The sequence below is a fragment of the Protopterus annectens genome, chromosome 9.part0, assembly GCF_019279795.1.
Source record: "Protopterus annectens isolate FY-2018-M chromosome 9.part0, PAN1.0, whole genome shotgun sequence".
Classification (NCBI taxonomy): domain Eukaryota; kingdom Metazoa; phylum Chordata; order Ceratodontiformes; family Protopteridae; genus Protopterus; species Protopterus annectens.
In genome coordinates, this window is record NC_056743.1 from 1,331,275,428 (window position 1) to 1,331,347,516 (window position 72,089).

General features: G+C 39.4%; 1 protein-coding gene across 1 annotated transcript; it reads right to left on the reverse strand.

The window, feature by feature from the left end:
* Positions 1 to 5,050: 5,050 nt before the first annotated feature.
* On the reverse strand, positions 5,051 to 47,363 carry LOC122810670 (nodal homolog). The gene is made up of 3 exons (XM_044082239.1): positions 47,081 to 47,363; positions 5,473 to 6,290; positions 5,051 to 5,203 (listed from the first exon to the last, which is right to left on the reverse strand). The coding sequence occupies exons 1-3, from the start codon at positions 47,361 to 47,363 to the stop codon at positions 5,051 to 5,053; spliced, it is 1,254 nt and encodes a 417-aa protein (XP_043938174.1).
* Between the last annotated feature and the right edge of the window lie 24,726 nt (positions 47,364 to 72,089).

Genomic DNA, 72,089 nt, shown 5'->3' on the forward strand with positions numbered 1-72,089 from the left:
CTTCAAGATATATTAGTAAGTGCATGTTCAGGATGTACTGGTGAAATATAGCTTGGCTATAACTGTGCTTGGTGCATTTTCTGTTACTACATTCTCTTTCACTTGTGTTTTTTTTTTCCTTCTGTTCCTGCTAATTTTGACATATTTTGCTTGTTTGTTTATGTATTTATTTATTTGTTTGTTTGTTTTTGCATGTTCTCCTAGACCCCTACTACATCTTTATCCAAGCTTGCAGTGATGGTATTAATTTACTTTAGAGTTTTATTGATACTGGTGTTATAGCAATGTAGAAGTATAGATGTTGTTGAGACTTAAGGACTGCACGGTGTAAAAATCTGCATTTTCCCCCAACTGTTGGTCAAAATGCAAATCATAGTTAACCCACAGCACAGTTTCCTGATCCCTACAATAAACGCTGATTGTCTTTTCAAGAGATTTGTCAGTGTTTTAATCCAAATATTTAAGATGGCCATTCTTAGCATTCACCACTCTTTCTATTAAAATATTTCCTCACACTATCCTGTGCTATCATCCACTCTTCAAATCATATTCTAAACTTGTTACACATCTCTTCCTTTGGGTTATACTACTCTGCCTTCTTGAGCTTTATTGCTTCCCCCAGAATATTTCAAAGTCTCTGTCATCTGCTTCCTGTTTACAGTTGGCTATAAATTAAGTTTTAATAATCCTCTTTTTGTGGCTTCTGATGAATACCCTACAAATTACATTGATCTCTGAACCTTGTCCATCTTATTTTTCTTTTCAGAGATGAGTTCTCTAGATGTTTACTTAGTACTTCATATAGAATATCATCAGATGTTTTAATGACACACAATACTCCCTCTCTTTCTATTGACTGCACCTTTTTCTCTATGCTGTGTCCATCAGGCCTCCTTACTACTTCCTTACATCATATGCTTTCTTTCAGATGATCTGATATGATTACCTCACCTTTTGTCCCTTTCTACATATGTTGTTGTTGCTACCTGTCCATCAGTAGAACTCTTTTTCCATTTTTGTCCCCCAAGTATAGTACTTTGAATGATTGTTTTGTGAAAAAAAAGCTGCCATGTTCCTGTCCATTTGTTTTCCAGGTTTTTGAGTGTAGTCTCTTCTCTTTCCTTCTGCCTTATTTTTCTTCCACACCAATGTGATGTAACTTTACATTATAAATGACGTGAACCAGTGCTAAATCCTGTGGTACCTGACTAGTTATGCTTGCGCCTAAACCTTTCATGTACTTACTATAGTTTTCTGTGTAAAGCCGTCTATATAACTCAACACACAATTTTCAGACCCAGTCCAGTGCTGTCTGACATTGTGATCACTAGACTTTATTGCATTACTTTGTTAAATGTCTTAATGAAATCTATAAATCTATAGCCACTCAGTTGACTATTACTTTGGCCAGCCAATCAAATACCTCTGTTAGCTTCTTCCAACATGATCTTCCATTAATGAATCCATGTTATCTTGATTTATGTGCCTTTTCAAATATGCCACATTTTTTGCTCAGAATGGATTCCATAACTTTCTGTGTGTGAGATAAAATGGGCCGTTACATAGATTCTTGCTTTTAACCTGCTACTACTCTTGTGAGTCACATGTCCTACTCCAGATTATATCTACTTACCTCACTGCCATGGTTTATTAATAACGTTAATTAAAAGTGTTGATAGCCCCCCCCCCAGTTTTCCTAGAATTATGTTATGCTTCACATCTTGCTTTATTCTGCTATCCACTTAAGTTTCAAGTGTTTTCTAAAATGAGAAGCATCGACCCTTGATGTAGTGCACTCATTTTGGCTAAATTTGGTATATCACCATCCCTCACTTTAGTAACACAAACCAAAAGTATGTGTTCTGTAGATCTGCTTTTTCACTCTGCCTTCTACACAATTAATCCTGACAATTCCTAGTTGTGTTTTCCTGCCTAATAAACCAGTAAGATGCATTCTGACTTTCTGATCCTCCATTTGGGTCATTAGGATTATGACTGCCTTCCATGGCTTTATCTATTTTATTTTGGTTACCACTTCTGCCTGTTCTCTGACTCCTTTATACTTTCTAAATACTATACATTTATCTTGTGCTGCCAGTTGTTTTAATTAATATAGTGAGACTTTATTTTGTTTTTATGTGTTTTGTTTACTTTATGCAAAAGGTTGTTATCCCTGTGGCAGAAGTTTGATAGTTGTTCACTGCTGTTCTTCCACAATTTGGATATTTGCTATAGTTTTTCTAAAGTACTTGCCTGTGTTGTGTTCAGACCATCTCCTCCATTTTGCTTTGATTCTCTGTCTGACTTTACTGTGAGCTGCAAAGCATTGTAACCACCAGGTTTACTTTTGTACTGTTACAGGCCCCTGTGCACAACAATTCACATGGGCCTCACCAGCCAGACTACAAAACCGCATGTGCTGCTTTCTTCCTTAATGTTAACTAATGCTAACTGTACATATTCTCTGATAGTCATGTGCCGATCAATAGCAATGAATGTGAAGCACTACTACATAATGATTATACTTCTGACAGCCACCTGCAGATTAAAATGGTTAATAATTGTGAAGATGCTATCACCATGCCAGCATGCATGACATTCTCCATATTGCCATTTAATGCAGGTATCATCTTACAGCCACATTCACATTAATATGGTTATTAATTGTGAAGATTGTATTACCATCAAGTCATGTGCCACTTTCTTCTCCATGCCAAATGCACATACCACATAACAGGCATCTGCAGACTAATATGATTAATAACCACAAAGACACTAAAGCCATATCAATGATGTGTGCCACCTTCCATATTCATGCTAAATACCCATTTCCTCTGGCAGTCAATTCAAATTAATATGGTTACTTACTGTAAGGCTTACCATCATGCTAGCTAGCCACATGTGGTTTCTTCCCTACTTGTACTCAATGTATGTCATTTTATTGTATATGCGTTGTTGTCAGAGTCGACTATATGTTGTTTTGTACTTAACTTTATTTATTCTGTCTGTGTACAAAACTAAATTGCTGATTTCTGAAGTGACTTTTACATGTTTCGTATGTGATAGATGCATTAATACATATTCCAAAGACATGCGTCTGGAGCGTTTCTCCCCAGGCCTCTTCTGAAAATGTGTTCTGCCCCAGTCTGACTTTCCCGGTAAACAAATGTTATGTAAATAAATAAATGAATACAAATAAATAAATATATGTTGAGTTGCCATCATATAAAAGCTATGCTGAGTAACATTACATCTGCAATTATAAATTTATTTATAGAAATAGAGACATAGCTGCCAAAAAAGATCAACAATCCATTTTGTCTGCCTTTATTTTTTGTAATACCTGGATCCACTTATTCTTCTGGTGTACTAATCTCATTCATCATGGCCTCAGTCCCTGTCCTCCTTTTTGCTCAAGGATACTCAGACTCACTTTTTTTACTTTCACTGTCAGAGTGGTCAGCTTTGTCCACTCAAGTATTAGCCAATGAACTACTACTAGAGCATGCTCTGTGGTTTGCCACTTGAAAAAAATGTAACTTCAAGAGTTTTAATAATAGTGTCTTGCATCTATCATTTTAAATGTATCTGAGAAGTATTTTGCATTCAAAACAGATGAAAATCCAACATTATCAGAATCAATAAAGTAAAGAAATAATAATAATTGCAAAGTGATAACAGTGCTTATATTTTACAGTGGATCCTTCTCTACTCCTGCAAATACTGAAAGCCTCACATAAAGGTCAAAGACAACATTCTTATGGCTTACTTACTTTTGGACTGTTCACCTATAAACCAGTATAATCATTGACAATACTAACTTCTAATGGAGTTGTGATATGACATAAAGTGACATCTTCCTCATCGCATGGTGACAGATACACTGAAACATCAACAGACTAACAAAATACACATAGAAAGACAGAGACTGATATGGACACAACTGTGTACATGTAGATTAACTCTCATTATTACATTTAATGTGCATATGAACTGAACTTATGCAGAGACTGATTTATATCTTCAGCAAAAAGAAATGCATGCATATATAGAGCTGTTCTGTATGAATAATGGTCACTGTTTGATAGCTAGCATTCTCAGCATTCTCATTCACTTAGTATTGTATTCTAAAATAATACTACATTTATAGAATACTGTAATTTAGATATATTGCATTTTATCTTGGTAGTTGGGTTAAAGTAAACTGTATTCATAACACTAAGGCATAGCTTGTGCTGCTACAGAAATGTACCTGAGCCTCATGAGATTTTCATGTTTTCATTTATTGAACAAGCTTATATCAAGCTAGCTTTTATTTTAGCTGTGCCTGAAACTGTGAAAATACATTACAAATAAACACAAAACTATAGCATGCATACTCAGTGCAATAAATTAAATATATTTTTTCAGAGTTTATGTACAAAAATAAAGATATTTATATTTTCTTAGCACAGTTATATACATAATTTACAAAGTTATGCAGACTACATTAATCTGCACATAAAATAAGCATCAGTTTATTCTATAGGTATTATTTCTGAAACCCACTCTCTTATCCAGCTTTCTGATAGTGCAAACTGTGCAGGGCCACATAAGGGCCACAAGAGCCTTTTACTAACAATTCTCTTTCATTTATATTAGTATGACTTCTGTAGCCTATGTAATAATTTAGATAACTTATTGATGATATATCAAGCCAACCAGTAATTATTTATGATGTATCAAGCCAACAAGTAATGAACAGAAAGGAGGGAAGAGGTTACTGCAGATACATGTCCATTTCATATCCTTCTCTTCAGCTGTCATTCTACTTATGGACCCTGTGCTAGTCTGGGGCCCTGTGAAAGGCATACACTGTGCCCTTGGCCAGTTTAGAGCCACCGGGGAGGGCATACCTTATACTATACCCTTATGCTGATAAACCAGCTTTTAACTGTCTTAGCTTTCTCTCAATTCAGCTTCTGAGCTTATCTGCTTTTGGCTTCTGTTTAGTCCTTCATAAGGGCTATAGTGGTTGTTTTCTGGGCGAGAAAAGTTCTGTCGTGCATTTTTAGTGGCATCCACACTCTTCCACAATCATATCTTCATGATGCCGAAGGATTACTTCTCCATTTTCGTAATATAACATGGAAAGAGGACTGAGTTTAATTGGTGCACAAGATGGACAGGGTACCCGGCTGGGATGGTATAGTTGCAACAAGCTCTGTATGGAAAAACATAAAGAGAGAGAGACAAGACTGTGAGATGGTATTACTTTGACCTACAACCTTCTGTTTTACTGAACTTCAGCACTACCCCCCCCCCCCAATCTTATTTTTTTCTGCCACAACAAAAATTGCTGGAAGAGTTGAAGAGTTTATTTACCTTAACCATTTTCTGTGTAAACATAGAAATTAATTAAAAAAAGAAGGCTTTACATTTGTTAAGTTAATTAAAGTAAAGGTCCATACATATGAAGAGAAGCTATTTTACCTGCATATATGCATGGTTGGTTGGCTTAAAGGTTTCATCCACTGGAGATGGGCAATCACCTTCACATCTGTAAGCATTGTACCTTTTAGGGTACACAATCCACCCTCCCCAACCAATCTGGTCAAAGTCCACATACATGTCCACTTTCCTGCAAAGAGGCTTGGTACCTTGTGCTGGCCTGTCAGTTTTGCTGGCCATCCTCACTCGCTCTCGTCCTTTCTTGTTTCTGCGTTGCCTGCGGCCTCCAATGCCTATGGAGTAATCCTCTCTGCTAATATGTATGGACTCTTCCACAGTTTTCATAAGTGTAGGAAAGCCAGCCGGAGAGCTCAAGGTCTTTCTTTTAGAAAAGACCACCATCAAAACTCTGTCAATTGTGTGATAAACTGGGCCTTTCTTATTGTTCTCTTCAGCTGTTGGGCCCAGTTCTAGTACATCTGTCAATCCAAAAGGATGCCCATAATAAGGGCCTACCATAATATCATCCCTCTTGGTATTAGACAGATGATGACTTCCACCTTGGAACCTTGAGCTTGGGTCCAGCCAATACTTCATCATTGATGTGACATTGAACACTTTCCACGAGGATGCAGTGGATGATGGTGTGGCAGTAAACATGCCCAGCAAGAGTCTCTCTTGGCAGATGTTTTGCTGTTGACATTTGAATTCGCGACGGTGGTAGATCCTGATTGTCACATTTTTGGAGTCAGCAAATTGAGATAACTGAATGCGCAACTCTGCCAGTTTAATTTCTTCATCAGTTGAAATGGAAGACATATCAAATGTGACACTCCAGAAATCACCATCTTGTTTGCAACCTAGAATTAATGAAATAGATATAAATTTAGGCAAATTCTGGAAACCTTGCAAACTAATACAGGTTGTTATAACTGTGGTTTGATGGGTTCATACCAGCTTATCACATCTCACATTCCTGACTTGATAATTGTGGAACAAAATTTGATGACATGTCAGCTTCCTAATGTCTTAACACATTTATAATGCATTTGACCATGGTATTGCATTAACCACGCTACTTGAAAATATGTGGGTATTACAATTTTTATTTTATTAATTATTAGTGATTTTGTAAGGAAGAAAGTCCACATTCACCCTCATTAGTGTGGGACTTCTGCTCCCTCCCCACCATCACCTAAATCATTACTCCCACTTTGCTGTCATGTAGCCTCTGTTGTTGGGAAACTATATAATCAGAGCAGTACAAGTTTATATTAAGTTTACAGCATCTATAAAATATGATGATAGCAAATGTCCAGTTGTTGCATTTGTTTGACAGAAACGTATAACAGAAACAAAATGCACATTATCAAATACTTATAGTACTCTCTGAGGTGGGATAATATAGAAATTAAAATAGGTAGCCAAGTCTAAGTAGTAATTCATACATCAGAATTATGTTGACTATAAATGGCAGATTAAAATATTCTGGCTGAGATGTGCCAGAAGTGTAATAATATAAATGATGTGTAAGAACAGACCTTTGATTATGGATAGTGTATACAGGTCACCTATAACTATTGCGGTGTTAATTAACGAATTATGGATGAATTATTAATATTTAGTTTTAATAGTCCTGCACTGATAGCTGATTAAAGTACACCAAAGAGAGACCAGAACAACAATGAACATGAACTCTGAGCTCAGGTTGTGGCTAAAAGGTCAGTTAATTAGCCCACCTACCCAATTAACAAATAGTAATAAATAAAGGTAAGTCAAGGAAAGACAGACAGGATGAAAGAACAGGTGAACAGACAGGATGAAAGAACAGGTGAACAGACAGGATGAAAGAACAGGTGAACAGTACGAACATAGCTGAACTCATCGGAAAATGTACAAAAGGTGAGGTGGTCTTCAGTAGAATATCATTGGATGCTCATGCTTGAAGATATGCTATTGAAATATCCTTCCTCTTGTGGGTACAGACCACAGTGTCATTAGCAGAGCAGGTATTACTAAAACAATGAAACCTATATACAAGTAAAAAACATACTTGAAAAAAATTAAACAAGATCTGAGGAGATGGGAATGGAAGCATGGAGTGGAGACATTTAATCTTGACATGGCTTATTCAGTGTTTCAAAAGAGATTAGACTGATGGATGAGCACTGTGAAAATGAAAAGAGTTAGTACAACCCCAGTTCCTACAGTCCCCACAGTGGGATGAAATACTTACTATGACCCAGAAGAGCCAGGTTCCATTAGTGGCTCAAGCACTAGAAGAGCCAGGCAAGGAGGGTGGATCCTGGGGTAAGAGAAGTGGCTCTGTCTAGCTGCTTGGGTGTAACCTCTGTGGAGCAGTTGGCATGACTTCCATGGAGGATGGGTTTGTTAAGCATATGCTGCCACTGTAAAAGTCCACTGGCTGGGGAAGTCAGCATGTAGAGACATGTTTCTCACAGCACCCAGCATTGAGTGGAGATACAAACAGCCACCACAGGGAGGCAGGGAGGAGTTGGACCAAAGGTGGGAGGGTAGGCCACTCTGCCAAACCTGAAAGCTGTCCCACTCCTTGCCACCCAGTTTTTGTGATGGGGGAGCAAATGGGCCAATTAAGCAACATGGGCGGAAATGAATGCGTTACAGGATTCTCACCTAGACCTGGAATACTTTGCCTGTTCCCTGGGTAAAACTAATGGGTCAGTTAGTTAAAGATAGTGAAGCCATCAGATGGGTATAATAGAAGACCAAAAAAGTTAGTACATGTATAATAAAAAAAAAAATAACTAAAGGTGTAACAAGGGAAAAAAAAATAGAGGATGCTTAAGAGAAGCAAATGTATAGGGGATACAATAAAATTCAATACTGTATCAAAAATGTGAAAAGAATGTAAATAAATGAGTAACAGGTAAAAGAAAACAAAGTAAACCCACAATACTAAAAACAATATGAAGTGTGGCAGAGATGCATTACGGAGACAAGGACAAACAATACTAAAGACAATATGAAGTGTGGTAGAGATGCATTATGGAGACAAGGACAAACAATACTAAAGACAATATGAAGTGTGGCAGAGATGCATTACGGAGACAAGGACAAACAATACTAAAGACAATATGAAGTGTGGTAGAGCTGCATTATGGAGACAAGGACAAACAATACTAAAGACAATATGAAGTGTGGTAGAGATGCATTATGGAGACAAGGACAAACAATACTAAAGACAATATGAAGTGTGGTAGAGATGCATTATGGAGACAAGGACAAACAATACTAAAGACAATATGAAGTGTGGTAGAGATGCATTATGGAGACAAGGACAAACAATACTAAAGACAATATGAAGTGTGGTAGAGATGCATTATGGAGACAAGGACAAAATACTAAAGACAATATGAAGTGTGGTAGAGATGCATTATGGAGACAAGGGCAAACAATACTAAAGACAATATGAAGTGTGGTAGAGCTGCATTATGGAGACAAGGACAAACAATACTAAAGACAATATGAAGTGTGGTAGAGATGCATTATGGAGACAAGGACAAACAATGCTAAAGACAATATGAAGTGTGGTAGAGATGCATTATGGAGACAAGGACGCACGCTGGTGCTAGAAATAGAAGTGGAATGAGTGAGCAGCTGTTCACAAATGAATATTCTTGGCTGTACGTTGAAGTGATCCTAGATGAAGGGGGCATTCTGGTTGGAGAAAATAATCTTGTTCCTATTGTATAGAATGGAAATGTAATAGTTAACATTTGGGGAATCTTAGTGACTGTAAGGCACTGGCCATGCTATAATACCAAATATTCTGATTTCACAGTTAAAAGATGTATTAGCCTTGACGCTGTCCTGCATGTTAGATAGGAGTATTAAAGAATGTTACATTACAGAAGAAAGATAAAGAACTATAATTCTTTCAGGTTATAAAAATAATGGTTATAAAGAGAAAGCTGATAACTCCAGGCCTATTAATTGGACTAGCACAGTCTGTTATATAATGGAGAAAATAATGGCTTCTACATGGTTATGGAAGAAGACCAATCACAGACTAGAGACAGAATGCATGTAACAAAGGCGTATCCAGAGAAACTAACGGTTTGTGTTTTGGGAATGCACTAGGAAGGGGTATAGATGTGAAGAAGCAAGGAGGCATAACATTGTTAAAGAATCCAGTAGAGTGTTTGTTATTGTAGACCATAAAATCTTGCTGCGTAAACTAAGGAAAGTTGGAAAGGATCGTTCCTTAGCACCTTTACACTTGATGATGTTTAAGTGACATATATTCTAATTAGATTTGAAGGGCGAAGATGGTGTCTGAGTTCCAGAAAAAAAAGGAGTGCCACCAGCATCATTTGCTCTTATCCATTTACATTATTGGAAACCAGTTCTTGTTTCATTTGGAGTACAACCCGTGTATGTGGTGTAATGGCAGCAACAACTATAGTATTAAAATCTGATTATATAAACGTGCAAGGCAGTAAACTGATGTAATACATTCATAGGACTAAGAAGGGGTCCTGAAGGAGGATGTGGTATATAAAGATTTAGAATATGGATGGATAACGAACTGACATTAGAGTGTCATATTAAATGTATTTAATCGGAATCAGAATCACATTTATTGGCCAAGTATGCACGCATACAAGGAATTTGACTCCGGTTTCAGTGATTCTCAAAGTATGAATTGCATAAATGACATGCATGCAACTATTAAGAACAAGACAAATGACATACATGCAACTATTAAGAACAAGACAAAAAAGTAAATAAACATATACATATACATACAAGGTGCAAAGTGCAACTCAATGCAAGAAATACTGAAACAAACTTTGAAAGAAACAAGATAAAGTATTTTAGCAAATTTGGTTAAGTTTATATCCAGCACAACACCTAGTATAATGCTATATCTATAAAACAGTTTAGTTAGGCAAGTATTTATTTTTTTAAACAAAAATCATCTTTATTGAATTAGCAATTATGACATAGAAAATCCTACATTTATATAAATAAAAACAAGCACTTTTGATATATTTTCAGTTGCAAACATTATACACCACATATGATCTTCTATACAGTCATTGTCAATCAAACATTGAATAATTCATTCAATTCCTGCCTTCCCTTAAACCTCATTCCTCCTCCAAAACATTAGTCTGCATGTATTGTTCCCACAATTCCCATTTTTTCTATGTAATTTACTCCTGCCCTTTTCTAAATATCCCACTTCCAGTTCTTTTATCTCTGTTACTATATTCACTACTTCTAATATGGTTGTGGCAGCCACCAGAATTAAACTCAGCAAGGCCCTACTATGTCTAGGCAATTTGCTCACCCAGTATTTGACAGAGTAGTCTAAATGGGATTTTGAAAAAGTCTGAAAACTCATTACACTCCCAAAATATATGTTCCCAATTACGTCTTTCTGCAAAGATCCTAAATCTTCTAGACTTTGTTGCATATTAGGGAGTAATACATATATCCTCCCATTGCTTCTTTGTGAATTGCTTATCCAGTCTCTCTACCTCATCCTTCCTAACTAACTCTAATTGGTTCTTATAGTTATCATGCAATATTCTATATGTGCTACTAGTTAGACAAGTATTTCAATATAAAAACCTCGTGTACATAGTAGAAGCTTCATGAATATTTTATTGTTTAATTAATTGGTTTGAACAACACCCTGTTGTTAATTGTTGAAGCTATTTAATGACTGTGTGATGTGTATGCTGCTACAGTCTGAGGAAGCCATTCTGGTGAAAGCGCTTACTACTGCATGCAATAAAGAAGGTTTTTTATCGTTTTGGACGTTGTGGACTGCTTTCTGGTTTTGCTTTTTACTTGCCATTGCTGCTTAGTACTACATGCTGGTGTCTGCAGAGGAATGCAGTATTTTTGTGACTTTGCGAACAAGCAGTGTTGAGTTTTACAGGCCCTCACGTTCCTGTACACGAGGTTTTTATTTTTATGCTACATGTTTTAACAGGAACGTGGTCTCTCTGTGCTAGCCTTTTATTCTTGATTTGGTTTATTAAGTATTTCAATATGGTAATAGGTGTGACACCCCAGAACAATGTATTCAGAAGAAGATAAAGTGACTTCAAAGGCAACTAATTAGATACATGTGGGAATGAGCAAAATATTGAAATATAGATGGTTATTAGGACTTCTTTACTTCCTAAAATATAGGAGGCCTAAACATCCCCATAAAAACTTAAAATGTAAAAAGCCATGGGCATTTAGAAGCCACTTTGTTGAAATACTGTTAAGTCTTTAAGGGGTCATATATATCTGTATCTATATCTATATCTATATCTATATCTATATCTATATCTATATCTGGGTGCACTTCACATTCTTGAAATACTGAAATCTTGAATATCAGTATCTCGAGATGTAAATAACAAAAGCTCAGTTGCGCGAAATTCCACATAACTGAATCCGGAAATGTTGAATCAGTAGTTGTGATGGTTCACTGTGTTAATGGATAGCTGGAGATTCAGGTAAGTGTTTATATGTTAAGGGTTTTGGGTAGGGATTTTAGTGTATGTTAGTGTGTTGGAAAGTTGTAGGTGTAGCTTACGGTATGTAGGTAAGAGTGCGAGTGTAAGTGTTGAGAATGGTGGTGTTTGTACGTATGTGATGTGTGTTTGTGCAAGGGGAATGAAGAATGTGTAGTGATGGGTTTAGTGTACTGGTCTGTTTAGTGCGACCTCGGAGTTAGAATATATAAGTAGTGGGGGTGTGGGGCGCAGCCCCCCCCACATGTGGGGTGCAGGGGGGCTTGCCCCCCTGCTTATGTGTAGGGTAGGTTTGTGTATTTGTTTTGTTGTGTTTGTGTGTGTTTTGTTTGTTTGTTGTAGTGTGGGAGGAAGGTGTATGTGTGTTTGTGTGGTGGGGGGTTTATTTAAAAGTCGCAATTTTGAATTTCGCACTTTTGGGGTTTCAGTATTTTGAATTTTCGGCTTTATAGTCTCGAGATACTGAAATTCGAGATTTCAGTATTTTGAGATTATGAAGTGAATCTCAATATCTATATCTATATATATATCTATCCCTTGGGCCTCCACTATAGGAGGTTCAAGGCATTACACAGTAAGGATTCTAGCTTGCAAGTGATTTCAAAGACAACTAACTAGCTACATGTGTTTTTATAATGAGTCAAAGTCCTGGGACTCCTGTGCTATCAGTTTTGCACTTAGTTCTTCATGCTTTAATGACTATAACTTTAATTAAATGCCAGTGACGCCTCCAGGCATTCTTCTAGAATAATCCTAGGGATGTCTCTAGGCATCTAATATTGCCTGTTCATATTTACTTCAATCATTCTAAATGTATACTCCCTGCAACCATCATCTCAACAATATGTCACTTTAAAGCTTACATGGGGTAACACTGTATTGATTCTTGACCTCTGTCTTGTGCAGCTAAAGAAATATTAACTTTTGTTCATATACTATTCACTCATGTTCTCATAACTTTCATATGTTCCTAAATATCTCAACAACCAAACAACAAAGATAGAGCTGGTTAGCCTCAAATGAAAGCTCTTAGTGGGAAGAGTAAAATGTATCTGACAATATGCATGCAGTTTACATGATTAGTTAGGCATTGTCGTTTGTTTACCAAACATTAAAAAATGCTATTTACTTTGTTTATTGTGACTTAAAATTTCAGTTAAGACCCAGAATCTAATGAATGATAGCCCTGTAAGGATTAGTTTGTGCTGAAAAGTTTGACATTCATGCTTCTTTACTAACACGCTTCTAGAGATATGGATAGTTGTTTCAACTGTAAGGTGAGGATATCACTTGATTTTGCCAAAGCTCTGGATGAAATATTTAGAAACTGGACTACAAACTTCCAGAGCTCCAGTGGAAGGAATGAACTCATATTATTTGTGCAGCTAGTATCTTACTGTATACTTGTCTCACAGATTAATGCAAGTGCAGTAGTGTTGTGTTGAATGGCTATCTTTGTTTCTTTAGATTGTCTGTTATCGCAAGATCCCTACTGTATTAACAAATGTGTTCATTTATTACTCAGTTGACCTTATGCTTCTTTTTACTTTGTTTATACGGTGCCAGCCAAGAAATCTGTTCTGTCAGGTTTTATTTGGCATATAGCTTAAAAATATAAATATGCCACATACCTCTCAACTGTACAGATTTTTGCAGAATGTCCAGATTTTTGCCTCATATTTGTGGTCTACGTTTCATACAGTTGTAGTTTTCTGGCAAATCATTAAAGATTAAAGTCAGAAAATAATGACAAACATTTGAGTTTCAGACTTCATACCCTTCAGACAATTCCTACTAATGCAAAACCTGTCATTCTATCAGCTTTCTAAGTTTGTAAGAGCAATATTTAAAAATTGCCCCTATTTTGGGGCCTTTGTTCAGCCCCCCCCTTTTTTTTTATGGCTTTGTCCAGATTTCTTGTTCTAACAGGCTGAGAGGTATGAAATATGCTTGTTTACAGAAACAATATAAAAAATAAAGATGATTAGCCTTTTTAAAGTAACCTGAAATCTGTTTACAATGTGTGGTTTGTACTCAGTCTACTAGTCCAGATGCAGAGTCTGTTACTGCTGCCAGGAACATGGGTTAGAGGAAAAAAGTATAATTACCAGATAGTCAGCGAAGGCCGACAGACCTGGGCCAAGCACCCTAGAGGGTTAGCCAAGAAAGACAGAAAGAGACAAAACAAGGAAGTCAGCCAAGGATAGCAGGACTGAGTATCCCAAAAGGTCAGTCTAGGTGATAGTAATGAACATACCAAAAATCAACCATTGTGGATGGTTCACGCATCCTAAACAATCAGCCAAAGTTAGGAGAATCGATCATTTCAAACACTCAGACATGGATGAAAGGATCAGATATTCCCAAAAGTCAGCAAAGATGAACAGGATCAATTATCCTCGAATGTCAGCCAGGGTTGGTTGGATAAAGCACCTCACAAGTTCAGCCATAAATTGCAGGGCTGCACATTCCTCTGAGCTAGTTTGATTAAACAAGTCTAAGTATCTCATTGAGTCAGAGCTGATAAGATGGAGTTTTCCACACAGTCACCCACTGCTGGTAGGATTTAGTGCAAATATCTCAGCAAGTCAACCAGGACTGTCAGTGCTGACCATCCTAGGAAATCAGAAGGAGTTGGCAGGATTGGTCATCCTAGCAATTCAGCTCAAACTAGCATAGTCATGCAAACAAAAGAGTCAGCTAAGGCTAGAAGGAGAAGGATTAAGCATCCTAGAGAGTCATTTGGGCTGTCAGGACAGGTCCATCCATGGCTGAGTGTGTGTAACATAATAGAGAATCTGCCAAGGCTAGCAGAGTGAGAATTTTGGAGACTTATCTAAGACTAGCAAAAATGGATGCTTCAGAGAGTCAGTCAATGATGACATGACTGAGTGTCCCAGAGCTTCAGTCTAGAATGGTAGGACTTGGTATTTCAGATTATTAGCCAGGGTTCAAGAATCACAGAGACTCAGCCATGGCTAGTAGGCTCAAGGAATCATGTGAGTCAACAACGTTTGGCAGGAATGACCATTAAAGAGAATCAGTCAGGAATTGAAAATTGGGACGGCAGGATCAAACACCCCAAACAGCCAGCCAAGGCTGTCAGAATCAAACATTCCAGACAGTTAACCAAGGCTAGGAAACTCTAGCATCCCACAGAGTTAGTGAGTGCTGGCAGCAGTAAGTGTCCCAGAAGGTCAGCCCTATATGGCACGATTAAGCATTTTAGAGAGTTAGCCATAGTTTATAGGATCAGACATCCCAGCAAGTTAGCAAGGCATGGAATGGTTGGACATCCTAAAGAGTATACCAGAGTGGTATGATTTAGGACCCCATAATTCAGCTAGAGCTTGTGCGACTGACCTTCTCTGAGAGACACTCAAAGCTGACAAAACTCAGTGACCCAACAATTCAGCCACATCTGGTAGGATAAAGCATCCTAAAGAATTGGGCAAGATGGCCAGGCCCAAAGACCAAACAGATTTTGGAAAAAAAGACAAGAATGAATGCCCAGAAATTCTGCCAGTGCTGGCAAGATTGAGCATCTCAAAAAGTGAGGTATGGCAGGCAAGATAAAGGATCCCAGAGAGTCACTCAAGGCTTAGCAGGATTAGGCATACTAAACAGTAAGTCAAGGCTAACAATACTGAGCATTTCAGAAGCACCAAGTACCCCAAAAAAGTCAGCAAGGGTGGGATCATCAAACATCCTAAAACAGTCAACCAGGGTGGCAGCAGCAAGCACCCTAAAACAGTCAGCCTGGGGGGGGGGGGCAGCACTAACTATTCCAAAATGGTCAGCCAGGGCTGACCAACTAAAGCATCCAGGAGAGTCAGCATGGCTCACCCCAGAAATTCAGCAAGGTTTGGCAGGATCAAGCATCACAATGCATTTTAGATTTAAGGAATAGGAGGGGAGATATAGGGTTAGGGATCAATTCAGAATTTAGGTTTTAGAATGCAGATTAGAGTTTTGGGTTTGGGGACTTTAGGATTAGGGTTATGGAGGAAGACTGGAGGTTTAGGGTAAGGGAGTGAGGACTATGGTTGGGCCTGGGTGGAGTTTTAGAATTAGGGTTTAGGTTCCAGAATGGCTATACATCTTTATATAGTCAGGTGTTAGGAGGGCTATGTAGAAATGGGAAATCAGGCTAGTGAGAGTTTGAGCACTTGCTTTTTAAAGAAAGTAGCAGCGAGCAGATGTGTGGCAAGCTACTAGCACCTGAACGCCTGTAGCAGAAACGCGAAACCACTACATTAACAATAATATGAGGCGGTGCAGGAAGCATCAGGAAAATATGAGATTACTGGAATAATTAGTGACGTATGTGCTGCTAGGGAAGATACTAACAGGAGATCAAAAGTACATCAGTAGAGCAACATTTACATTATCAACATGGATGAGACAAAAGGTAACAAGATACATGAAAAATAGTAACCGTTAACAGTGTACACAGTCTAGGGAGAACGATACCTGATCTTAAAGCTTTGTTGGAAGTATAAACCATAATACTGTGGCACAAACAGAAATGTGATCTGAACCAAAGTAGAGACGAACCACCAGCACAATGAGAACAATGCCTATGAAAGAGAAATGCCAGAACAGACAATATTTACAATTGGCAAGGAGTATAAGCCAATAAAAGTGGAGTTGTGTAGCCTTATGTAGAAGGGAAGATGTTAAAACAATATAATGAGCAAGCAAACATGAAAGAATGCAGGCATTAGATGCAACACTGGAGACTGGTAATGGCATCAGTCCACACTTACATTATATACAGAAAACTTCCACATGATGAGGCAAAAACATAAGAAAATGGTAGTCTATGTCCTTGGGATGACAGAGAAAGACAGTGAGTGTTACTGATGGGAAACTACTTCAATATGCCAGACATTAATTGAACAACCTTGGCTCTAGATGATTGTCACTGTTGAAGTGACACCCTGACTCCATGTGCAAAAATGGGAAAAGGGGTTGAGGATGGATGGACTATTAACACTCTTAATAGCCTGCAAAAGGCAGGCCTCAGATATCAGCCCATACACAAAAAAAAGCCATTTGGATTTGTTTTTTTTCTGAAATGCAGAAGGAAATAGGATCTTAGATCTGAAAATGATCATCTACTTAGGGGTTATTAGACAAGACAGTACATAAAAAGCTGAGCTACAGTCATTGCCAAACAAAAATAAGAGCTCTAGATTTCGAAAGAGCAAGCTGTGATAAAATACGACTCACTGCCTCATGAAAGCTCTTAAGCTAACTTAAGGAAGCCTAGGTGAACAATAAAACTAAATAAAACTTTCTTTGCAGAAGGAGCAGACCTTTGAAACAAATATGCAGGTACAAAAGAAACAAAAGGCCTTTGGGATTCTTGGATAAGGTGGAATCCAATATTAAGGAAGTCATATAGTGAATTTGAAATGTTTAGGAACTCGGAAAAGATGCACCAATACCAATTAAAATAAAATAAAGCAGCAACTACAGTCAGAAAAGCAAAGGCCTAAATGGAAAAGGATAGGCAATTTCAGTCAAGAAAGGAATAATGTATTTTATAAATGTATAACTGAGCAAAGAAAGAAAAAGAAAACCAAGGGGTAACTTAGAAAAGATCCCAGGGCACCTGCAGAAAAAGATGCTGCAAAAGCAAGGCTGTTATATAAACACTTCTTAACGTTCAGAGGAACAAATAGGAAGCTTCTTATATCCCACCAGTTGAAGTTGCCAGGAAAAATGGAGTTCATTCTAGTATCTTGACAGAGGGAATACTGGTGAAGGAACTTCTATAGAGATATGCACACATGACCATAGTGTCTTATGTGATTTTTATTTATTTTATTTTATGTTAACTAGGTTGCTAGTAGGTGAATCCACGGTGGTGCAGCGATAGCGTTGTCGCGTCACAGCAAGAGATTTTCCCGTTCATTTCTCGGCTGGAGCGCCTTCTGTGTCGAGTCTGCATGTCCTCCCCGTGGTCAAGTGGCGTTCGAAAGACATGTGTGAATGGGCGTGCCTTCATTGAAGGTTGGGCATCGAGCTGGCATCTCGGCACCATAAAAATCTACTGCCAATCATTAGCGGGCTGGAAGTTCCGCTGTGGCGACCCCTAACTGGGAAAAACCAAAAGAAGAACAACAGGTTGCTAGTAGGAGGATTAGATATAGATGTGGATGGTGAAAAAATAAATGCAAATACAGAGGTTACTGGATGGCACATGTTGAATGGAGGCAACATAGCAAACTTCAAGACACAGACTGACCTACAGAAGACACAGACTAACCTACAGAAGAAACAAGGGTAGAGTGAAAAGAAGAAAAGAAAGACCAAAAGAGTCACCAGGCAAATAAAGTAAAAGCGATATAAGATAAAAAAAGAGATATCTGGACACAACTAGTAATTTCAGACAGCACTAAAAGACCATGTATAAGTGATACCCATCTCATAATTCTAAAACAGAACATGTTTGTGTAAGTACAGATTATACAAGAGGTCAGTTTGGATAATATAAACAATATGGAAGAGAGGAGAACCAAACATAAAGGTTATTCTAATGCAGAAGGAATTCTAATATTTGCAAGAGTTGCTATCTCTGCATCCCACAGTTCTGCGGCAGTTTGATAGAAAGCTTTACTCCTGGAGACCAGATAAACAGGAGGGAGAAAATGTACCTTAAAATTCTTAGAGAACCATGGGGAAAAAATTACTAATGCCTTCAGTAATTAATCCCTTCAACAAATTATAGTGGGGGGGCAATGTTCCTAAAGACTGGCTGAGGATAGATGTGATTCCCTGTCAGAAGAGTAGAAACATGACAGAGGTCAAAAACTCTCAGTCTGTCAGTCTGCTATCGCCTATAGGAAAATGCTAGAATCACTGCTGAAGGAAAGAATGATGACATATATAGAAGCTTGGCAAATCAAATCGAGTTAAAGAATCTCATAGCTGAATTCTTGCATATGTAGAAGCTAGATAAATATAAAAAAAAATGCAGGAGTTTATTCTTCCAGCTATAAATAAGAACTCTGTGAAGCTACATAAAGGCGCAGGTACTATATTATTTATTTATGATTTATTTGTCTATTCAACATTTGTTTACCTGGAAAGTCCAACTGGGTCAGGAACCCATTTTCAGAGGAGGCCCGGGGAGAAAAGCTCCAAATGATACATAAAAGTTAAGACAATTTACATGAACAAGTTAAAAAAACAGGTATTAAACCACACATTAATAATAACTGAATACTAAATAAGTACAGACAGGTAAATACAATAATAAATGCAAGATAAGTACAGAGAGGTAGATACAATAATAAAACATGTACTAAATTAAAGTAAGGTGATAGACTGCAAACTCTTTGTTTTATATACATCAGGTTGGAGTAAGGTAAAGAATGAGGGTCAGAACTTTAGATGCAAGTAGATGCTTAGAAGGATGGGAAAGTTAAGGGTGTAGAAATACGGAAAGTCTATTAGTCCAATATGCTAGTGGTTATTAGATGAAATTCCTATTTTAGGAATAGAAAGGAAAGCCCCTACAAAGTGAATGGAGTTCACCTGTTAGGGAAAGAGCAGAGGCAGGTCTGATGACATAGAAAATGTTTTTTTAGGGTGTGTTTGTAGTTGTTAAAGCTCTCAGTGGTAGTAATGTCTGTTGGCAGAGAACTCCAGAGCTTGGCAGTGACATAAGAGTATAGGCACTGTCCAGCTCTTTTGTTTGGAGTTGGATTTTAGGACAGATTTGAGGTCTGGGCAGCTATCTGGTCATTTTATTTGCAGAAGACAGTTGTACTAGGCTTAGGTGTTGTGTGAATTCGACCAAATTCAGTTCTTTCAGAGCTAGGCAGTGGTGGGAACGGTAGTGGTACCTTGTGGCAAATTTGGCAATTTTATGGTAGCAGGATTGGAGCTTGTTTTTAAGAGAAGATTGTAAATTGGTGTATAAGGGGGCTGCATATCAGAGTGAGGGAAGCAAACAGGTGTTGGTGAGGGTTTTTCTGGTGGAGCTATCTAAGAAAGTTTTTTTGTCTGTAGTGTTCCTAGTTTGATGTGTTTTTTTAATGATGTGGTGTTCAAAAGTTAGTTTGTTATCTTTAATATATGTTAAATATTTTAGTTAATTATACATCAGTAGGCTAATTTTTACAGTCAGAGTTAAGCAATTCAGCCTCATGTGAAATTATAAAAGTAGCGACAATTATACATTTATATAACAGATTTCTTAGAAGGCCAGGAGTTCAAAGTGCTAAAGTTTAATTGTAAAAGAAAGCCTGCTAATAAAGAATTAAATAAAGAAGCTTAAGACATAGTATGTTTCATGTGGACTCAGGATAACTAGCTGCATTCTTTGATCGTGTAATCCAGTTAATAAATCAGAAAGGGATTGCAAAAGTGGTCTGCTTAGATTTCAGCAATCTATTTTACATGATACAGCATAAAAGTTAGTGAACAAATTTGACGGTCTTGACGACTCTTATATGGTGGTAGCATAGGCACTTAATGGCAAGAGGAAAGGACACAGAGGGCCATAGTAAACAGATGTGAGGATGCTGATTGGGAATCTGCAGCAGTAACAAAGGTAGAAAGGGACCTGGGGAGCTCATATCAGATGATCTACAGATAAGCAAAGAAGGACAGTGGCATACTGATAAGTGTAGGAGAGGAAATCCCCATCAGAATGCATGTTAAAAGCCCTTTTTATGAACTGTTAGGCAGATGTCATCTGGAGTTTTATACATAGTCCTGAAAACATAATTTTCTGCACTATTTAGACAGCACTGATCTAATACTGAAGGGGGTAACAAAGGTGGTACATGCAGTTTCAACAAAAGCCATATAAAGAAGGACAATGTCATGTAGAGTCTTGAAGAATGGAAGCAGAGGAGAGATGTCAGAAAAATATAAGCACATGAAGGGAATCTTGAGAATTCAGATGAGTTCTTGCAAAAGAGATGAAAGTAAGACACAATTTGAAGATTCCAAGTGGAAGTTTAAAGGGAGATATAGTGATATATTTTTATATGGAAAGGGTGATGAACAGAAGTATCCTTCCTAAAATTATAGAACATTTCAAAAATAGCGAAAAGATTCATAAACATGTGTGACTGACAAGGCAAATTCTAACACTGTTGGTGAAGTAGAATCTACAAGTTTATCCCAAAGGAAATACAATGGCACACTAGGTAGCCTAAACAGCGCTGATATGCTATCAAAATCTATTTTTTTGTGTGTTTTACCCTGCCATATATGTGAGTGATAATGTAGGCTGTGTCTGTCCCACAAAACAGGCCAAGTAATGTGGCAGTACAGTGCCTAGGTGTAGTGTATTATCGTGCTTATAAAATGGTCCTTACTTGCATATCATGGTACTGCATGAAAATGTTATTTATTAAACAGGTCCTGGTATGTAATGAGTGATACTGCTGCATGGCCATATGGTGTGATTTGGAACTCAGTTTAACTTAAAGCTAGGCTTTGTTCTCTAGTTTCACTTCCAAGGACAATAAAAGGGAACACTTTAATAAAGAAAATCTGTACTTAAACAGGCACCACCTTCACATATTAACATTTAGTTCTGTATATAGTAGGTAATTTACAGTACTGTTGAATTTGCAACACATATAGGCACTTGGGTTCATGGGTAGTTACTAGGCATGCAGTTCAGGGGACCATTAAGGAGCTTAGCCCAAATTACCAATTACCCCTAAGCATTGTTTATTTAGGTGACTTGCTCAAGGTCACAGAGAAGGCAAATGAAGGAAATCAAATCCTGTACCACATGAAGTAGCTTATTAACAGCTAATGGCCTTAATCTTCAGCATTGACTACCACAGGAGTAAGGCTATGGGATGACTGTCTCATGGACGCCCACTCCGTTGAAACTAACAGGCTGAAATGGCATCCCTTGGAAGATTTCTAACTTACCCCAGAAGTTTGAGGACCTCGAGGATAATCCGAGTAATTAGAGTGGTATAGGGGCTATAGGGTTTGGGTACTTTACTTTCCCATGTAAAAATTGTTTTGGTCAATGTCCATTTGGTCTGTTAGTCTTTACCAAATTGACATCAGCGAGATGTTCAGCTGGTAATTGTACCCCGTCCTTGCAATGCTCCATAGATTTTATGTTTCCTGATCTCTGTACTGATATGCTTTTCTAAGTACCATGGTATGGCTACTTTCACCTGGACACACATCAGTTTGTTGGTTATGTGGCATCAGTTTTATACATTTTAGTGTGGCTCAACCATTGCATTTGTTATTGATTCTTCTAGTCATCATGCTAAGTCTTAGAAGAACATTTAAATGACAATGATTTTTTATCTGAAACATTATAGCTACTGCCTTCATAGTCAGATAACAAATGCTTTTTACCTACCTTCAATGTACCTTGTAGCAATGCTATATTTGGGCCTGCCCTATCCTAACTAGAGCTGTTGTAAAACAAGCTGGGTGTTCTCTTACACAACTGAAAGCAAATGACCAAGTAAATAAATTAAATAAATAAATAAAGGAATAAGGGTCACTGATTTGTTTTTAGTTTTAGATTCACAAAAGTCTACTGGCTTCTATTCCCATCTCATGCATGCCTCAATATTCACAATATTCAGATTGCAGAGGCTAACCCTGAGAACTCAGGGATAAAGGCAGTTAGAGAGGATGCCAACAGTACCTGTGAGACAAACATTTTTATGTTCCAGTCCATTGTAGACAGTGATACAGCATACTACGAATGCCTTTGAAGGAGTGTGGAAACAGATTATGTTACCTACTCCTGCAAAACTCATTGCCATGTAAATGCAACAAGCACAACAGAATGCAGTAGAAGTTGAAAAGACAAACCAATCACAACTAGTATACCTTGTCATAACCTCACTCTGCTCCCAGTATGCAGTAGACCTGCTCCCGCCTCCAGGCTCCCACCTCCTCCACAACATGCTCACACTTACCAGCACACCTCACATACACAAACTCCTACACACATTGTGATACTGTTTTCCAATGCACAGGAAGGAATCAAAAGCAGTAAGTGACTACAAATGAATGAATGGAAGATGATCTTGCTCAAGAGGTTCTTATTCACGGCTAATATATAGGGTTTTCTGCACTGCAAATCCATCTAAAGAGACAGGGACATAGGCTTGTCATGGTCATTTCAGCACACAGTAGACTGTTCAATGATGTGGAAGTAAAAGTCCAAAAATCACAATGATCATGTTACTACTGTGCTAGCAATACCATATGTGATTCCAAAATATCTTATGTGAAAAAATACTAATGTTTAGATGTCTGTCATGAGAAGGAAGGCAGGTTTTTGAGGAAGAGAAGGGGAGAGGACTAGTTCTAGGATGTTCTGCAAGTGGGAAGTATAGGTAGTCTCCACATCTGAGCTAAAACAGCTTGGTGGGGGCGATGGCATATGTAAACAGAAAATATAAAGATGCCTTAAGATGTCAGAGGCTGGTTATCATATACATACATACATTTTTGTTATATAATGTATGCATTCCTTCATAGAAATAGTGTATAAAAATAATTAAAACACTTTACTAATAATATGTGAAGTAGGTTCAGCTAAATGGCACAATAGGGTAAAACTGAGTTTTTTTTTCTGGCTGGTAGTACAGTGGCAGGGCTGCTCCACATAGTGTTGTGAATCTGGCCACATAGAACAGGATAAGTAACTCATAGCATACACGGGTTGCCTAAGGGTCATGACACAACCATGTGAAAGTGAAAGTGTGGCACACAAAATCCAAGCCTGCAACAGTACTGTAGCACAACAAGGAAATAAAGGTAACAGTACTGTAGCACAACAAGGAAATAAAGGTACTTCCAGAATTTCACACAGATTCTCCTGAATTATATATCTAAAGCTAAAAAGTATTCAGAGAACCAGCTGTTCATGACTTTTGTTTTCCCGGATAAGTTCTTGGTAGGGATACTCTTTTCTGTGGAGTTTGTGTGTTCCCCACATATTCACTTGGGCTTTCTCTGGATGTGTCTAGCTTATTCCTACCTTCCAAAAACGTTAGCATTTGGATTGATGGTGTTAAACTGGCCCTAGCTGTGAGGGTAGATGCATGTATGCTATAATAGACTGCTGTCCCAACAGGAGCTGATCCTGCCTTGTTCCAACTACTTGTCAAGATAGATTTTGGTCCCTGATAGGTTCATAGGTTTATAGGTTCATACTAGGCTATCTGCCCTAGGGCATTTATAAGCCTAGCCAGAGTGTGTTTGGCTTTTACCACCCATTTTAAATGAATTTTGCTATGCCCTTTTTAGAGGTTAGTATACTGTGCCTCTGTCTAACAATGACACAGAAGTGATACCCAGGGTAAACCTACGATCTCCCATCCACTCATCAAGATTCCTCTTGAAGAGAGTCAATGAGGGACTCTGCCTAACCTGGACTGGGATTTTATTCCAGAGTGAAGGGAGCCTCAGGGTTATGAAACTGTCCCTCCAGCATGTCCTATTTATTTCAGTGCTGAGGTTCAAGTCTCTCGAGCGCGTAGCTCGATGGGATTTGGATTTTCTGAGGTGCAGCATGTCCATTAATTCCGGGTTGGACATAACTTTATACATCAGGCACAGGTCACCTCTGAGCAGGCGGTATGCCACTGAGTAGAGCTGGAGTTTCTTTAACCGGGCAGCATATGGCATCTGTTTGAGCCCTTTGATCCTCTTGGTGAGGTACTTTTGGGGTCTTTCCAGTTGCTGCAGGTGTCTGGTAAGGTACATCCCAAAAGGGGCATTGTACTCAATTATGGGCCTGATGAGGGATGAGTAATGTCCTTAAACTGTATAAGGTAGGTAGTGAAAACGTATAGATGGATGAAATATTGAATGTTACAGTAAAATGAAAACGCAAATCATCTGAAAACATATTTCATTAAGTTTAATAAATAACCATGACTTTGACAAAGAATGGTTTAAAACATATGGCATACATTTTCAAAATAAATGAGGTGTCATTTATCCTACAGCTGTGATGTTATATGATACTTTTTCCTTACTTACCTTTTCTTTTTTTCTTTTGGCTTGCTGTGGTGTAAGAATATGAAAACGTCTTACATGTTAGCTTGTATGCTTACAACATTATTGTGAAAAATCTGTACAGTTGAGAGGTATGGCACCAGCTGATTTAAATAAGGCCAAAAAAAGCAGTGCTTCTGCATGTTTCACATGGGAGTTTGTCGCATATATTATAGATCACTAAATAATACCTTTGAAGGTTGAAAGGATGACCTCTAACCCTCTTAGATAAGTAGCAGTGATGACATCTGTTTAACCTTGTAACTATACCATATTTGGGTGTGTCAGAGTGAGTTGAACAGCCTACTTCACTAACAAAGAGGGAAGTTAAAGTAGTACAAGGCAGATACATTAAGCCAATGTAACGTCATGCAGAAAGGTCAGACCAAAGTGGAACTGGACAGACAAGTTCATAAACAAGCTGGAATGGAGTGAAAAGAGACAGGAGACAGTCAGAAAATGCTTTCAATTGAAATTCGTTTTCAGTCTTTCTTCCTTCCTCCTTTCCTCATTTCAGGTGAATTCTCAAGATGCAGTGCACTTGCTGTTAATGTTCATGAAAACAGATTTATTGGTTAATAGCTGTCTAAGTTGCATTTTACTTGCAAACAGATTAAGTAGCTGCACTAAAAACAGCTATACCATCCATTTGAGTGCAAATACACGTGTGCATGTGCAAACCCACACGCATCCTGCTTTGGTTTGATATTTGTTACATAGTTTATTGATAACTAGCACAAAGGCGATGACAGAACTGGCAATTAATAAATGGCAGAAATGTAACGTCTATAATGTAGGAGGTGAGACTCATCACTCAGCATCAACATAAATAGTTTTTGAGGTGGCAGAAATTAGGTCTGTGACGACCGTGCCCTGGCCCAGCAATCAAGGAGCCTCAATCCTCACCACTAACACCAGGGAGGTCGTCTCCTAGAAGAGGAAAGGATAACTAATACACACAGTAAAGTACAATTCCCCTTAAGTGCACACAAAGATCACAGTCAGTCTGGGGCTGGTTGCTCCTTTGCTCTCCAGGTCCCCAATAACACTCCCCACTGACACAGCTATAGGGTCCAGATCTCAGCCTAGCTGGCAAGCTAACCTCCAGTACCCTCTCTGTCCAACCAGTGCTTTGTGCTGCTCAGAACGTACAGCAATACAAGGCATTTCACATGTATATTCTAACAGAAACTAGAGCAATAAAGTACCTTCCACATCTAAATTCTGGTCATAAACCTTAGCCTTAAAACAATGGGCATGAAACCTTCATCCAGCCGCAATGGAGCTGAATTGTAAAACATTAAAGAGATTCATAAAATCTTTTCAACTTAAAAAGACACATTTGAAATACTTGACTTGGTTTTCCTTACATCAGATGGCAATGTTGCAACAATCTTGAAGTTCACATGTTACAGTGTTTTCTTGCATTTAAAAACACAAGCCTGTATTTTACATTTATTTATACAGTTGATAGAATTATGTATCAAATTCTATTTGACTAGGCTGGCAGCCTTCGCCCATCTCTCCCCAATCTTCACATCTCTTCTCCCCCGGGGAACTCAAGCAAGTTTTTCAAGTGCCCCTTGAGAAACATTGCTTGAGAGTGTCAGGTCTATCTGGGTGTACCTCACCCCATTCCCTGTCTTGAGAACCCATCTGCATTGGCATTGCTACTCCCACTGTGGTGCTGCACTGACATATATGCTTGCAACCCCAGACTCCATCTTAACATTTTGGCATTTTGCTAACTGGCTCTGTTTAACCATGTTAGAGGGTTGTGATCTGTCATCACAGTGAATTTTCTTCCATACAGATAAGGCTGAAGTTTTTGTAGTGCCCCCACTATGGCTAGACATTCCTTTTCGACCACTGCATAGCATTCCTCCCTGGGTTGGAGCCTACGACTGAAATAAACTACTGGGTGCTCTTCTCCCTCTGAAGAAATCTGGCTAAGTACAGCCCCCACCCCATAGTTTGAAGCATCCACCTGCACAACAAAGTCTTTGCTGTAGTCTGGACTGGCTAACACAGGGGGTCCTCCCAAAGCTTCCTTAAGCTTCTGAAATGCCTACTTACATGCTGGAGTCCACACTACCTTATCTGGCCTGTTCTTCCTTGTTAGGTCTGTAAGGGGAGCAGCTATGGTACTATAATTGGGAACAAATGTTCTGTACCCTGCTGTCCCCAAGAATGCCCTCACCTGCGTTTGGGTAACAGGTGCAGGCCATGCCTGAATAGCTTCCACTTTGGCAGGTTCTGGCCTTATCTTACCACTCCCCACTCTATATCCTAGGTAGGAGACCTCTGCCATTTCCACCTGACATTTGCTCGGCTTAATGGTCAGCCCTCCCCACTGTTTTCTGCTCAGCACCTCCCTGACATGCTGAAGGTGCTCTTGCCAGGAATGGCTGTAGATAGCAATATCATCCATGTAAGCAAGGGCAAACCCTCCTATTCCTGCTAAGATATGATCTACCAGCCTCTGGAAAGATGCTGGGGCATCCTTCATCCCAAAGGGCATCTTTGTGAAGTCATACAAGCCAAAAGGAGTCACAAAGGCTGACTTCTCTCTAGCACTGGGAGTCAAGGGCACCTGACAGTAACCCTTGGTAAGATTAATGGTTGTAAAATACTTATCCCCACCCAGCTGCTCTAGGGCCTCATCTGTCCTAGGCATGGGGTAAGCATCTGACTCTGTGTGACTATTTAATTTCCTGTAATCCACACAGAACCTGGTGCTGCCATCCTTCTTTGGCACCAGTACTACTGGTAAGGCCTAGGGACTGTTGGACTCTTGAATCACTCCTAGTTCTTCCTGTTTGACTCTTTCAGGCACCCTATAAGGGGCCTGCCTAATAGGCCTTTGCAGTCCTGTATGGGTGCTCCCAGGTTTCCCAGTGAACATGCCCCCAAACTCCTGCAACACTGCTCGGATTTCTTGAACCTGGGTAGAAGATAGCTGCTGGGACATTGCTAGCCCTTCCACTGAGGTCTCAGCCCGAGCCTCACTGAGGAGAACAGTCGCAAGATCTCTCTCACACTCCTCCTGCAATCCACTGCAAATGCTCAGCACAAGGACCTCCCTATCATGGTAAGGTTTTATCATGTTAACATGGTATACTTTGTGCCCCTGCCATTTGCCTAGCACTTCCACCATGTAGTTAACATCACTTACCTTTCTTACCACCTTGTAGGGTCCCTCCCAAGCTGCTTGCAGCTTGTTGTGTCTGACGGGAATGAGAACCATTACCTGCTGCTCTACAGCATACTCTCTAGCTCGAGCATTCCTGTCATTCCACACCTTTTTCTCTTGTTGGGCTTCTGCCAGGTTCTCCTGGGCCAAGCCCATGAGTTCCCTGAGCCTTGTCTTGAGGTTCAGGATATATACCACAACAGACTCCTTGTGAGACTCACACTCACCTTCCCACTCATCTCGAATTAAATCTAGAGGTCCCCTGACCCTATGCTCATACAGCAACTCAAAGGGTGAAAAACCTGTGGATTCCTTGGAAACCTCTCTGTAAGCAAACAACAGATGGGGCAGATACTTGTCCCACTCCCTCTTAAACTGATCTGCAAATGCCCGTAGCATGGACTTGATTGTAGAGTTTAACCTCTCAACAAGACCATTAGTCTGGGAATGGTAGGGGGTGGTCTTACTTCACCCCACAGGACTTCCACAGACAAGCCAGAAGGTCTGACATAAAACTGGTACCTCTGTCAGACAGTATTTCCTTTGGGAAACCTACCCAGCTGAAAATCTCTAGTAAAGCATTTGCCACCTTCTCGGCCTCAATGGAGGACAAAGCCACTGCCTCGGGGTATCTTGTAGCATAATCTGCAATCACTAGGATATACTTTTTCCCTGTGGAACTTGGGGTACTCAGAGAACCCACAGTATCCATAACTACCCTCTGAAATGGCTCCTCAATCACAGACAAAGGCATCAAAGGAGCTCTCACCTTGTCTCCTGCCTTGCCTACCCTTTGGCACTGCTCACAGGTCCTGCAGTACCCTGTTACATCTCTGGAAATTCTAGGCTAATCGAAGTTCTGCATAATACATCTCTTTGTATGTTTTATGCCCATATGACCCGCAAAGGGAATATCATGGGCTATGGCTAGAAGCACCAGATGGTAAGCTCTAGGCACTACCAATTGCTGTACTGTCTCACCTTCTAGCCCTCCCCCAGGGGTCCACTCTCTGTACAGTAACCCTTTGTTCCAGTATACAGATCCCCCCTTCCCTTGAGAATTGGGTACCTCCCTAGCTACCTGCCTCAGGCCTTGTAATGTAGGGTCTAAGAGCTGTGCCTGTCTCAAGTCTTTCCTTATAACCCTTCCCAGCTCCCCTTCCACAGGAAGTCTGGCATCCTCTGACAGCGGTGCCTCACTGTCAGCCTGGGTACTACTACTAGTCACCTCTACCTTTGCAGTTACCCTGTCCAGTACCCACAATCAGCTGTGGCTCACATTCAGTCTCACTGCTACAGCGTAGCTCACTCCCTGAAGTAACTACCTCAGCAGTCCTGGCTGCAAGTATGCAGTCTGTCTGGGTCTCCCCCAGTCTTCCTGACCCACATGCTTGTCTCCTAGCTTCACTGCATGTAACTGCATAAGTACATAATACTGCCTCATCCAAATCCTTCCCTCTCAGGACATCTGCAGGATGGTAGTTCCATACTCCTGTTGTCTCAAGACAACCCGCTGTTGGCATTTTGTCTTTATCACTTACTGGCTCCCTTACCTTTTGTTCCCCACCTTCCCTCCGTGACATTTGTATGCCATATGGCCCCACTGGTTGCATTCAAAACAGTTAACCCTAGCTCCTGGACTGGACGTGTACCTGGACTAGTGGCTTCCCCTGCTACTGGCAGATTCTGTTGGGGCAGTCTGTGCTGCCCACCATGAGTTCCTTTAGTCCCATGAGCAGTACAGGGGGTCCCTTTCCTGTGCAGGGCTGCCCTGCTTGCTAGATATAGGTCTCCCTTCTTCCCCAACTCCTCAGAAGTAGCACACTGTTTATCAGCTAACCAGATCCTCATGTCCTCAGGCAAAGTGCTAAGGGCTTGTTCCTTTACCAAAAGTTCTGCCAGCCCTTCAAAAGTGGTGACCTGACATCCACTCACCCAGATATGAAAATAAGTGCTCAGTTCAACAACATATTCACTTCCATTTTCATCTGCCTTGCGTCTATGCTCAGGAAAATTTTTCCTATACATTTCAGGTGTTAGCTTAAACATTCTAATAAATGTCTTTTTTACAGCAGTATAATCAAAACAGTCAGTGTCATGCATTTTTGTTAAAGAAGTTACAGCTTTACCATGGAGTAAGGGGGCCAGGAACCGTACCCAGAGCCCTTGGTCAACTTCATACTGTTTACATACCCACTCAAACATATGAATGAAGCTATCAAAATTATCCCCCTCTTTAAATTGTGGAAGAAATTTACTAACCTTTTGTGCTTCTGAGCTCTGCTTACTCCCTTCCCCATTACCTCCATGACTCTGGCGAAGAGTCAGCATTTCTCTCTTATGTGTCCTCTGCTGTTCATTTTCCTCAGCTTGTAGACTCCTCATTTTCTCAGCTGCTTCTAGTTCCATATGCCTGGACTCTAACTCAAGTCTCTTTAGCTCCAGCTGGATTTTTAAGTCCACCGCAGAAGGATTGAGCTGTCCATTCTCTGAGGATATTGTATCTCCACTGTCAGTCTGATTGTCCTCCTGGCTGCTGTTTTCTGATGCAGTTATAACCAAAGCTGCAATCAGGTCTGCTTTAGTCAGGTTTCCATGCACCAGTCCTCTAGCCTGGCACATCTCCTTCAGCTGGCTCCTTGTCAGCTTTCCATACTCTTCTGTTGACATGCTGCCTGCTCACCCTGACTAACACTAAGCTAACAAAAGAAATAAAACAATTGTGATCTGAACTCTTGAGTATACACTGCGTGGCTGTTTTAGAGTACAAAACACTTTTAGAGATCACTGTACATAAGCTACAGGAATTCGCTCTACCCACACCACCACAAGCCAATTAGTATGTGAAGTAGATCCCACCACTGCCACCACTTGTGATGACCGTCCCCTGGCCCAGCAATCAAGGAGCCTCAATCCTCACCACCAACACCAGGGAGGTCGTCTCATAGAAGAGGAAAGGATAACTAATACACACAGTAAAGTACAATTTCCCTTAAGTGCACACAGAGATCACAGTCAGTCTGGGGCTGGTTGCTCCCTTGCTCTCCAGGTCCCCAATAAGACTCCCCACTGACACAGCTATAGGGTCCAGATCTCAGCCTAGCTGGCAAGCTAACCTCCAGTACCCTCTCTGTCCAACCAGTGCTTCATGTCCCTGCCCAGGTAGCTGACACACCACACACACACTTTGAGAAGATGTTATACAACCACACAGACCCACCTGGGAAAAAGGCAGGCACAGGTTCTCCAGCTGTGCCCCTTTACCCATGCTATATGGTAGTAATTACTGTCTCCACCAGCTAATAAATATCAGCTACTCAAAGGCCCTTAAAAGGGTGTCCAATTATTACTGTGCAATATTATTATCCAATGGTAGTATAACTAACAGTCAATGCTTACTTTAGAGTGGCCTATTACAATAACCTATGTAAATATGCAATGTACTCTAGAGCTTATCTCTACACAAAGCAGCCACAGGTAGAAGGTTTTAAAAATATTTAATAATAAATAATTAAAACACAAGACAAAACTACTACACCACAGAGATATCTAAGAGTTCAGAGATCACACAGAAACTTAAAATAATACAGTAGGACATGTCTGATTTCAAAGAAAAATACCTAATTAATCTTTACTAGCTGTAACTATTCCTAGAAGAAATCACAGTGTTAAAACTTACATGTGAGCATAAGGCAGAGTGCTAATGAGTTAGAAGTCCAAAGTCAAAATGCTTTCAGTTTCTTGTAAGAAATAGTATTTAAACATTACTAACAAACATGTTTGCTGGGTCCCTCCCCAAATTACATCATTTTTGACACTTAGGTTTTCCCAGGCAAACAAACTGCATCATCTTAACACCTGGTCTGAGTTCTCAGCCCACAAATTGCATTATTTAGCAATCTAACACCTGCTCAGAACTTACAACAATACAAGGCATTTCACATGTATATTCTAACAGAAACTAGAGCAATAAAGCCCCTTCCACATCTAAATTCTGGTCATAAACTTTAGCCTTAAAACAATGGGCATGAAACCTTCATCCAGCCGCACTGGAGCCGAATTGTAAAACATTAAAGAGATTCATAAGATCTTTTCAACTTAAAAAGACACATTTGAAATACTTGGCTTGGTTTTCCTTACAGCAGATGGCAATGTTGCAACAATCTTGAAGGTTCACGTGTTACAGTGTTTTCTTACATTTAAAAGCACAGGCCTGTATTTTACATTTATTTATACAGTTGATAGAATTATGTATCAAATTCTATTTGACTAGGCTGGCAGCCTTCGCCCATCTCTCCCCAATCGTCACAAGGTCCACAATGTTCCTGCTCACCTTTGAAAACAGGGCCCTCACTTTAAGTGCTAATCCAATAGATTTGTCCAAGAAGAGTTGTGATTATTTATTTAAAATACCATTGCCTACTAAAAGTCCAGTCATACAAGTAGAAGTGCAAACACGTCTATGTTTACCATGTCTAGCATGTTGTTAAAATTAATCTTAACCTGGATTTAATGGCTAGTTGCCCTAGTGCAAAAGCTTCATTAGTTCAGCTGAGTGTCTTTCTCTCTTTTCCCTATGTCTGTATCTTTTTTTATTATTAATTATTATTATTTATTTTTTTTTTACATGTTGGATTTTCCTATGTTTCTAAGTATTTTTTTTTACTTATATCTCCTGCTGAACTCTAAAGTTGTCTATTTCATAACCTATAGATACACTTTCTTTACAGGATTTTGTGCTCTGTTCCATTAATTTATTTTTTAGATTCTTTATGAAATGAAGTACATTTCACAGATATATGTATACACTTTCAGATGCTCATGTGTTTTGACATGCATAAAGGTTTGCACACCTGTTCTCTACTTATTGCACCTTTATGTACAGTTCTCAAGTTCGTAAATGGAATTGATCATACACAAATTGCTACCTTTGTATTACATCAGATAGTGCACAAAGTGCCGAATGACATTTTTAAAGCATTGACAAATGTGTCTGGCTGCTGATTTTGCTGGTGGAAAAGCTTTCTATATTGGCTCTTTTCCTACGATCGTGTCACTGAGCTTAAAAGTAAACTTTAACCTAAGTGACCTCATAGTAGTGAAAGTGTGAAGTGTGTCCATAGACAGTAAAGGGTGCACTGCCACCCATGTGCAGAGGTGCTCCCATTAAAGCCTAAGGACAGAGTAATCTGCCTACAGTGACGGCAGGGTGGAGCACACTAAATTTATTTCAGCCGTGATTTAATATAATAGTATATATAAAAAACTGGACAAAATAAATGCTAAATTAAAACAATGTAAATGCATCATTGCATGTAACTCACTAGATGCTATGATGTACCCACAGTCGTGACCAAATCTTTGCATTGTTCTCTTTTTTATTTATTGCACAGACTTGTTTTTCTCAGGCATAGCCCCTTCTCTTTTGAAACTGTTCTTTTCTGTGTTGAAGCCTGCCTGTACCATGCTACACTGCAATAAATGAATCTGCTTGAACAACAACTCCTCATGTGCTGCTGATTATTTGAGTAATGATATGATCACAAATAATAATAATAATAATAATAATACCTGCTTGTTAACCAGATAGGCCACCTGGACTCAGAGTCCCTTTTCAGGGGTGACCTGGGAGCACTGTCTGGTAAAGTGACTTCCTCAAGGTCACACAGTAGGCAAATGAGGGCTGAAGGAATCAAACTCTGTACCACAGCAATTACAGCTTACGACCCTCTGCACCAACTGCCAGGTATAAAAACCTGCTTTTTGTTTTGGGGCAAGCTCCGTGCACCCTGCAATAAAAGGAAAGCACCCACACCCCCGTGTCTATAAATATACTGCCTCTGAGGTTAGACAAACCTGGCAAAAGTATATTTACAAACACAGTCTTGTAGCTTAGCAGCTCACAATGGAATACACAGATGAGCATTCACCTGCAAGCAGATGAGTCAAAAGCATCTGAATGCTGAGTAAATGAAAGATAATCGTAATAACATGCTGTCTTATAGTGCAATAAAGTGTTGCCGTACTGTGCTGCACTATAGTGTAATAAAGCTCTGCCCTAGAGTGTAATAAAGTAGTACCCTATAATATAACAACTTATTGCCTGTGGTATAATAAATGACTGCCTTACTGTGTAATAAAGCACTGCCCTATAGTTTGATAAAGTACTTCCCTATGTTGTATCATAAAATACTGCTCTATACTGGAGTAAATTGATGCACTATGTACATCATGTACCTCACTCCTCATCTTCCACTTTTGCAAGATATCTGTCTCAAATAATAATTAATTCCATAACTTAAGCAAACAGCTAAGTAAGTCATAAAGACCCTTAATTAGTAACCTAGAACTTCCTAAGGTGAGATGTATTGACTGAATAGATGATTGATTGATTGCTTGATCGATTTACTTTTTTAACCTCATTTATCCCACTACGCCTATGGTCTATTTCCACAGAAGACCCAAGTTGGTATTTATGCCAGCTGGAGAAAATTTAGACAAGATATTAAGGGAATTCCACTTATCTTTTCAATAAGTACCATGAGATCCTTAACATCCACCTAAGGTACCATCCACTTGATAGAGAGAACCTTGAGTTAAAATTTCACCCAGTGGATCTGACCTCAGAAATACAGACAACCCCCTCCCCAGAGGGTTGCAGTGCAGTGTCAGTACTGGAAAATAAATCCAAGCACCTAGTGTGTTGGGGGGGTAAACCTGTAGCCGAGTGATCTCCTGTTATTAAAGTTAACTGTTCAAGCTGATAATCTAAGGACATTGATCCAATACCAAAAACATTTATTTGCAGTTGCAGAAAAAGGGAAGACCCTCTATAACTGTAGTAGTCTTTCCTCCCTATATAAATGGTTTTGTGGTTCATGACCAGTCCAGATTATGAGTGTAAGATGGCTAATGAACATGTATGAATCAAGAAGAAAATCCAGAAAGTAAGCTTAATAAATTAGTCAAGAAGCAAATTCAATAGCTGTTCCCCATTGACCCATAAGTGGTTCTGCTGTCCTGTCATAAGTGGTTCTGCTGTCCTGTATGTAAATCTGAACTGTAGGTTAAAAGTAAAGATACCAAACAGATCATAGTTGTTTTCAGAATGGCTTTACAAGCAGACATATATCTGCAAGAGTCATAAAGACTCTCACTCATTAAAGTGGATTCCGTACTGCTGAATCTGTCTTGTCATTTATTTTTTCATTTCTGTCTGAAAACCATACCTGCCTATGTTTTCCCTGTGTACACACTGCAGTCCCATTATATCTGTTGCCTGTATCTGTGGATTGCACTTTCTGAACTGTACTAATTTGGGCACATCCAGGTGTGCAGACACAGTAAGCCAACCATCAATGAACGTACCATTACCCCCCCACACACACACACACACACACACACACACACACACACACACACACACACACACACACACACACACACACACTCCCTACGTGTATGGTCTGCATGCATCCACTCTTTGTCCTTCATCAGGCATGGCCTATAGAACAGTGCTCAGAACTCCAGATGTTCCACCAGCAGTAGCTACCATTATCTACTTCTAGAAACTTCTGCCATACACCAAACATATGATACTTGCAATGCCATTTTCATTGTTTTTATGCCCTTGGCAAACAGGAAGCTTTCAGAAGATACAAATGCTTACTTTCAGATGTGACTTGAGAGCGCAGGGTAGTTAAATGAATAATTCACAAATGCTCCATGGCAAACTGAGGTTTTGGAAATCAAACCCATAGCTGTTAGTAACATGCAGTACATGCTGTAACACTAGGATATACTGATAACCAGTAATTACGCTGAGCACTACACTGTTTGTAACTACAACTACTGCCTCATCCTGCGATTTTTCTGTTTTATGGCATCTGCTTTCTCTGCTTCCCCATTTCATGCTCCAATTGTAAATTCTTCTGACTATGTGCATTGCTTTGTATATTTGCTTTCAGCTATTGATACAGTATCTTGGCTGGTATTATAATCTATTTGTTAAAATTACAAGTTTCATTTCCAGCAGCATTCGCGTATATGAAATAAGTCAGCTATATATGTGATCCAATGTCATCTCAGGAAGCAATCATTTATACCTAGTCCACTTACAACAGGTTAGCAAAAGTAAAGGTCTCATGTGAACACATCAGTTAGGAGCCTAAAATGTAGTCTATTACTTTTATTTAAAATCTCATTTCATGTGAAATCACCTGGCATATAATCTCAACTAATCCAGGCTCACACCCCAGAACCTTATAAAGAAACTCCCCTAGCCTGATGGATAGAGTAGCCCCTTCAAACACTTTTCCTAAACAGGAGCTCTTGGATAAGGTACCTGCTTCTAAGTGATGCTCAGTTTATGAAATCCAGGGACTCTAGTAATAACATTACATTAAAGGGTAACTAGTTTCAGTCACTGCACACAAAAGTTGCTATAGTAGAAAGGTAGTATAAGCTCGTTACTGTCCCGGTACAAAGTATTTTATAGGGTAAATCACTTACCAGATCAGCGTTCATGTGTTATAATATGTAACAGACATTAAAAGAGTTTCAGTATCTAGCCATGTTACATTTCATTTTTATCAAATGCATGCTAGGGATTTCAGACTTGGATTTTTTGTGATGTATCCGTGTCTTAACTTTGAATTGTACTCTAGACTGTCACAGTTTCTTTTGGAGAAGGAGCTGCAATTTATTTTTATTTGTAATGGTCTCCAGCCAAGTACCTTACATAGTGAACTAAATATGGAATATTTATTGTAAACATTTTACCTCCTTTTATTTACTCATTTAATCAATTTTCACACATATTTATATTTAGTATTTATTTCTGTGCATATGTCTTTCACTTTTGATTGCATATATTTATTTGATTTTATATGCATGACTTTACTTAATTGATTATATACTTCCTCTGTCACTGGTGTCCTAGAATTGTGCTGGTTAGTCCGTTTTAGTCGTGTCACGCAATGCATTTTATGTAAAGGACTATTTGAACTATTTGCTGCATGCCACAAATGGAGTTTGCCAAGGCTGGTTGCATAGTTGAAGTTATAGTAAATAAATATGGAACATTCAATGCTTTAGTCTCTTAATTGATGCGTTCACCTAAGAACTCTTTCTTTAGTAAGAGCTTTTGGTAGATTTCTGTTTTAGTACAACAAAATAGCTCTGTTTGTCTGAATTAGAATATTCAAGCCTGTTTTTTCTTTGCTGACAGCCTCTTTGTATTAATCTGTGCTCTTTGCTCGAAGTCTATACTTCCATGAAACTTAATAACAGACGCAAAACGAGAACTCTTATTCTGGATTCCCTCTACCATGCCACATATAAAGATGTTAAATATCGCAGGTGTAAGAAGAACTTTTGTCGTTTTTTAATTGCAGCCTCTATTGCTTTCAAGGACAGCAAATCTGGTAGCAAAATGCTAAGCAAATCCAGGTATTTGGCATTGTTTGGTCACTATGCATGTAGGTAGGGTGATGGCATTTTAATGACTGCAGTCATATTCATTATTCGGTTGCTATAAGTGTAGGTATAGTGATGGCATGTAAATGATTGCAGTTGTCAACATGGTTTCCGACCTTCCCACAGAGCAACCACAACTCTCCTTTCCTTTACTGATTACATTAGCAAAAGCCACAACCTTTACTCTGCATTATTTATCGACCTATCTAAAGCTTTCAATATGGTTAATCACCAAATTCTCATAAATATCCTTAAATCCCTATCATTAGACACCCTCTCTATAAAATGGTTCCAGTCCTACTTAGGTAAAAGACAATAAGCTGTGCTTTAGCATAACACTCTTTCTTCCCTCCTGCCTGTCAACCTTGGTGTCCCTCAAGGGTCCATACTAGGACCTCTTCTTTTCTCCATATTTATCAATGACCTCCATCTAGCAATCCCTCAAGCTACATGCATACAATATGCAGATGACTCCACTCTTATATGCTCTGCCACTTCCACTTCTGACCTCCACTTCCTTTCCCAGAAAGTATTTAACACAGTTGAACAATGGTTCACACAGCAATACCGTCTCTTGAACCCCCATAAAACTAAACTACTCCTTTTCAATCCTACTCTTTAGTTCTCTCCTATTGATTTTTCTGTCACATCCACTAATGGCACCATTATATCTCCTGACTCCACTGCCAAACTACTAGGAATCACCATTGACAATAACCTTAACTTTGATGTCCACATCAACAATACCATAAAAACTGTCAATAAAAAACTTGTCTCTCTCTACATGATTAAACCCTTCCTTTCACCTACTGCTAGAACAACTATTGCACACACTCATCTAATCTCTACTCTTCTCTATGCCACACCCATTTTTACTAACCTATCTAAGAATAACCTCAGCAATATGGAAATCTCCTATAATAACATAGCCAGATTTGCTACTGGCAACCCTTTTAGAACCCACCATTGCCTTAACTTAAAGCAGCTTGAATGGCTGGAACTGCAGAATCTGATTAAATACCATCAACTCACTATTGCCCATAAGAGTATTTATCAACCTTCCAAAACTCCTGCTCTACCTACCCTCATAACCCCCTACAATAACCTGAAGTCCTTGTGTTCCTCTCAAAAATTTCTAGTAAACATTTCTAAATCCAAAAATAGAGCTGGCGATTCTCTCTTCTCTAATTCAGTTGGAAAATCCTGGAACCTTCTCTCCAGTGACCTGTCCTCACTTTCCCTTATTGCACTCTTCAAAAAAAGACTGAAACTGCACCTCAGATCACACTGGTTATGCCCCTGTACTAAGCCGGACTAGTTACCTACCCTAACCTAAATATCCTCTGCTTACCCTAAACTTCTCATTAACTGTTTCTATTTACCTCCTTAACAACTTGTTACCTCTGTTTCCTTTTCTTTCTGTTTAACTCTTGCCCTGTGGATACTTTCAAAGGGAACTCTCTTTATCATGTTATTATAAAATAAACTGTCTCCCTCTTATTTTGTACTGCACCTGTATGCTGTAGTTTTCCTACATTTTTCTCTGCAATGATTTCTGTCCTTATTATATAGTTCTGTGTTAATCTGAAATGTCCTCTGTATATACAAAAACAGTGTCATTTTATTTGCTGTGTTTTACTGAATGTACCTTGGAGCTTATCTCCCCAGGCCTCTACTGAAAATGGACATATATCCAGTTAGACTAGCCCGGTTAACAAATGTAAAATAAATATTTCACACCATCTGTGAAGACATCTTCATGTTGGCTGCATGTTTCCCTTCCATACTCGTAGGGTTTTGTTGGAGTCTCTAGGTTTCCTTACAAATTCCAAAGATGGGCCAATGAGCAAATTAGTGATGCTGTTAACTGCTTGATATGTCTGAATGTGTGCTTGTCCTGACATAGACTGGCATCCTGTCTGGGGCTGATTGTCTGCTTTACTCTTATTGATAGGATATAGCTCTGTCTGTGATCCAAAATGGGATAAGGTGGGTATTGAAAATGAAACTGACATCGACGTACAATAGGCATACTCTACCTGGACTTCTCCAAGGGCCCGTCCCACCCAACAGCCTGATAGAAAAATTGGAGGGGGGGGTTATAAGTGGGACCAAAACTGAGAAACTGGAAAGCTGCATGGATGAGTGGTAAGACACAGAGATGGTTTTGGTCTGAGAGACAATGTCAGGAATTACAAAAGTGACCAATGGAGTTGCCACAGCAGTCTGTCCTGTATCCATTCCTTTCTGTTGTGACATATGTGAGGGAAGAGAGAAAATGCTTAACCTCTTAGCTGATGATACAAATGCAGTAGTTGTAGTAGTGAAGGATGGAAAGGAGTCCAGCTGAACAAGGAGGCAGCAATGTAGCAGTGAGGTTTAACATAAACAGCTGCTGCAAAGTTCACTCAACACCCCTAGTGTGAAGTATCAGCTGGAAGAAGTGGAACTGATTAAAACAGAGCAGGAAAAGGATGTGGAGGTGGGCATCACACCTGGACCAAAACACCGGGAACAGAGTGTGAGGGCAATGACAGCAGCAGCAGAATGCTGAGATGTATCCTCAAATATATTCCAAGAGGGAAAAGTTAATGCCCCAACTCTACCTAAGCTTAGTCAAATGACACCTGTGTACTGCATACAGTTCTGTAGGGCATAGCAGGCTGCTGTAAGGCGTTCAGGGAAAAGCCGCAAGAGTCATCCGTGAGTTTGAGGGTAAGAAATATAACCAGTTCCCGGGCTTTCAGAGAGAACTTTTTTAGAGTGGACCTACGGAATGAGCCAATAGAATGGGTGGTACAGAGGGAGTCGACAGTGGCATTCAGGGTGGTGCAGAGGCAATCGACAGTGGCATTCAGGGTGGTATAGAGGGAATCGACAGTGACATTCAGGGTGGTGCAGAGGGAATTGACAGTGACATTCAGGGTGGTACAGAGGGAATTGACAGTGATATTCAGGGTGGTACAGAGGGAATTGACAGTGATATTCACAATGGCATAGGACAGGTAGAAAACAGTAAGAGAGAAGGTAGGGATGGAGGGAAGGTAGAATGTTGAGGTACTTAAAGGGATAGATTAGACAGGGTAATTGTCTCATTCTGCCATCAAGCAAATGTAATGATGTAATATGATTTTTCAATATAGTTGGCAGAAAAAAAGCTATTTGAAAAAAGTTTTCTCGAACAGCATGAAAAGACTGAAATGAAAGCTATAGTAAGCAGATTAATGAAACATTTATGAAAACATCCACACTAGCACTTTTCATCCCTCACATCCTGTTCCTATACCACTAATGTTTCTCCTGACATAGTCCATCTATACTGCAAAGCGCTACCCTTCCCCTACAGTATTACCCTTATACCCTTATGGTAACCTTCCCCTACAGTATTACCCTTATGCTAACCTTCCCCTACAGTATTACCCTTATACCCTTACACTACCCTTCCCCTACAGTATTACCCTTATACCCTTACGCTACCCTTCCCCTACAGTATTACCCTTATACCCTTATGCTACCCTTCCCCTACAGTATTACCCGTATACCCTTACGCTACCCTTCCCCTACAGTTTTACCCTTATACCCTTATGCTACCCTTCCCCTACAGTATTACCCTTATACCCTTGCTCATTACCTCACCTTGACATATAACTGCATAACTTAGCAAAGGCTTAATATTATGTACCACTATAGATAGTCTCTACTGTTCACATATTAAAGGATGGCCAATTTAGATTATGTGAGATACTGTTACTATGCCCTATTACACCAAAATATTTTGTATTTAACCCTATGTGTTGTTACACTGATGTTGTATGCTGACCTCGTTTGGTTTAGGCAACATTCAGTGTTTCATTGATGTCATATGTCTGACCTGCTTTTTTCCCCTGACCCCCACAGTTGTAAACAGTATGTTTTTCCATGTGTTTTGTGTACCAGACTATACGTTATATGACTGTTTGTACCTGGTACTTGCCTTTTTAAGCCTAATCTGAAAAGGGGCATTGCTTAGGAGGAAATTCCTGGTCAACAAATTCAAACAAATAAACAAACAAGTGCATACAATATTGTCCATATTAAAGGCACCTCTTAAAATAGGAAGAATGTACAAGAAATTCTTATTTAGTACTCATATACAGCAGTAAGAATCCTAAGGCAAATATTACATGAATCCAGGATAATAAGCACTTACGATAAATATTGCATGAATGCAAGATAAAACCACTGCAGAGTAAATATTACGAGTCCAAGGTAATAAGCACTATAGTCTACCTCATTCAAGCCTATAGCACCTTTATTAATGCACCTTAAGTCATCCAGACATTTTTAGGCTGACTTTTTTAACTAATTGACTTACTAAGTAATAATAGGCAGTATTAGAAATGTCAATGTGTAAGTAACAAAAAAACCCCACTAAGATTATTAATCTAGAATGTCCTGTAGTGTTAATTACTGTTTGCCACCTGTTATTCATATTTTGGTATTGACATTCATCTTGCAAAACAGAGAGTTTTATGTTATTGAGGGGCATGGTGTGAAATGTCATGGTTAGAGAAAGAAAAATATTGGGAGTATCCACTTACAGGACACTGTAGTGATGATATTGCTATTTCTGTGCTAGTAATTCTATTGCCGTTGATATTTGTAGTGTAAGCTGCACATCATAAGAGAATTTCAGTCTTATTTACTCTGCCAATTATGTAACCAAGAATAATTTTCGTATTTCTGTAAATATCGCAGAAAACAAACACTCAGAGACATATTTCTTGCTGTAATATGAAAGCTCTTGTCTGGCTAGCAAAGTGATCTGAAATATGTGTCTAGGTTGCATACTTTCTAAGATGTTACAGTTTGTTTGTTAAACTTTAGAGAAATCTATAAATCTTGGTTTATATACGTTATAGTATATTACAGTACAGATGTGAAGACTATGAGTGAACCAACAATAATTGCTGAAGACTCTTTATTGATAATTTTGTTGTTGGTACATTTTCAATAGCTTTTTATTGTTAACAAAATATTTACATTTGTTTGTCTTATGCTTTTTAATTTGATTTTTCAGAAAATGTTATTGGATGTAAGACATGTATAGGCTCTTAGAGGTTTGGCAATCCACAGGTCAGAAGTGCTAATGAGATTTATATTACGTAGATCCAGTGTTATAGCCACACTAAGATAAAGTAGTACATGGCTCCAAGCCAAGGTAAGAAGCACCATAGGGCAGATACATCTATCCAAGGTAATAAGTACCCTAGGATAAATATTAGCTGTGTCCAAGTTAACAAGTACCCTAAACAAAATATTCCAAAGTAATAAGCACACTAGAATAAATAATAAATGGAGCCAAGGTAATAAACATCCTGTGATAAATAGTACATGGACCCGAGGTAATAAATACCCTTGGATGAATATCACATGGACTCAAGGTAATAAGCACCAACGAATAAATATATGAATCCAATATAATAAACAGCATAGCATAAATAGTGCATGAATCCAAGGTAATAAGCACCCTGAAATTAATATTAATTGGACCCAAAGTAATAAACATCGCACATGGATCCAAGATAAAAAAGCACCATAGCGCAAATATACAGTATAACCAATATAATAAGCAGACTCTGGGGAATACTGCCTGAAGCTAAGATATCTTAGTAAATTGTAAACTAAATGTTATGTAGATGCAAGGCAATAAATACCCTGGAAATAAATACTAGATGGATGCAAGATAAGTATTGCATAGATACAAGGTAACAAGTACCACAGGAGGTATACTTGATTTATCAGAGCTAATTAGCCCATTAAGATAAATATTACGTTTATCCAAAATAATAAGCACACTTGAATAAATATCATTTTGATTAAAAGTAATACGTATCTTTAAAAAAATGTATTGCATGCATTCAAGGTAATAAGCACCCTGGGATACATATTACATAGCTCAAAGATGATAAGTACCCAAGAATAAATATTACATGGATAAATACTGCATGGATCTGGGGTAGTAAGTGCCTTAGGGTAAATCCAATGCAATAAGCACAAGTTACCTATCATATGGATCCAAGGTAATATGCATCATGGGATCAATATTACATGAATTCAAACTAATAATCTAGAATAAATATACTGCAGAACCAATATAATAAGCATACTCTGGGAAATATTGCCTGAAACTAAAGTGTAAAATACACGTGCTGGTAAACTAAGATCAATTACAGATACCTATGTTTTGTAATACAGTCTGTAATGGTGCACTAAAATGTTATGGGCATCACCCTACTTAAATTCATTATGGAATAAGTAATCAATATATTTTTGCTCTTTTTACAGGTTATATATTAATTAAACAATGGCTGATCTTTTAAGTAACTGTATTAAAATCTTGAGTAATATTGTGGTCCAGACTGCAGGTAAGTTCCATGAGAACTGCTTTAAACTGCATTGTCCACATCTAAGAACAGAAACACAAGCAATCCAGTGCCAGCTATATTTAATTCAGTATTACTTAAATGTATTAGTTTTTGTCTATTACCATCAACTGACTATGAAAACATCAGCGTTAAATAATTTATAAATATTTTACTGGTAAATTAGAATGATCAACAGTCCCCATAAATACGTTTAAACTATTCACCCCGTCAAGTAATTCTGCTAAGTCTACGTATCTTCTGGCTTCATGGTGATTATTTCTCTCCATAACATGATTTGGTTTTAAGTATTTGAGGTGTATTGCAATTAAGAAAATAAAATACATTATTATTATTATTATTATTATTATTATTATTATATCTGTCATTGCAGACTGGAGGGCTCTTTCTGACCTTACTATAAAATAAACTATACTGTGGAGGAAAACTAAATCATTTTTTAATTCCCTGTTTTGGTCCTTATATGTTTTTCATCCATCTATCTATACCCGTTTTTATATGTAAGATATCTGAATGGAACCAAAAATCTTTACTTCAAACTGTTTTATTCTGCTACTTTAGTACTATCATATCGATGGGGTTATCGTTTCACATACTCTTAACTATTTAGTGACAGGAAAGATGTAAAAAAAAATTTCAAAATTCAGTGTGAAAGGAGCACTGTGTTTTAATATTAGTCATATTTTACTATACTCTTAGTCTCCAAGGAATCTCCTGAATTACGTGCATTCCAAATTACCTGATATTCTTTATTTTTCATTGTTTTCCTCATGCAGGCAAAATTTTTTAACCACTTTTATTTCTTTGTAATGATGACTTATACATCGCTGCCTTGAAATTAACAGAGCTTATTTTGGTATTATTGTACCAACAAGTACCACCAGCTGTAGCATTCGTACATTCTGACCGATTATTTCATTACCGTGGACCACACAATTAAAGTGATGCCACAATGAAATCCTGTTTATTCAATGCATTTAATCAGCTGCCAAAGAATCCACTAGGGAAAGTTTTTTTTTTTTTTTTTTTTTTTTTACCTGGATAATCAGATATTCAGATTCTGGAAAATGGCCATGTTAATGTGTGTGTCCCTACTGTCTCTCGTGGGCAAACCTCTTTTCTGACCATATCATCAACATCTGACACTGCCTTCTATCCCATGCATTTACATAGTTTTGGCAATCTAAAGTAGATGTGCAGAAACAGAGGGGCATGGCTTTTATAAGCAAACACTCACAATACACTCTTTCTGGGACTGAGACCCAAGTAGTAACAGTGTCTTTTCTAGAAATGATGCACACACACACACACACACACACACACACACACACACACACACACACACACACACACACACACACACACACACACACACACGCATGCACGCACACACGACACGAGCGTGTGCACACACACACACACACACACACACACACACACACGCACACACGAGCGCGTGCACACACACACACACACACACACACACACACACGCACGCACACACGAGCGCGTGCACACACACACACACACACACTATTAGCAGCGTGTTCCTGGCCAGAGGACTGTCATAGTTTTTTTTTTTTTATCAGTGCAATACGTGTGAATTAATTTCACCATACAGAAGAACAATTGCATTACAGGTTCTACTGTGCATATTATATTTTTAAGCCTCTCATGTTTTTCAAACTATACTCTGTCTGTAGTTTAGGTCCTAGCCATTATTCACTAAATCCTATCTCCCAATTTGCTGTTAACACTATAATACTTACTACCTGATATTTCACATAATGCTGTCTAATATTGTTTATAATAATTTTATATTCTATATAGTTGTATTAACTGTAGTATATCTATATGTATATTACTGTGTCTTGACTGAAACGATTCCTTGAAATTATTTTTGATTGCACGATTTGTTATATGCGGTACTTATGATAAACTACTGTACGTTTATACATTTTATATATTGATAAATTACTGTATGCTCTGCCTTTGAGGTTTGGATGTGGTTGAAAAATGTCAACAGACTAGATACTTATCTGGTTATCAAATAGTAATAAATGAACAATAGATTTCCAAATGACTGTATGCTTGAGCTTGGGTTGTCGCTGAAAAGAGTCAACAAACCAACTCACTTACCTGGTTATGAAATAGTAATAAATAAATAAATAAATAAAAACTTAGCCATGCAATGTTAGGTTCATAGGAGATTGCTAGGCTAATGGCTCAAGAGCCCTTACAAGCCTAGCCAGTCAGTGTTTCTTTCTTTTTTTCTTGAAATCATTTAGTATGTTTATGTTTAATTTTGATTTGTTATTTTTGTCCTCTGAAAAGTGGACTTAATTATATTATATATTGCCAGTCAGAAATGCTTATATTCATATTATAGACATTTGTGAATTAAAAGTTAATAATGTTAACTGACATGGTGAACTGAGGACAGATTAATATTCTAAAGGATCACACAAATCACAGTACGCCAAACTCAGGCTCCCAAATTCCAAACATAAAGACAGCATTTCTGGAAGCCTGTATTATTTCATTTCAGTCATGAACAGGATATTTGAATAGCTGCTGCTCTAACCACTCTGAAGTTAAAAAAGTGACAATCAGGTTACTTCTGGGTGCAAGGCAGCTGGGAATTGTACTATACTTAAGAGTGTGTATTCTAATGTGTTTTCTCTCTGTTGTTACACAAGCACTCTGTGAACAGATGTGATAGATAAACAATTCCCTGTCCATCCCACTATGAGCCAAATGTCAAAATAGAAAGATGTGGATTGGAGGTGCAACTGAGGCCTCATGCCTACAGACGTCTGGGCTCCAATACACAACCTTAATTAAGGAATTAGATTCTTCACACCTCAGATCTTGCAAAGTCTGCAAAGACTCAGGCAGGAACATGTAGATACTAGTCCAAAAATATTACTTCAGTAGTTTGGGAACAAACAACATTACAATTTTTGACTTTCCAAAATACTGTGTAGAAAGGCAATACTTACTTTTTGCAATAAGGCTCAGAACTGTATCAGATTCCTGCAAAACTGAGCTCTTGTCAGATGTGATGTCAGAGTTATCTCCTGTTTTGAAAGATCTGTAAAGCTGCATCATATAAAGTGGGTACCTCAGTACCTGGGGGCTTCCTCTGTGTCCCACTGTTGATGTCAGTCGCTTTAGATGTTGCTGAGATTCCTGTGGACCACCATTACTCTTCTCATATGAAGGCAAAATTGACTCAGATTTTCCATTATAAACCCAAAATAGCAAATAGCAAGCCCAGGCCATATTTGTACTGTACCATCCCATTGCAGGTTGTTTCTTTGCCACTTGAAACTCCTTCTTGAAGAACAGATACTCCTTGCTCTGAGATGAGCTCTGCAACACTGTTCTGCTGCTAGTGAAAGTTCTGCAGGCCTATATAGTCTAGAAGCCCTTTGATGACACTCCACACACCAGCCAGCCTTTGATGTGACCAGCCTCCCCATGAAAAGGTCAAAGTTGTCAGGTTCATTGTCTTCTCGACTATTTCTATTCTCATTCATTTACAGTGAGAAAAGTGGGAGTTAACATAAAAGGGTAGGGGGCAGATACAGACTAAACTATTACACCGTATTTGTTAATCACTTACAAAAACATGACACATGTTGTGACAAAACAGCTTTACTTTTTTTTATTAGGCATGGAAACACTTATGTCACACTCAATAAATAATGCAAATATAAGCCAATACCTACTCAGTCAACATAAACAGTCTGCATTAGTATAAAACCTGCACTAGCATGTAAAATCAGTTAACAAGAAACCTGATACTATTTCCCACTGCATACAAAAGGCAGCATTGTCTTTTGTAGATTTGATAAAAAAATCTTTTAGGTTTTATTTCTGCCTGTAAGATTTCATTGTATTACAATAATTTTTTCTCCCCCTAGAAACATCCCCCTGAGAGCTTATCAGTATGTGATAGATTATTCATACCAATCCATGCAATACAATCATTACTTTATTCACGGTGTTATGGAGGCATTATCTCTCAATGCATTTCTTTACCAGATCCCTGTGAGAACAGCATGTTGGAAATAACAGGATTCGCACCGATTATGTTCTGGCTATTGTTATAGTCTCCATCCACCACCCACCACCCCCTCCTACTGTAGTTCAGCTGCCGAATATTGACTAATGCAGCAAAAGTTATTTTAACAGTTTCAGACTACCTCATGCTTGTTTCTAGCCACATACTTCCTCTTGCAAGATGCCACATTGTTGTTTTTTTCTATGCTAACATCACAACAGGAGCAGAAGAGTGGTATTGTAAAAAAAACAAGGTTACAAATAATGTTTTTATATCAAGTTTTTTGTTATAAATGTTGAAAAACATTACTGAAAATAACTGAATGTAATTCCTCGTCAATTATATATTAAACTGTAACAAGAAGTACAGAATTTCTGTTTCATGGCTTTGATCATTACTTGAAACGTTAATGGATTTCTTCATGCCAGATGTGATTGGTTTAAAAGTTATTCTGCTGTGTACCACAAAGGAAATGTGTGCAAATGTACACACACACACACACACACGCACACACACACACACACACACGCACACACACGCACACACACGCACACACACACACACACACACACACACACACACACACACACACACACACACACACACACACACACACACACACATGTGCAATAGTTTGAGAAGAGCCTGATATAACCTACAGCATGCATGGACTACTGTATTAGCTTTTTTTCTTGGAAAATCAGGTTGAGACTCAGAGAAAGCTATTTCTTTATTGTGTGGACTCAAAGACAGTTCAATTAACTTTACAGCACTTCGGGTATCTCAGCTGAGGAAACAGATTCTCGTCACTACACCAACAGAACAAAACTGACACTGCTAATAGCAAAATCAGAAAAATTGACTACCCAGTATAAATTAAATTCACAAAAATAAACAAAATTTAAACATTTTTAAACGGTGACAAGCCTTCCTTACTCCCAATATACAATTCATTACTTAAATATACCGACTCCAGTTATACACAACTACAGATTACAAGCAACCCTCTTTCAAAATCATTCCCTACTTGTCCCAGTACCACATCTAATTAAAATATATTTTAAAAATATTTTAAAATGTGAAAATACACTTAGGAAATGGATTGAAATTAAGTGTAATAATACTACGTAATAATAACATATACAAATATATTATAGTTACATTTTAAACATAGCAGTGCAAAATTCACAAACCCCTTTCCATTTGAGTAACTAAGATGATTTAATTTTCATTATTACAGGATTTCACTAAATGGTACTCATAAAACCCTACTTTAACTTTGGTAACAAAAAATGCTGAATAAAATAAAGTGAATCAGCATTTCTTTTCTTTGCATTTGGGTTTTTGGTCCTCCAACTACCGTCTGCCATGTGTCATGTTTCAGTGAACCTCCTCAGTTTCCACAGGAGATGGAAAGGAGGTAGGGAGCGACCTAGTATATCATCATCCTGATGGCAGAGAGACTTCCCCTTACACCTATCTGTTTAACCTTTACCCCCAAAAGACTCACTCACACACGTACACGCACATACACATGTACACACACACACACACACACACACACACACACACATACAAATACACCAAATACGCACACACATGGACAAACACTTTCCACTGGGAAAAGGACAGACAGTGAGTGCTGCTGGATTACCCACTCCCAACCTCTACAGCCTTCTTGTACCTGTTTTGCTGGTTGAACTAATGTCAACAACATCCCAGATATGAGCTCTTCCTCAGTGCTAGTAGGTCAAACAGAAAGTGAGTCACCATTTGAATGTAATGTTTTTATCAAGTCCACACATATGAGTGGTGTACGTTTTGCATACATTTCTTCCCATGACTTCAGGTTATTTGAAAAGAGTAATGGAGTTCATTATTTTGCCGTATTTCTCTCAATACTCATAATGGTGACTGAAGATTGCATATGATGCATGAAATGAAGGTGGTGTATAAATACTATAACAGTAACAGCTGCATGTGGCTTTAATATTATAATGTTAGAAAGGGACAAGCCTTACAAAATATTCATTTATAATAAGTTATTGTATAATGTTAAAAAGGGACAAGCCTTACAAAATATTCATTTATAATAAGTTATTGTATAATGTTAAAAAGGGACAAGCCTTACAAAATATTCATTTATAATAAGTTATTGTATAACTGCGGTGGTGGTGCTGCGGTAGCGTTGTCGCCTCACAGTTAGACGTTGCCCATTCGATTCTCAGTTAGAGCGTCTTTTGTGTGATGACATGCGTAAATGGGCATTCCTTCATTGAAGGTTGTGCATTAGGCCTGGCAAGCCAGCACGTAAAACTCTACTGCCAATCATTAGCGGACCGGAGTTCCGCTGTGGCGACCCCTAACCGGGAAAAGCCGAAAGACACAAATAAGTTATTGTATAAGGAGTGCCAGCAACTTCATGAGGTCATGTTGTATTAAAGGCACTTGTATGAAAAGTCAGGCTAGCCTGCTGTCGCAGTGGTTTATCTGCATACATGTACCAGTGGCTTGGGACTGGACTTATGTCATTTAAGGAACTGCTGAAGTAGGGACAGTAAAACATGCAACATTTACTTTCTTTCAGAGAAACAGGAAGAGAGTACTTTAGGAACATATAACATGCAGGAGATCCTTAGCTACAGTTTTATTATATATCTAATTGCTAATACTCAAGGAGCTTCTCAGAGGCACCCAGAATCCAGGTTACATTGATATTTCTGCATATAAAGTTTAAGAAAAGATAGTATCCCCTATGGATAGTTCTACCTTGGGATGATCTACAACTTGACAACAACATCATAAGATAGTGAAAACTGGAAGGAATACAAGTAGAGGCACAAAGGACTGCAGAGGATGATATTAGTACCACGTTCTGCTGGGGTTATCATTGTGCTGAAACCAAGGACTTGGCTGAACCTCATTAAGGCTCACAAAGTGCAAATGAACATAAAAAGATGGAAGCGCAAAATGCATCCCACAGAGTTTTGCAGCTAGCCCACTTACAGCTGCCCTTCATACACTTTTGTTCCATCTCTTCCTTGCTCTGACCAGGTAATTCTGAACTACTGTGATAATTTACATAGTAGCAGTGAGTAGCAGGACAACTGAGAGTATGTACATACCAGGCTCAGTCTTGGTCTGTTAGGATGGGGCTTTGGAGATTGCTAGCATACATTAAGAGAAGAAAATGGTCCAGCTACCTATTTGTACCTCTATAATTTGATTCACAGTTGTATTGGGGGTGGATTTCTGTTGAAAAAGAGGAGTGGTGCATAGATTTACCACTCTACAACCTGTTTTATTTTCATCAGTGTTTATTACCTGGATAGGTAAATTAATCCAAGATGGATTATTTTAGCACATGATCCTAGTATACAACAAGATTTTAAAATACAAATTGCAATGTGGATACTTATCATAAGTGCAAACAAAATAAATTATTAATTTATTCACTCTTTCTGAAATAGGGTGGAGCCTGGTATTCAATGGGTAAAAGGCAACAGTCCTGGATGGGATGCCAGTCCATTCCAGGATAAATAAAACAGACATGCATGCGCATGCACGCACACACGGACACACACAAACACACACACACATTCACACACACACAAACACACACACACACCCACACACACACACACACACACACACACACATATACTTGCACCCCCACGTACAAACACATGCATGCAGACATACACACATATACATGCATGCACCCCCCCATACACACACACACACACACACACACACACACACACACACACACACACACACACACACACACATACACACACACTCGGTTACACACAGGTATGAGAATATCACCAGATCACCTAATGACATGTGTTTTGGATGAGGAAAGAAAACGGATAGCCCAGCAAAGAAACCCACATGCATGCAAAGGCCATATTGCCAAAAGCTGTGCGGGGTAATGCTTATCACTATACCACTGTGTACAAATTAATTATGTAAGGGATAAAACTGTTACCAAAATTTAAAGAAAATGTGGAGTTACACATAGGAATATCATATCTAGAAAACACACCCAAGACAATAATTAGCAGTATTATAAGATGTCAGGCACCAGATTAAAGCATTATATCATCAAATAAACAGTGACAGCAGAGCATCAGTAGAGTGGTTAATCATGACAGATACTTAACCAATACAAACAACTGACCACATTTTAATAAACAGCATGATATCTAGTATTTTCTTATGGATATCTTGAGTAACGCTGTCCCAGAAGTAGTACTAACTTATTATAACTTATTATAAGAACATCTAAGTATTAAAAGCTCAAGTTATTCTTGCTTAGGAAATGCCGGTCATATAAGCTTTGGATGTCTGAACACTATGATGCATTCTGCATTAGCAAGCTGTTTTATGTTTAATTTGAAGGATGGATGATCCAAAGCATTTTAGGTATTTGATGGAAACATTGTGCAGACTATGAGGTCAAAGGCAAAGAAAGTCATGGCTAATTTATAAGCCTTATTCTTAGTCCTGAGAAGTCAATGGTCCCTGCTTGACAGCAGCACAGGGAACGTGATTCAAACCTGTTATGCAGCCTCCATGTCAGTGGCTGCCAATAATCTGAAAATGTAGCTTGAACAATAATATGCATTAACAAACACCAGCCTGTTTTTAACTGGAAGCCATTTAGCGGTAGGTTTTTCTTTTAGGTGCAACAATAGTAAATCTGCATACCTTATTAGATAAAATGTAAATGCTGCTTATAGGTTCATAGATTCATTTGTTAAGCTTATGATTTACTAGCCATAGTTTATTAGCTTATGTTAGAAGATAAGGCACTGTCCACTGGAGAAAGACCTTATTCAGTTGGTGGAAGCACAACTCCATTGGTTCTTTCTCAGTTTGTATATACAGAACTGTAGGTACAGGCTAGCTCTATGGTGCAGAGCAATAAAACCTTCACTACAGTTTAGATTACCTTTATTTTATTAGTGGCTTGGAAATCAGAGGAGCCAAGTAAAGGAGAACAGGAGTGAGTGAACAATGCTGGATCTCCCATCCTGTGGGAGAGTAGCTGTCCAGCTGTCGCTGCTGTGGCCATCTAGCACAGGAGAGGTGTCATGCAGGCAGCAATAGTCTAGATCTGTGCTTGAACCCTGTCAAGCTATGCATAGCCTTCGTGGGACATGCATGGTAATGTGCACACTCTCAGAAGAAGGCAGTGCAAATCCTTGTACCTGTAAGCATGCATGTAGCTGCCATGGATTAGGGACATATATGTTATGTTTTTATTGATAGAAATGTGTTTGTTAATATGACAGCTCACTATGGACAATTAATCACAATGCTGATCACTTCAAATATCTGCAGCATTGCTGCTGACTACCAGGTGATTGATTCAATCATATAAAGTATGGCACTCGGGTTGATTTGTACTATATGCAGAGCACTGATGAACGTTATCAGCAATAACATAAGCTAAGGAGTGAAACCTGAGGAAGGTGAGCTGAACATATGAACAAGGGTGACTCCAGCTGCTTGCTAGTATAAGAAATAACCCATGGCTGTAATGAATTCATTGAGGGTTTCTTATACTCTGTTTCACAAAAATTCACATACCTCCTTCCTTGTAATGACTCTTAAGTAGAAGGAGATGACCAGGATGTTGGAATAGTGACTGCAGTATCCGGTACTGGATGCTGGTATAGGAAAGTGGAGGAAAATTAAGTTTAGTGGCAAGTGTGATGTCACCAATTCATGATCTGAAATAATCCCATCCTTAACTTGAAAAGTGATAGTCTGTACCCATGACTCTATTGCTTCTCAGCAAAAGTATCACTGATGACCAGGGGGACTGGTTTGGTGTTGTCTTGCATACAATTCAAAGGTTGGTAAACTGATCTGTATTTACTGCAGGGTGCTTCTAGGCATTCAGGTTTAATATCTGAGCTTCACAAGTTGCTTAACCTCATTGTTGAACCAGTCCTAATTTCATCCCTGTCCTGATCAAAAATAAGAATTTATTAAACACATACAACACGAAATGCATGAAGTTTTACAACTCAGGTCCAAGCTCTGCCATACTGGTATTCAATTAGCATATGACTAGTCTAGATTAATGAAGACTTCCTTCATTAAACTACAAGATCTGATTGTGTACACAAAGAGCAAGGGAGTGATTCCTTTGTAGGTCAAAACATATATGCATGGTAAGAGGTCACTGAATGAGAAGCCCAGTAGGCCAGTTTTACTTTACTAAAGCATATATTCCCAAAACACAAAATGACAAAATAATATGCCTATATGCAGAAAATACAGACTGAACTAATGGCAAATAAGAGGCAAATAAATGTGCAGTTATAGTAAAGCTGAATTCCTAGTTTGTAACAAGCACAGTTTTGCCAGGAGAGGGAGCAAACTGTCCCTTTTGCTCAACACAATCCAAAAAGTATTCACACCGTGAAGCTGCAGTCTCAGGAAAACGGGGACATTTTTTTCAATATAATAAAATATTCTCCTTTATCCCAAGGCAAGGCAACATTGTAGTAATGGTGCAGCAACAGTGTGGGTGTGGGGAAAACAAACCCCACATGAAAGTGCAGGAAGGCTTGCCTCTGCAAAATGCTCTAAATATAAATTAGTCAACGTAAGCTTTCAGGACACTTAGTTGAGGTCTGAATTGTCTGTGCAGTCCTGAGATTACCAGTAAGAGTGCAACAGAAGTACTTTTAAAAGGTAGGAACAAGTTGAAGATAGTTGTCACATCATTTATGATAAATCTTGTTAAGAACATATCATTATCAGTGGCTAATACCACAGAACTGGAGGAGATAATCACTTCAAGAGCAGTGCTACACGTGAGACAGTTTGAATTAGCAATTAAAATAACAGAACATAATAGGTCACACTGAATACATTATTATGTGTTAAAACAATAACATTAACAGAAATGTTATGCATGACCTTGTATGGATTTCATGTTTTTAAAGTTGGCTGTACTGCAATTACATTGTCTCATTTCTTGATCGTTTCTTTTGACTCTCTGAAATTTGTGCATTCTGAGTATTTAAGGTATTATTTTTTTAACTTTTTTGGTACTGGCGCATATGCTTCAGTAAATTAAGTTAGACCTACACCAGTAGTGTGCTTAATATAGTTCTGTGAGACTTGCTGGTTAAACTGAGGCCAAGAAGAGAATGACAACCCATTATATGGTTTGGCCCAGTGGGTTAAGTGACCACCTGAAGACCTGAGATATGTTTGGCCTAATTTATTCAGTGACCATTGAAGTGAGGTTTCTGTCATTCAGGTTTAGTTCCTTGTCATTATTTTCACTATCACGGATTAATGCTGAAATTTCCAGTGGTACATGTTATTTATTTATTTTTATCAATACTGTATTTACAAATGGCAGAGAGGCAAGGGCCTAGAAGTGCTAACATAAAAAAGGAAGGATGTACATATCAGAAACAATGAGTTTATACATTCCTGTTTGGAACATGAATCATGTACTCAGTCTGAACTGTGCTTGTCAGAACAGAAGCAGTATTAAAACTAGTGAACATAAAAAGGCAGTGTATGCAAAGCTGTCATCATGCCACGACCTCCCATTTTACCAGAAGCTGTCATCCCTTACTAAGTACAAGTTCTGATAAGATGAAACAGAAATTAGGAGCCTGTAAGACAGATGATGGGGAGCATAATGAATAGGAGCTTCTGATATATGAAAGGGACTGGACTGGGAATAGATTGAAGTACTGGGTAAAAGTAGTGGTGGCTGAGGAAGAGCTTATGCAACAGGAGGGGATCAGAGATTTGCTAGAAGGAGACAATTGTACAGGAATCAGGTTAATCAGAGCCAGCTTATCATACATAAAGGGAGCTGGGTATGGTGTGAAAGGAGGCAGGGCCATATGGAATATGAACGAGAGAGCTGCATACTGCTCTGAGGGTCTCTGATGGAAGAGGATGGATACGTATGATATATCAGAGCAGAATGGGTAGGAATGAACACTATGTGAACAGAGGTAGGTGCAGAAAGTACAGTTGTGTAAAATCATACCATAATGGTAGATGTCCTTGCCTTCACTGCTGCAGTATTCTTAACAGATGGGATTCCCTGCTGTAGAAGCCTGAATGTCCAGGCAGTCTACCAAAGACTACCTGAAGCTTTTAAAAGATACTGCATATATCACCCAAATGCTTCTTGTGTAGCGTAGGCCATAAAGGTGATGTTCAGGCCTACCATAATCAGGACTGAATGCCCCAGTAGTAACACAGTCAAAGAAACCCAACAGGTAACCTGTACATCCAGGAAGGCAAAAGACATGGGGGATGGCAAAAGGGAGTGAATACTGCAGCAGTGAAGTCAAAGATATCTATCATTATGGAAAGATTTTACAGAACTGCACTATGTCCTTACATTCACTGCTGCAGTCTTCTTAACAGATGGGAGAGTGCCAAAGCTCAAGGGAAAAATTGGAAGGTGCAGAAAAGCCCCCTAAAAATCCATGAAGAAAGGCACTAGCAAAACCAGCCCTACTACTAGAGATACCATCCAATTTGTAGTGCTTGGTAAAGGTATACACAGAAGTCTAGGTAGCTGCCTCAAGAATAGAATTAGTATCTAAGTCCTTGAAAAGAGCATCTAAAGAAACCACAGCTCTAGTAGAATGAGCCTTAAATGAAGAAGAAAGACTCTTGTCATGAAAATTGTAATAAAAGGAAATAGCCTTAGAAATCCAAGAAGAAATAGTTTGCTTGTTTACAGCAAGTTCCAAAGATCTAGGATGAAAAGAAACAAATAACTGATCACATTTTTTAATAGCCTTAGTCTTAGCCAAATAAACCCCGAGTTGCCTATCCATGTCCAAAGTATACAGCACAGGACAAGGGAAAAAAGTAGGCAGTTTAATAGACTGATTCAGTGGTACTTCATTTACCACCTTAGGTATAAAAGAAGGGTTAGTGGGCTAAACACCCTGTCCTCATGAAAGACCAAAATAGCAGGACAAACCATAAGGGCCTGCAACTCAGACACCTATCTGGCAGAAGTAAGGGCTAACAAAAGAATAGTCTTCCAGGAACAAAATAGCAAGGAAGCTGAAGCAGAAGGCTCCAAAGGAGTCTGAGTCAACTTCTCCAAAACAAAATTAAGATCCCAGGGAGGAGGAACAGGCTTCCTGGGAGGTCTAATATTAAGGATGTCTTTAAGAAATTGTTTCACCTCAAATCTAGAAGCTAAAGGAAGAGAAAAGGGCAGACAAGCAGAGATAGCTGATAAGTAGGCCTTAATAGAAGAATAGGCCAAACCAGCACTGAGCAACTCACACAAATAAGAGACAACCAAAGGAACATCCACAGTAAGTGGTTCCAGGTTACGAGAGAGACACCAAAAGGAAAACCTCTTTCATATGGATAAGTAGGATCTCCTAGTAGGTTTTCTGTCCTCCTGCAGGACTTACAGCACGTCCTAAAGAAAAAGGTGTCTATGAGGAATTAAAATCCTATCAGTCAGTGTCGGTTGAAGCATGGACAGGTGAGGATGGATGAAAGATCCCTTGTCTTGTGTGATTAGCTCCACCCTGTGAGGTAACTTGTGATGATTGCCCCTGGCTAGATGCAGAAATAGATGGAATCAGTGCTGTCATGGCCCAAAAGCGAGTCACCAACACAATTTTGGGAGCATCTTATTGAATCTTGAACAGGGCTTTTGGAATTAGAGGGAGATGAGAGAATGCATAAAGAAACATCCCCTTCCAAGAAAATGAGAGGGCATCCTCCTTCCACACCAGAGGACCTGGGACTCTGGCACAAAATGGAAGAGGTTGTTTGTTCAAAGAGGAGGCAAAAAGATCCACTTGAGGAGTACCCCACTGGTGGGTAATGTCCTGAAACACATCCCTGCAAAGCATCCATTCATAGGACTGAATTAAGGACCTGCTCAGGGTGGCTGCCACAATGTACTGACCAGAAGGGATATAAACTGCTTGAAGAGTCACTTGATACTTGACAGCAAGATCCTATACCAGAAGTGCTAACCAGCAAAGAAGATAAGATCTCATTCCTCTCTGTTTGTTGATATACCACATCACTGTGGTACTGGCTGTGAACACCTTGAGAGGCCCTGGAGAGAAAAGAAAATGAAAGGCCTGAAGAGCCAGCAGAAGAGCTCTCATCTCTTTGACACTGATGCGCTTCATCTACTGACAAGGCAACCACACCCCCCTGTACTTTTAGGGAGCCAAATGTCACCCCATCCCATAACTTTTGCTACTAGTGACTGATATTTTCTCCATATTTATTTTTATCTTCACTTGTTGATACTGGTACAATAATACTGACCTCTATTTATACCACTCTGATTGAATTCATTGAATTCTGCTTTAATGTGTATTTTCTGTATATATGTAATCAAACAAACTAGATTCCTGCTTTTATGTATATATTCTGTATATGTTACTATACTTACTATCTGTAACACCGTTTCTGCTTCTGTACTAATTAATGTTTATATTTTTTCTGTATCTCGTTGGAGCTTTTCTCCCCGGGCCTCCACTGAAAATGGACTCTTTTAGGCCCAGTGGACTTAAACAAATGCAATAAATAAATAAATAAATAAATTATTAAAAATAAGTGGGAAGAGAGGGATTGAAAGGAATCCCTGGATTCAGAGGCAACTGCTGAATCCACCAATGAAGTTCCTGTCTGAGACGAGGAAGAAGAAGAACTACAAAATCTAGAGGATGTGCATCTTGGGGCCACACTGACTTCAGAAACCACTGAAACTTTCTCATGTGATATTTGGCCAGAGGGAGCATCAGAATGGTGGATACCATGAAACCCAGAGCTCTCAGAAATTCCCTGGTGGTAATGTAAGCCAGAGGAAGAAGAGTTTGAAAGAAAGAAATGAGAGTTAAGGCCTTTGGAGTGGGAGGGATGCAAGCATTGGCACAGTCTAAATCCTGCAACCCATGAAAACATGATCCTGAGAAGGAGTCAGAGAAGACTTTTTGAAATTTATAGTGAATGCCAGACTCTGAAGAAGGGAAACGGCAAAATGAAGATTTTGCAAACGTGCCTCTGCAGAGGATGCCTGACTCAATAGGTCATCCATGTAAGGAAATATTTGGATCCCTCAAAGCCAGCAAAAAGCAATCACAGGAGCAAGGCATTTGGTGAATACCCTGGGTAAGTAGAAAGGCCAAAGGGAAAAGCAGAGAACTGACAATCCCAGGAAGCAACAGAGAAATGCAAAAACTTCCTGAAAAGAGGATGGATCAGAATATGGAGATAAGCATCCTTGAGATCCAAAGACATCATATAGGCCTGAGAGAGCAAGACAGGAAACAGAATCTAAAGGGACAACATCTGAAAGGAAGGCACTTTTAAAAGTGTTTAGATGAGAGAGGTCTAAATAGATCTCTAAGTGCCATCTTTCCTGGGCACTAGAGACAGTCTAAAGTAGAACCCTTTCCCCCTTTGTGACACTGGCACCTCTTGAATAGTATCTTGAGTAAAGAGATTTTGAAGAACATATGGGAAAAAGGCAAGTTGTTCCTCAAGAGGCTGAGGAATGCCCACAAAAGGAGGAAGGGATTTCCACACCATGAAGTACCCCTGACGAATAATCAACAGAACCCAAGAATCCTGAGTGATCTGAAGCTAAATAAGAAGAGAAAAAGAAAGAGGAATGGGGCTGGGAAGAGATGGAGAGTCATACAGTACCTAGTTTGTCTGGAAAGGAGAGCATCAGAGTCCCTGAAAACTGAGGAGCCTTAGTGGGAGGAGCCTACTTGCCTCTCTTACTACATTTAGTAGAAGAGCAGGATTGCCTATGAACAAAAGCAGGCTTAGAAGGGTAGTTTCTCTGAAATTTAGGCACAGAAGAAACAAACACATGTTTAAGCTCCTGTAAGGCCTTACCCTCAAGGCCGGCCTTTGGTCAACTGGTGCCCTAGGCAAAAAGTCTCCACAGCCCACTCAACACCAATTGGTACCCCCATCCTGATCTACCTACACCATACAGATTATTGGAAAAGCGCCCCTGCTGAAACAGTGCCCTAGGCGGCTGCCTAGTTGGCCATTGCCTAAGGCCGACTATGCTTACTCTTATCCTAAAGGGACTTAAATAAACCAGCAGCAGCTTCCCCAAGCAAAAGTTTAGAATCCAGAGGCGCATCCACGAACTAAGCTTTAATTTCATCAGGTAGAGGTTAAAGCCTAAGCCAAGGATACCTTCTCAACACCGAATCCAAAACAGCAGCCCCAGAAGAGGCATCTGCTGCATCATAACTGCATTTAATAGAATGATGAATGACTTGAGTGGAAGTCCCTAGCAAGGAAAGAACAGAAATTTTACCGCTGGAGCCTGGAAAATCAGAAATAAGTTGACATGCCTGAGAAAGAACAGCCAACACTTCTTCTTCTTTCGGCTTTTCCCACTTAGGGGTCGCCACAGCGGAACTCCGGTCCTCTAATGATTGGCAGTAGATTTTTACGGTGCTGAGGTGCCAGCCCGATGCCCAACCTTCAAAGAAGGCACGCCCATTCACGCATGTCTTTCGAACGCCGCTCGACCGCGGGGAGGACATGCAGACTCCACACAGAAGGCGCTCCAGCCGAGAATTGAAAGGGAGAACCTCTTGCTGTGAGGTGACAACGCTACCTCTGCACGACCGCAGCTTACTAGAAAGAACAGTCAACACATACCTAGACATATGGGTCTGATAATTAATAGCCCTAAAAGCTAGGGTAGCAGAAGTGTAAACCTTCTTACCCAACCTTTCCATAGCTCTATTATCTTTGTCAGAATATAATAACTTGTGTGAAGGAAGCAATTGAGATGGCTTATCAGAGGCTACAGACACAACAGAGGGGTCAGCAGCAAGGCATTTAAATAGGAAAGAACAATTCTCAAGTACCCTATAAAAGCTGTCAGGCCTCTTGGGAGCAGGGGGCAGAGACTCAGAGACCTGAGCACAAGCCCCCTTAAAAAACTCCATCATCCTAGAGAGTGTGTCCCCAAATGAAATTTCTTCAAAAGGAACATTTGGACTAATAGATTCCTCCTCCTCTGACCCATAGTCTAAAGGAGAAAGAATCTGAGGAGAATAAGTCAGGAATTCATTATCCAAATCTGACTCATCTGCAGAAGAATCCTGTTTTCTAGGCCTTTTAAGGGGAGTAGAGAACCAAGGAGGAGCAGGAACTGAAACACCTTTAGGAGGCCTTAAGGACATCATTAAAGCAGTAAATAGCTCCTGAGTGAAGGCCTGCCACTCACTTTGTGAATCCTTATAAGCAGGAGCAGAAGAAACTTGTTTCATTTTTTGTTTCTTTTTTTAAGGGAATGTCCACTCCAAAAAACTGAGAAGGCTCAAACCCAGGACAGCAGTCGAGAACTGTAGTAGGAACATCTTCCCCAACCAAAAACTGAGAACTCCCCTAGGCTCCGCAGAAAAAAAAACAGCTGTGGTTCCCCCTGAATGTCTGAGATGGACACCTGCAAAGCCTCTCTAGATGTGCTGCCAGCCGGACCCTCACCAGCCTCCAACACAGTCGCGGCACAGAAATCTGACAATGCAGCTGGGTGAGTGTCCAGGTTTATAATGACCTCAGGAGAAACACCTTGCAGGGGCTGAACAACAGAAGATTTCGGTCATACCTTTTTCACCTTCTTCTTCCCTAATGGCTGACCCTTGGGGTGGAAGATTCTTTCCATTGTATCTTTAGCGAGAAGCATAAGACACTGGTTTTCAAGATACAAGGAAAGTGAATAACTTCTACTATGAAGGTTTTTTGGAATGAATGCCTGATAAATAGAGCAAGACGTCATGAGTAGATACTAGATAAAAAGACACTTATTGTGGCAGCCTTTATGGGGAATTTGTCTCCCACATTGGCATTTACTCTTCCTGGATGAAATTAAGCACAAGGAGCACAAAAAAGTAATAAAAAATAAAATCACCAATGAAGCACATATCTGCAAGTGCAATAGAAGTCAGCAAACAGGTGTATGTAGTCACTGGAGAATAAAAATGCATTCAACTGTCAGAAAACGGATGCAAGTAAACAGACCAATGGTAAAAAGATATGTTCAGACTAGCAGCAAAGGAGTTCTGATTATGCTAGACCTGAATGTCACCTTTATACCCTATGCTACACAAGGAGCATTTGGGTGACGTTCGACATACATTTCCAAAGCTACAAGTAGTCTTTGGTAAAAATGGCTGCACATTCGGGCTTCCATGGCAGGGAATCCCATCTGTTAAGAATACTGCAGCAGTAAATCTAAAGACTTCACAGTTTTAGAGGCAAGTGGCAGAAAATAAATGGAAAGAAGTTATTCTGAAGGGGCCTAGGGTTGTGGACTGTGTCAGCATGAGGTATACAGAATTTGGAATAAGAGGACAGCTATACTACATAAGGACATCAAGGGCTGGAAGACAATAGAAGTAAGGGCCATTCTGGAGTGTAATAAGGAAAAACTCAAAATAAATGATGGGTTAAGGAGCAAGAGGTAATAAAGAAGTATATGAAAATGGGAGGATGTTGGGGAAACATATGACTGAAAAGAATGAAAGCAGTAGTATATGAGGAGTGGACTTGAAAGGTTATGATAAATTAAATGATTTGAACCTGGGAGTATGGAAGTAGGAAGAATTGGGAGGGGAATGAGGAGGAGCTTATATAACATGAAACGGTTTAGGAATAGTCTTACAGTTAGAGAGGATTAAGGCTATGAGCTGCCTGTAGCACAGGGTTTGATTCTATCAGCCTTCATTTGTTTAGTGTATGTCCTTGAGCAAGTCACTTAACCAGATAGTCCTTTGGAGCATTTTGAGTAGTTGGGCTAGGCTCCTCAGTTGTCTCCTGGACTGTATGCCCCATAACTGCTTATGATCCTACGAACCTATGTTGGAACCTGATAGCACTGACAGGGAACTGAGGAAGAACTTATGTAACAGCTGGCTAAGGCTATGAGCTGTTAATGAGCTACTTTCTGTGGTACAGAGTTTGATTCCTTCAGCCTTTATTTGCCTACTGTGTGACCTTGAGCAAGTCATTTGACCAGACAGTGCTTGGGACACTTTGGAAATTTGGGCTAGGCTCCTTCCTAAGTTGAAAGCTGATAGCATAGGTAGGAGACTGAAGATGAACTTGTGTTCCATGAAAGGATCTGGGGATGTTGATAAGTGAAAGCATATGGGGGGACAGAGGAGGAGCTAATATTCCAAGAAGGGGTTTGGAGCTGGAATGATATAAGCTAATGACATGGGGATGTGACCGCAGAGGAGTTTATGTTACATGAAAGTGTTTGGGATATTGGAAACTGAATGTTTAGGGATTGAGGAGGGGCTTACTGTATATGAAAGATTTGAGTGGGATGTTGGAAACTGATAGCATGGGAAGGTGACAGAGGAGACCATAATATGCTATCTTATGCTATAAGAAATCATTGAAGCTGGGAATGGTGGAAGCTGATTGAATGAGGAGGTAAATAAAAGGAGCTTACATTGTATGGATGAGTTTGAAGATAATGGAGACTGATAGCATGGGAAGGGGACTGAAGAAGAATTTATGTCATATAAAAGGTTCTGAACTAAAAATAAGAGAAGCTGGTGTTGTGGACGGGAATGGTGGATAGGATTTGATGCATTTTGGGATCTGAGAGTGAAGTTTGGTAAAATGAAGATGGAAACCTTTGGGAATGGAAAGGGTGAATTTACACTTTACGAAATGGTCTAGGGCTGTGGAGCATAGAGGCTGTGGCATAAATGCTAATTCTGTATGCAGGGGGAGGAGCTTTGGGTAATGGAGGTAGGAGTGTCAGGAATGGGGAGGACCATTCATTGCATTAAGGGTCATGTGCTAGGGAAGATAATGTAAAAGGCATGGGTGATTGGAATGAGAGGAACATTATACTATATTTAGGGGAACTAGGGTTCAGGAAGATGCAGGCAGGGATAATATAAAGGAAAATGGGGAAAAAGATGAAATCTGGATGGGAAATGAGGAGAAACATTATGCTGCATGAAGAAGACAAGGACTAAGGAGTATAGATACAATGTGGTGGTCGGAGGAGGAGTGTTTAGGAGTTTAGGGGCATAGGGTTCCTGAAAACAGAGACAGAGTGATAGGAAACAGAAAAGGAGCAATTCATAGTGCAAGAAGGAGTCAGAGTGGAGGAGGGGAGGATGAAGTGAGAGTACATGGGGAGGAGCAATCAACTGCTCAGGGCCAGGAATAAGAGTAATAACTAATTATGCAGTTTATCAGTTGTAAGGTGAAAACCTCATGATGAACTCGAAATCTTCCAGCAGATGTGCCATCCAAACTTAAGCTCCCCTTTTCCAGTGTAAGTCTTGGTAAGCATTAACCTTTTTCATTCTTTTAGAAGAGCAGTCTTAATGTTCAAAACAGTCTACTGGTCAGGCATACAGAACAAACACTAGATGGTGCACCTCTGGGAGTTCTGAAATCCTAATGGTGTAGTAAATTCAAATAAAATCTTACAGTGCATTTCCTTCAAAACTTCCTCACCCCAAGGGCTACATTTGATTATTGCAATTTACACTACTCTGCATATCCTGTACTTGAATGTTATAAAACTAATAGCAGCTAAAACAAAATGAAAAATGTTAACATTGTGTCATTGCTGATGATTTTTTTAGAACCAGTAAAAGAAGCAATGTAAAACTTGTATCTGTTGTGCTGTGTTTTAGTAAACGTTTTACAAGTTTATATGAGTTCAATAGATCCTGCTGCTACTGCTTTATTATCTTCAGCATTATAATAGCTATTTTCAGTGACTGGTATGCATTGGAAGTTATGCAGGATTTACTCCCTCTGATAAATGTGTTTGATCCCCCAGGCTTCGCTCTTAGGATCAACCTGGCTAACTGGGAACACTTCCTTGTGTAACTTCCATCCCTGACAGGTATTATGGGTATAATATTCTCCTTTGCAAGAATAACTTAAGCCGTACAGTTCATAGTGGATGATTTTGTAATATAATATTGGTATGAACCTGCAAAACTGTTTGGAACTGGATTCTAAATTTTCATGGTGCATTTTGGCACCAATGCATATATTGCATTGCTTATCTAGATGGACATCATCAACCATTCTACCGATGCTCGTGAAGTTGAGTTTGTTATTGGAAACCATTTTAGACTTAATAGCCAAATACAGAGACATAAGAATAAGTGTAAATGTATCTACCTTCTTTATTAACATGGCAGCAACTGAAAGGCAAGAAGGAACCATAAGACACAAAAAATAAAAAATAAATATATTTGCAAAGTCTGCACTAATGATTTGTGTACACTGTATAATCCCTATCTGCTTTGCACCTTGGGCTACCACTAGTCAGGGTTTTTCCAGACTTCACCAAGACAATTGTCACAGTCCCAAACAGGCAGCTGCTAGGAAAGTTACAAAGCTCAAGGTAGAACTGAACTTACAAAACGGATTGCTGCATGGCTGATAGAATACAGAGGGCTGTGATATAAGAAATAGCGTCAGGAATAAAGAAAATAACTGCTGGAGTGCATCAGAATTGATTCTACTTCCAATACTGTACAGTGTGTTTGTCTCAGACATATACTAGGAGATACATAACAGTGATGCTCTGTTTAGTAATAATGCTTTGATAGGTAGAAGATGTGAGGAAGAATCTCAAACAAGGATTTTAAAAGGTTGATCATGTAGGCAGAAAGATAGCACTTAAATTTCAGAGCAGATAAATATAAGGTACTGCACTTGAGCCATGACAAACATAGCATGGACTACTAGCTGGTGGGAGTGGAAATTATGACAACAGAGCAGGAAAGGGATAGAGAGAATTTTCGTCACATGAACTATACCACAATGCGCAGAGTAAGAGGGCATTGGAAGAAACACATAAATTATACTGAAGTGTATTCTCGGGGGGGGGGGGGGGTTGGACTCCAGAAACAAAGTAATGCCTTGCCTGTATTCGGTTTTGGTCAGGCCACACCTTGGATATGACATGCACTTCTGGAAGCCATACAAGAAGATGAACATCAGGCTGTTGGAAGAAGTGAAAGTTACGTGAAGGGGAACATGGCACAGATGGTAAAGGATGTTACTAGAAGAGCTGGGTCTCTTTTGATTAAACATCAGAAAATATTATATGGGAATGATATGTGTACACAAAATCTTAAGAGATGTGAAGGGGTCATCCTAAAAGGAGAAAGGTGAGGACACAAGCAGCAGATTCAGAAGTTTGTAGGTGCTCACTAGACTGTGGAGATAGCTTTGGATCTGTGAAACAGAATACTGTAATAGGCAGTGTAGAGATAATCCATGAAGACAGCCGTCAGTATAGAGCAGGTGAGGAATGGGCGAGGGGGAAGAAGAATATTAAATGCACTTAAAAACAGACAGGATTGGTTAATTGTTTCCTTCTTCCATCAGACAAATATAAGGTAATATAGAACCCAGTTATGATTTGTGTTACTGTTCTTCCTACTGTGTGCCTGAGTAATGTCTGAAAAGGCTCTTATTGGATCAGTCCTCCTACCGGGCAGGTAAACACCATTAAATAAATATGATAAAATTAGGGAAATGGAAGGAAGGTTATGCTACATGAATAGTAAGGGGTACTGAAAATGAAACCAAGCTCCACAGTGTGGGATGTGTAACATTTGTCCTTAATGGATTCTAGGATTAAGAAGAATAAAGACTGTGCATAAATAAGGGAATCTGTAGTACTGATACAGCATGAAGGATGAAAGAACAGGGAAAGTGTTGTCAGAAACCATACCTCTCAACCTCTTAGAGCAAAAAATCTGGATGATGCCTAAAATAATAGGGGGACAAATAGGGACAGATTTTAAATATCGCTCTTGCAAACTTAAAACATTGATAGAATAATAGTTTTTTGCATTAGCATGAATTTTCCAGAGGATGTGGCGTCTTAAACTCAAATATTTGTCATTATTTCCTGACTCCAGTCCGCAGCTATTTGCCAGAAAGGAACAGATCTTAGGGGGAACACACCGAAAATATGAGGCAGAAATCTGGACATTCTACAAAAACCTGTACAGTTGAGAGGTATGTCAGAAACTATAGTGGAGAAGGAGGAAGAGGAGGTTTTTTTTGTTGTTGTGTCTTTCGGCTTTTCCCAGTTAGGGGTTGCCACAGCGGAACTCCGGTCCGCTAATGATTGGCAGTAGATTTTTACGTGCCGAGTTGCCGGCCCTGATGCACAACCTTCAACAAAGGTACGCCCATTCATGCATGTCTCCACACAGAAGACGCTCTAGCTGAGAATCGAACAGGACAACATCTTACTGTGAGGCGACAATGCTACCGCAGCACCACCACTGCAATGAGAAGGAAGAAGAGGAGTTTCTGCAGCCTAAAAGGATTACTTGGCATTTGCTTGTCAGCAGAGGGAGACATTAAGCCTACACAATTTGCCCTTTAAGTGGATCCAAAACCGTATATAACCTCCTCCTCATCCTTATGCTATCCATTACCCTCTTTACTGTCTTTGCCATACCTTCATGAGTGCCTCCATGGAGTTCTTCTACACCATACACTTCACTAATCACTCCATGGGTCCACATCCCTTTCCACAAAGAAGTATTTTTCAGATCTGCAGATTAAATAGTCCCTGCAATCTTCAGCTGCTTGTCTGCAACCTCCCACTCCAATCCTTCCTGCTCAGGATGATCCATTCACATCTGTCTGACAGGATCTTGTGTACCCAAATCCTGTCTACCCTGTATCTTCCACTCTGTAGTGAGAACATCCTTCTAGCGGCATTAGCAGCCTAAAATCCTCTCCTTATATGGCCTTCAGGACTACGCACAGTACAGAAGGTATGGCCTGAGTAAGGCCATATTTTTTTTGGAGTCATTGGGCATCATTTCTGCATTTTATTGACTGCTGATTCTGTTCCGGATGTTCCAGTCTGGGTGTGATCAATACCCCATACCCTTTTCTGGCTCTTTTACCAGCAGTTTCAATTCATTAAGATGATATTTCAAGCCAGGGTTGTTTGTGACCCAGGTGCAGTATTTGCATTTGTCTGCACTGAACCTGAACCTCCATCTTTTGGTCTATTTGGTCAGCCTTTCCAAATGATTCCTTAAACTCTTCCTCCTATCTTCTACTGCTGCACCTAATATTGTGTCATTAGCAAAGAGGTTAATTCTCTTCTCTGCTCCCTCAGAAATGTCTGAAATGATCCCACTGATGAGTGCCAAAGCCAGGACCAACCCTTGTGGTACTTTTCTTGACACTTTCCTTATTCCTGACATCGTGTACTTTGCCACAACACCAGTGTCTTACCATCCCACTGTGTAGCAATCCAGTTCCTTACTTTAGAACCTACCCCATTTGATTCAGTTATCCTAGCAGCCACTTATGCGGGTGAGACTCATGGAACTTGGAGAAGTTCAGGTAGACCACATCTACCAATACCAAAACTGTGTGAAATTCTCATATAACACAGTCATAAAACTGTCTTCTGGTCATGAACACATATTTCCTGCTGTCATGGAGAGTGTGCACCTCTAGAAACACAATAACACTTTCACTTGAGATTCTGTCCATCATGATTCCTGGCACTGTTGTTAGGTTATCATACCTTTAGTTCCCTGATGTTTTTTTTTCTGCTTTTCTTCTTGTACAAAGCAACTATAGTTGCTGCCTTCAAATCCACAGGTATTTCTCCGCTGACACTCTCACACCAAACTGAAGAGATGTATGATGCCCCAGAGAATCAGACTGTATAGTTACTGTGCTTTAGTCTGTTTTAAAGAAGTGAATATCCTCCTGACCCCTACTTGTCTGTCCTGGTGTCTAGTCACCATTCTCCTCACTCTGTGGCATTGTTTGCCAGCATGTCACTCTCCTCTTTTTTTTTGTTTCATAAAGACTGAAGCAAAGTATTCATACCTTCGTTACCTTTGCTTTTTCCTCAGTGTTCTATGATCTTCATCCTCTATTTTTTCAGTCTGACAAGGACTGGCTGTTCCTTCTTTCTTTCTTTCTTGCACCTATATACCTTTGTTACCCTTTGATCCATCCGTACATCTTTTTCCCGGTTATTTAGAGTTTATGCTTCTTATGCCCTCACCACCCCTATTGCCCTTTTATTCGACTCCTTGTACTGTGCTTCTTCTATTTTCTCTCCTTTTTCCTTCCTTCCACATCTTGTTTGTTCTGTCTTTGCCCTAGTCCACGGGTTCCCAATGTGTGCGCTGTGGTGCCCTGTGGAGCTGCGGCTTCCTCACAGGTGCACCGCAAACTAATAAGCTTAGCCACAAAATAAACCGTGAACTAATAAGCTTAGTTACTAAGCTTATTAGTTTGTGGTTTATTTTGCGGCCGCTAGACAGTTAACTTTAAACCATCCGTTCCCAAAGTCCTAACTTATTGTGATTCTACTTTGACGCAGCCTGATAACTGCATGCATGTGCTTCCTGTTAAAACATTTCTTATGCACTCTGCCATACCTTTTCAAATACACATGCTGCTTTCCTTTCTTTAACCAGTTGAGTGAACCGAGCTATTAAAGTTTTATTTTCATTTACTTCTTAATGCAGCATGACACCTAAATAATCTCACTTCATAAAAGTACAGTGTACTGTACAACAGGTCACAAGTGCAATAAGACAAATAAAAGTCCCCACCTCTTTCCACTCAGAGAGAGGAACACACATCAAATTCTGACGCCTACAGTCTTTGCAGCCAGCAGGCTGTAAACCTCCCCTTAGGCTCTAAGACTAAGGGTAGGCGTGACCCATAACTCCTTGGGCATAGCAGGGAAGGACTCTCTGCAGTCAGTTCTCATTATCTCCCAGAGTGCACTGTGGTATTGTAAACAAACATGGCAGAAGAGGAAGGAAGTGGTGGAGAATATAATAATAACATGGGTAATGAACTTCAGCAACTTCTAGGTAAATAAATTTTCTCTGTTCCACAAGGTATGTAGCGAATACATGCTTTTTGCAGAAGTGACAGCTGTCTTGAAAGTGCATGACACTTCATATTTTGCATTTCTGCAATTTTTGGCCTTTTTGTTTATGTTGTTTATATAGTGAAGGGCATTTTATTATGGATTAAGCATATAATAAATATGCATACAAAATACTGTGTGGACTTTTGGTTTCTGTTGTCCTGATTATTCAGTGGAACCAAAACTAATTTCTGTTTACTTGGGTTAGTGTGTCATGGATTTCAAGTTGAATGTTTTATAGTACATCTTTCCAAATTTTGCAAACAGTGTGGAATATTCGTGCATGTTTCTGTAATAATATAATAATAGTCATTGATTAGTCATTGGTAAAGCCGGTCTTTAAATTGTCTTCAAGCATGGCTTTAATAGTGTTCATAGGTTCATAAGTTGGTACTAGGCTATCAGCCCTAGGGCCTATACAAGCCTAGCCATAACAATTCCCTGGATATTTCTTCCCACAATATTTACTTCCCTGGACCCCTGTCTAGCAGGGCAACTGACTTGATCCCTGGGGTGAATTTCCTATCTCCCATCCAATCGTCAAGGTTCCTTTTGAAGAGGGCCAAGGAGGCACTCTGATTGACATGTATGGGCAGTCTATTCCAGAGTATGGGGAGTCTCTGGGTCCGGAACCTATCCATGCAGCATGTTTTGTTCATTGTGATGACAAGGTTTAGATCCCTGGAGCGTATGGCTCTGAGGGATTGGGATTTCTTTAAGTCGAGCATGTCCAACAGCTCAGGGTTTGACATGGCCTTGTATGTTAAGCAGAGCTCACCTTTGAGTAGACGATATGCCACAGAGTATAGCTGGAGTTTTTTTTAGATGGTCAGCATAGGGTATCTGCTTTAGGTCTGTGATTCTTTTAGTGAGGTATTACTGCAGCCTTTCCAGCTGTTGCAGATGTTTTGTGAGGTACATACCAAACGGGCGTTGTACTCTATAATGGGTCTAATGAGGGATGAGTACAGTGGGGCAATGACCTCCTTTTTTCTGGATGAAAAGCCCTTAGTGATGAGGTGTGCCACATAGATTGATTTTCTGACTGTTGTGGTGATGTGGTTATCAAAGGTGAGACCACTGTCTACCTGTGTCCCTTAAGTGTCTCATTACACTTTCGGTGTTTAGTGTACTGCCACCTATGTGGTAATTCATGGGTACATGGTTTTTCCCAAAGGGGGATAACTATACATTTCTTGGCATTAAGCTTGAGCCCATAGCTCTGGCACCAAACATCTGTTTCTGTAAGGCCCTTTTGTAGAATATCCACATCATTTGGGGATTCAATAATGGCTCCCAGTTTGCAGTCATCTGCGAAATTTCTTGGACAGAGTCCCTTACTGTTGGCCTGTACTTCAGAGAAGTAGATGTCAAATAAGAGTTGCCCCAGGACTGAACCGTCAGGTACTCCACTTGTCACTTGTCTGGAACTGGATTTGGATTTGGCTACTTTTACAGTCAGGGTTCTGTCAGTAAGCCAGTTGGCAACCCATCGAGTGATGTAGGGATTTATGCCCAGCTTAGTAAGTTTATCTATGATTCCAAAGTGGGGGATGGTGTCGAACGCCTTGGTGAGATCCAGATAGGCTGTGTGGACCGCCTTACCCTCGTCCACAGCTCTAGAGACTGATTTGAAGAAGTCAATCAGGTTCAGGAGACAAGATCGGCCCTTCACAAACCCAAACTGGGTGGGGTCTAGTGTTTGAATGTTGCCAATGTCTTTGTTTATAAGTTCCATGATAATGCATTCCATGCCCTTACAGATCAGGCTCATCAGACTGATGGGACGGTAGTTCCCGGGATCCAAGGTGGACCCCCCCCCTTGCGGAGTGGGATAACTGTAGCTGTGTACCACTCAGTGGGCATGAAGCCTGAGATGAGGCTATGATTAAACATGACACTTAGGTGAGGTGCCAGTTCATTTTGTAGTTCATGTAGTACACAGCCCAGGATGTCATCT

Bases quoted from the DNA above. Each gene is read 5' to 3' on its own strand.
- LOC122810670 (XM_044082239.1), bottom strand. From the start codon at position 47,363: ATGGCCTGGGCTTGCTATTTGCTATTTTGGGTTTATAATGGAAAATCT. The intron at 6,291-47,080 runs GTAAGTATTGCC...CATTAATTCTAG, and splicing joins TCTGAGCCTTATTGCAAAAA to GTTGCAAACAAGATGGTGAT. The intron at 5,204-5,472 runs GTAAAATAGCTT...TTTTCCATACAG, and splicing joins CCAACCATGCATATATGCAG to AGCTTGTTGCAACTATACCA.